Source organism: Accipiter gentilis, chromosome 6, assembly GCF_929443795.1.
Source record: "Accipiter gentilis chromosome 6, bAccGen1.1, whole genome shotgun sequence".
In the NCBI taxonomy this organism is placed as follows: Eukaryota; Metazoa; Chordata; class Aves; order Accipitriformes; family Accipitridae; genus Astur; species Astur gentilis.
In genome coordinates this window covers 22,542,601-22,614,689 of record NC_064885.1, presented here as the reverse complement: position 1 = coordinate 22,614,689, position 72,089 = coordinate 22,542,601, and the positions used below count along the sequence as shown (strand labels likewise).

At 39.3% G+C, this 72,089-nt stretch overlaps 1 protein-coding gene across 5 annotated transcripts; it reads left to right on the top strand.

Annotated features, from left to right (window-relative positions):
• Nucleotides 1–26,009: 26,009 nt before the first annotated feature.
• On the top strand, nucleotides 26,010–58,839 carry SLC25A36 (solute carrier family 25 member 36). Of its 5 annotated transcripts, none has more exons than XM_049803685.1 (8): nucleotides 26,089–26,160; nucleotides 26,966–27,064; nucleotides 36,461–36,631; nucleotides 41,238–41,315; nucleotides 44,050–44,150; nucleotides 51,888–51,954; nucleotides 54,468–54,757; nucleotides 55,487–58,839. In XM_049803685.1, the coding sequence occupies exons 2-8, from the start codon at nucleotides 27,057–27,059 to the stop codon at nucleotides 55,678–55,680; spliced, it is 909 nt and encodes a 302-aa protein (XP_049659642.1). In that variant the 5' UTR covers nucleotides 26,089–26,160; nucleotides 26,966–27,056; the 3' UTR covers nucleotides 55,681–58,839. The 5 variants fall into 5 exon arrangements, with proteins under 5 accessions (XP_049659641.1, XP_049659642.1, XP_049659643.1 ...); XM_049803686.1 differs by lacking the exon at nucleotides 26,966–27,064 and adding an exon at nucleotides 35,860–35,950 and having other exon boundaries at nucleotides 26,105–26,160; XM_049803689.1 differs by lacking the exon at nucleotides 26,089–26,160 and adding an exon at nucleotides 30,412–30,539 and having other exon boundaries at nucleotides 26,984–27,064.
• Nucleotides 58,840–72,089: the final 13,250 nt, after the last annotated feature.

Below are 72,089 nucleotides of genomic sequence, written 5' to 3'. Positions count from 1 at the left end.
CTGGACATGCAGGCAAATCACCCATACCCTGTGTGGTGAGTCAAACGGGTATGATGCAGCTGCACAAGAAATACAACTCAACAAAAGGCTGTAATTTTTTGCTGACTCTTTTGATGCTTCTGGAGTTCCTACCAGAGAGTGACTCTGAATATTGTACAGTTTTTCAGAACTAGATTTTGAATTTTTAGAAACCTCTTGGTTTCCCATACAAAGAACTGCAAATGAAAACTACATGTGTGTGCACAGAGGGAGACCTATCAAAAAAGACGACAGGGGAAACACTGAAGCAAAAATATAATTTTTAGGGCTTGTGATTTTCTGTTTGATTAATCAGCCATTAATTCCAGAAACATGTCCAAAGACAGCTTTTGAAAGCTTTTGGCAACATCAGTTCCACTAAGTAAAGTACTACTGCAATAAGTGATTTTTAGAGGGTATGAATGCAGGGATAGCAGGTGATGTCTTACTAACTTCTCTTTTGGCACTGTTGTTATTTCTGTGCTAGACCTATAGCAAAGATCCTGCATGCTTGAAGTATTCAGACAGTGTTGTTCACAGGCTGTGAAAGCCAAAAGTAACAATTTCCTTAAATTGAATCATATTAATAAGTTTTCTTATTATGCTCTGATAGTTTCTTATTTTATTATTATGTACATTATTAACTACGCTAGCAGCAGGACATAACAAATGCAAAATACTTGTCTTCAGCATGGAATAATTAAGAATATATTTCAATAACATTTAGGATTCTAATGAATAAAAGATAACTTATGCAGGCAACTCAGAGGTCTGCATAATTTTCTCCAAGGAGGTTAAAATGCATTATGAGTGCCTAATTCATCAGGCTGCACTTTTGGGTCATATATTTCAATAGCAGACAAGATGTGATCAAGGTTCAGGTAACATATAGGTTTGAAATGTCATCTTTCCTGCAGGAAACCCTCAAAAGGATATCAGAACTCTTCAGTGTAATTCACCTGAAAAGCAGAAAGTAACTCCGAGGGGTGCATTTTAGAACTTCAGCACTCTGCAAAGAAGATGTATCAAACCCAGAAACTTTACCTCTCATTCATGGAAGCACTGATTGCATTTTCCCAGCTGGATCTGAGTTGGTAACCAAGGGCTAAGCACAACTGTGCTCCCATCTCCGTAACAGCAACATAATGAAAGCGATAATGAATATGACCATCAAACTGGCTTTCTTTCAGACTCTCCACCATTCTTCTAATTCTCCGAATTGCCAGATGCAGCTATTTAGTTTTTTATCCCCAAATTGCCTTCATTTTACTTCTTCTAGAAAAATAACAAAGGACAAAATGTGTTTATATGGCTCAGTCCATTCAGACTGCCTGTCTAATTTGTTTTAAACTTTGCTGTCTACAGCAAGTGTAGGCTGAATCAGCTGAAGACTGCTCCAAATTCTGTCTCTTACTTGGTTACAAGTGAAAACCCTTGTTGCAGTATGGCACAGAACTGTCCACAGATGCGGGTGTCATTTCACAATATATTGAAGGAGGCTGCTCTGGAAGAAGCTGTCAGATTTATGGCATCTGATTTAGTGTCATGAGAGGAATGTGTTGCAGATCTTGGACTGTGTACAATTTAAAACTGGAAACACAAGGACGATAGCCAATTTAGCTTAGAGGACACTACAGTAAACTGTAACTTCTAAAAGCAGTTGTTTGTATGAGGGGGACCTTGCTGTTTGCTTTAACCCTACAGAGAACAGACTTTAAAAAATGAAGGAAGCGCATGGAGAGGAACTTCCCCAGTCTCGAGCTCCCTTTTAATTGCCTATCATTGCATGTAAACTTTAAATACCTTTTGAAAGTCATGGCATGGAAATTACTAAATGGGGCTGCTCATGCGGTCTCCTAAAAAACACAGCGCACATCACCATTGTTTCATGTGTGTCATTTCCTTTGCACACCAGCTACTGTTCAGCTATGCTAAAAAAAAAGAAATCAAGCAGCCTTGCCCCATCTCTCACTGTGTCAGTAGACAACTGACAATTTGTTTATATCTTTTTTCTGTGTCTTTCTTACATGCACAAGCAAAATACACCGTTAATAGGAACAGGGGCAACCTTTTGTGCCTTCAGGGTATAGTAAGCCCAGAAACACTTGGCATTTTGAAAAATTTTCCCGATAACTAAATATTGCCTGCCCTGCCTCCCTGTGGTTAGTGTCCTCCATAGTGCATCACAGGACTGAAGAGCAAAATGCATCCTAAAACTCCCTGCCAGGTTGAAAGAAAAACCCCTCTTGCAAGGGTTGCCTGGCCAGCTTTTTTTTAAAGGCTGCAGTTTTATCTGCTCTTTGCAGACAGCCCATGATTTCTTCGTGGATTCTCTGTAGGGAGGGCTGGCTTAGCAGGATCCGGTGCTGGATAGAGAGAACTTCTACTGAAGTCATGGCCTGTACACTTCATGAAAAGGCAGACACCTAGCATGGCAAACAGGCTGCCAGGCCCATAAATAGAAATTACTTACGTGACCGCATATGTCGGTCTCCTGCAACCGCTTCATGCATGGTCAATGCGCCACCTGAGCCCTTTCCTTTACACGCTAGCTACTGCTCAGCTTTGCATAAAAGAAACACACACCGCCCCGCCCCGCCCCCCCCCCCCCCCCCCAATTTGTAAAGAGCTCTCTAGACGCTCAGCTTCTCTCTCTGTGCTGCATGGCCTGTCGAGGGGCCGAGTAGTGGACAGCTTTCCAGGAGCTCAGCAACTCATTTCGCTGATTTCTTTAAGCCTGAAAATATTTTGGATTAAGCAAAAGGGAATTCTGTGTACTGTGGAAGCCAAAAGCATCATCAGTGGCAAACTAGCAAGTCAGTCATCCTGGAGTTTCTCTAATGCCTCTTCAATTATGAAGGCATATTACAAAATACCAAATAAAACACACTCTGCTGTAAATTAGCTGAACTCTGAGCTCAACAATTTAGGATAACTTTAATTCGGTTCAATGTATTAATCTCACAGAGTGAGGCTTTTAAAAGGAAAGTTTTCTAAATCTCTTGGTTAGAATTTGGTTTAAAACCTTTTGCAGCCTAAAGGCTGATTATAACACTGCTGTAGTATACTTGTTTGATTTCCAGAATAGGTTAAAGGGCATTTGTTATTATTAGCTTTTCCTTTTGTTTTACAACAAAGAACACTTCAAGGAAAAAAAGTATGAATGCTGAAACACTTCGACACTTTAGAAAAATTTTCATTATTTGCATAAAATAATCACTTGTATTTAGACCATTTTCAAAACTTATTAATTCTGTTTGCTGACTGGCCATTGAAGCACGGGTCACAAGGGGTGATCATCTATGCAGCTGATTTTTTCAGTGTTTAAATAGTGCAGATATTTCTTTTAAAATTTTTAACCGCTCTTGCAAGGTCTGAGCCTAGTCTTACTTCCCTCCGCCACTAGAGGGCAAGATGTTCTCATAGAATAGTTTAACAAAAGGGGGGGGGGGGGGGAGGGGGGAAGTACACAGGTCATTAATTTTAACAGTACCTAAACGTTCCTGAAAAAAAAGAGGATTACACAAATAAGAAAATGAAAGAATAAATATAGTCCCCAAAACTTAACAATACTAAATAGTTAATAGTGGTACAGAAAAAAACAAACATTATCTTGGGAAACCATATAATCTCTTCTTTAGCCTGATATCCCGTCTGCATTTTTTTATTATCCTAGAATTATCAAACTAGAACAAAATTCTTCTATAACTACAAATAACTAACAATGCCCTGTGAGATGTATGTCTGTGTCTCAACATCAAGAAAACAGTTTTAGTAAACTATTTTTTGGTTTTGCTAATGAATTAATGCCCAAAATAGCAATAGGTCATGAATAAACAGGTCTTCTGTGCACAATCTCCTAAGTGTTAAAGCAGCGTAATGAGTGTAAATCAGATTTGCACAGATGTAAGGAGATCCCCCCCCCCCCCCGCCATGTTTTTATTAAGTATTTGCTTAAAGGCCACAATAAATAAAAAAGGGGGGTTGTCTTTCCAGATGGTATTCCCTGCCTCTCAGATATTTAGACAGCCTGACTTTCAACAAGTAGCAATTTCAGGTTTCTCCCACAACTACAATCTGAGAAAGATTGTCCTCTGAACAAGCACATTAAGGTTCTAATGGTTTGTGAATGTTATATTGGTTTTTATATTTGAGCATACTTTCATGGACTTGCTCTGGCACCAGCTTGCTTATTGTACAGTGCAGTCTTTTCCACGTAAGAGCTATCAGCCAGCTACTTGCTGTGAGATACAGGTGTCATTAGCATCTCCATTTTCAGGTCTTTCCTAGACACCATTTTCCAGTGGATTGCCATTTTAAATGGCAGTTAAAGCACAACTCTTCCAGCAGAACCCCCAGAAGAAAGGCACAGAGGAGGACTGTGCCACAAAAGGTCTAAAGCACCATCAGGTTCAAAGTGCAACATGGAGCTTAGAGGTACGCTTAGCACTGGGAGCTGCATTCTGTTATAGGTCATGTCTTTCTCTTGCACTGATGATCCTTCCCAGATAGAAATGTTTTAAAGGACTATTATCTCACTTCCAGAGAGATAATTTAATATTAATTCCCAGAATTAATCATACATTACTGCAAAAAATTACAAGTTGCAGATACTTTTTAAAATCAAAGAACTAATTAGCTCGCACAGGAATATCCTTACTGAACAGCTCTTCTACAATTTAATAGGAAATGAATGAAACATAGCATTTTTTACACTATATTATCTCCAGCACTGACTGGTTTTGAGTTTGGTTTTGATTAAAAACAAACATAAAATGACAATTTAGGACTTTATAGTAATTTCCTAGAAACTGACTGATTGCCAGAGAATGAGAGGGCATAGGCATCACAGCAAGGAGCACAGTCTGAGAGAAGCAATGGAACAACGAATTCTGAAACACTTAACAATACTGACAAGTCTCAGTGGCAAAACTACTTTCTAGCTGAAGTATGAACCTCTTTTACCTAGAAGCAAAGCACCTGCTTCCTACTAGTTGTTTACATATTTCACCTAAATTTTCATGTGTTAACCAGAACTTTGAAGCAGAAAATGTGAAGGAAGACTGAGAAGTGATGTATAAGGAGCTAAGAATGTGTTTTCAAATAACACAATTCAAAATAAATGAGAACAGTTAAAAGTGCCACCGTCAAGCAGTTCATAATCTGAGTCTACCTAGTTACCAAAAAAGCTTAAGGGACTCCTTTAGTGTTCTCTCTACATTCTTGAGGATGCACTAAAGACTTTAAAATATCTGTATATATTCCATTTATGTAGGTAGTAGAAAAATAAAACAAATAGTCTTTCTAGTTGGGACTAGCTTTACCAACAATATAGATGGTGCAACTGGAAGCAGACACTGCGTTACAGGAAAAGCATAAAAAAGAAACGAGGAGTGGCAAGTTTATTTTATTTGTTCAGTAATAACCCCTGAAGGCAGATGAAATTCTTGCAAACGTATTGTCTTTTTTTTCAAATAGATTTGCTTTTTGAATTCATGTAATAGAAACTTTAAATACATATCCATATTTATAGACACAGATACGGCAAAATCTTCTGAAGCTTTTATAACTAAAAGGTTATCCTACATGAGCAAAACGATTAGCTGTTTGAATTCCATATGGAACTGGGAACACACAGAGTAGTGATTTCAAATATTTCCTCTGCAAATATCAAATTGTCCTTTTATTTAGAGCTCTCTTCTTCCCATGCACACACCACTGGCAATGAGGAAATGTACCTCTTCAGTGAAAGTTTTGTGCATATGCAAGAGGAAAGAAATACGCAACATCTTGTTTCTATGCTCTATATCCACCAAGCAGCTATGCACATATAAGTAGATATATTGCGTAGTTAATAAGAGAGATACAAACCCATCCTATCTAAAAGCAAGCTTTAAATTATAAAAGGCACATGCAGTGAATAACGTTCAGACAACATCTCATGATGAAGGCCAGAACGTTCTTGTTCGTTCTATGATTAACTCAGAAAGAGAATAGCAGGAGCTCTTCTCACATTATATTGCAAAAGGCCACAAACCTTTCTAGGCCAGTCCCAGGTTTTCTAAAGGCACACAAACCATATGAGACTTGGGCCAAAGCCACCTAAATCACCATAAGGCACTGGGCTTCTGAGGAGCTCACTTCCTCCCCTTAATTCTAGTGCACTGGAGTGAATTCACACCACTTGGAATTACTGCTGCAAATATTGTCATTGAAGGAACCTAACAGACTAAAAGGAAGAGTGTTACAGAAATTACCATAGAGGCAGATTAAGCATCCAGATTTCTAAAATTTGTTTATGCAACGTAAACATCTCTTGCTTTCTAGTCTTGCTTTATTTATGGCTGTGGTTTACTCTGGCCTTGATTTAACTTGTCATGCTTCAGTTCACCGGTCTGTAAAGCAGGTTTTTAAAATGCATCACAATGAGGTAGTGGGCCTTTTCAGATTTTGGTAAGCACTCAGCTACTTTGAGAAAAGGTTGTTGCTTATCTTACTTGAAAATCAGAGTTACGAAATTTGGTGCTGATGTTGAAACCTTGATAAACTGATTCATGTTCCAAAACCAATTTTCAGGAGACAAATTGCCTCCACTGCAATTAGCATTAATGTGTGGCATTTTGGCAGTATCAAAAGGTTGACAAATGAATGAATGAATGAAAATGTGAATTCACCTATATTTTCACCTCAAAAAAAGAGATTCCCCCCAGATGAAGGTAAGCCAATAAATGCTTATGGATAGAAGTAGTGAGAAACCACTGACACAAATAGTAACTCAGTACATATCACCTATCCTGGAAATTTTTCCTCCAATGCTACCTAAAGATATTTTTCATGATCTTAAGGCTTGAGTCCTCATTGAATAATTGCTTCATTCCTTTTCTATAATCAATGTAAAAAACAATACAGGGATTTTAGCCATTAGACTGAATTTCCTTTCTTAAACTTTTTAGTTTCTCTGTATCTATATCTGAAGTTCTACATAGACTTTGAACATATAAAAGTAAATCCAGAGCTGCAGATTAAGTGCAATCTTCCTCCTTTTTCTATCCTAAAAACTGGAAAAAAAGACAGCAGGAAGGGTTCTAACATAACTAAATATACTGCATATGAAAAAATCGTAGAAGAATTGTGAACACATAACAAAAAACTGTGTATCATAGTCATTGGAAGGAGTACCTTAGGGCCAAAGATAACAAAACTACCAGTTTTTACTCAGTCAAACTGTATCATCAGTTTTTCAAGCAAAACTTCCAATATGCTTTCAGAAGAAACGTTGCTGCAGAAAACTGTCTCTCAGTAAATCACTCGTCTCTAATTTTGAAATCTATACTGGAATCTGCGTAGACAAAATGGAAATGTAGCTCAAATCCTGAAGGATTAAGTTCGCCATGACTAATATGTGGAACATGCAGCTTTGGAATGTAGGAAGCAAAACAATGACTGATCTTCCAGATTTGTATCAAGAATTGGGATGTGAAGCAAGAGTTTATTTAACAAAGATATGCATTGATCTCTGCTCAGTAGAAAGTGGCCTGGAACTGAAACAGATGGTCCGTCATGTCTCACTGGGCAGTAAACTTGTGTAAAAGAATGAGTTAGAATGATGAGTTACAATGAAGTTTCAGATGTGGGCAATATAGGTAGGTAGAGGATTGGACAGAGATGAAGTACTCTTTAGTCCAGCTCAGTAAAGTCTTCCACTTAAAGTGTTTTCCTGTAGTAATGAAAAAAGAAAAATAAAACATATCTGTGCCATGATGTATATTAGTTCCATGAAATGGTCAAACAGTTTTCAAAAGTTGCTAAACAGGCTCTGCATTGATAAGAACAGATGGTACTTCCTTCTCTTTACAAAGCTGTGTTGCTAGAATAATTCCCCTACGAATGCTTTTGTGAGTAGTGGGCTGAACAAACTGGTCTTAACGGGTTCTTGCTTGTTCTCTGAGCTTCTCTGGGCATGAGATTGAACGAATCTTTTAATTAAACACTTGCTTTTATAATTTATTGACAGATTTCTCAGGAACTGCTGGTACTAAGCCCTTTTCTAGTATATTACTTATAGGTAGAGCAGAGACATAATTGAGCCACAGCTCCATCAAGACAGCCTGTGAAAACAAAGACTTCCAGCTTCAGTCATCCAGGGTCCGGTAATTTACACTGAGAGTGCTGGATGCTATTTCAACAACACAAAACAGCCATAAACCTAGATGTCCTATTTATGTAGGATACTAAAAACGATCTATTATGTTCCAGATACCTCATCAGATGGACTGTCTTGCAGGGATATACTGAGATAGAAAATGCATTGCACCACTGGCCCTCCTGAGGAACCAGTCACTTCAAGAACAGCAACAATGCACCTGCTGTTTCAGCTCCTCCTGCTAATTACTGATGTAACAGCCTACAATACAGGAGGCATGACTGCTGACGAATTCAATCTGATGATATATTTAGATGCTTTTTTTTTTCCTAGATCTGAATCAGAGGAAATAAACATATATGAACAACTGCTTTTCTAGGACTCGGATTTATGAGTGGAATATAAAGAGAAATAAGGTGCAAAGTATTTTGTTCAGAAAAAACCCTAAGATATTGAAAGTATTATTTTGCTGCTATATAAATCCTTCCTTTGCCCAAGTCTTAAGAAGTACAGTAAGCAGTTATCTTATCTGCATCCTAAAGCCATGGATGAATTAAGAGAACGTAAATAAAAGACAAACTAGATCAGAAGGATGTGTGGTACTGCTTCCTAGATGTGCATGATTTCACAGAGCTACTTTTTTCATATATAGTTTTTTACAACCAGCACCACAGCCCTCTGTTCCTTAAACAAGGCAGGAAGGATTGTTTACTACTTCACAAAAGGAAAATATTCCCTTGAGCATAAGACCGAGTTTATATTTTAACTTTGCTGATTCCTTCTTTTTCCATGTCCTCTTTGTTTCTATGTGGTTTTCCTTATGCAGTATATCTGCAAGAACGATGACTGACAAATATCTGCCTGTGAGTGACTCAAATTATTGTGGCTGCTTCCTGAAAATCAGACCATCTTATTAGCTTAAATCAATTAAGAAGAGCAGGGGGTTCTAAAACTCTTCCCATTCAAGCACTCTGACTGTATTTTCTCTTTGGGGAAAGTTGAGGACTACATGACTCAAACTTTAATTCCTCCATGTTTCTTTGTGGGGAACTCTAAGCAAAATTAATGGAAGGTGTCTACACAGAATTCTTCCAAACACGCAAACTAAGTAGAAATCTTGGATTTTTTGTTCTAATCCATATAATCTAATCTACTTTCATGGGCGGTAACAAGAAATGTTGGAGTAAAGTGATTTTTTCCCCCCCTGAACCAACAGTGTCCCTTTTGTTTCTAATTCCAAATAAATTACAGTATTTAACATTAATGACTTAGACCAGAAAAAAGAGAAGACTTAGACCAGAAAAAAGAGAAGAATACAAGTGGTTGGGTTGACAGCCACTCCCATGGAAGTAATACTATCACTAATTTGACTGTTAAATAGACTTGCTCTCACTTTATTTTTACAACATGTATTTTTGCATGTTTCCGCATTTTGGGGGAAATCTGATTCTGCTTTCAGGAAGGTGGATATAAGAAATCAAAGGTTCACATGCACAGAAGTGGATAGTGTCGAGATAACTGTGATATCCTGTTCCAACAGTTTCTCAGTGCCTCGTGCTTTCAGGACTATCAGCTGCTATTTCCATTCTTCCATACTGAACCTGCGTGTGTGACTTTCCTCCGAGCTGGCACGAATCCTTCAGTGATAAATGTTTTCCACAAAAAGTACCTGTTCTGCTAAAGTTATAAACGTTCTTGAAGTGACATCTATTTTACTTTGAGAAAAAATTACAGGAGATTTTCTGAGATCCAAGATAGGTGTGCTTGCTTCTAAAAGTCTCATAACTTATTTTCTTGAGCCAAAATTGGTGGCTACAATAAATTATGTATAACCTTTCAGACTGTGTATCAGTGATGGTGTATTGGCTTTGTGTGGCAAGGTTTGGGGGGGGGGGGGGGGGAGTTACAGGGTAAAATTGGCTTCTGTAAGAAGCTGCTGGAAGCTTCCCCTGTGTCCAACAGAGCCAATACCAGCCGGCTCTGAGATGGACCTGCCACTGGCCAAGGCCGAGCCAATCAGCGATAGTGGTAGCACCTCTGGGATAACGTATTTAAGAAGGAAAAAAAAGTTGCAGGGCACACAGAAACGGCAGCCAGAGAAAGGAGTGAGAACATGTGAGAGAAACAACCCTGCAGACACCAAGGTCAGTGAAGAAGGAGGGGGAGGAGACACACCAGGTGCCGGAGCAAAGATTCCCCTGCAGCCCGTGGGGAAGCCCCTGGTGAGGCAGGCTGTCCCCCTGCAGCCCACGGAGGTCCACGGTGGAGCAGATCTCCACCTGCAGCCTGGGGAGGACCCCACACCAGAGCAGGTGGGTTCCTGAAGGACGCTGTGACCCTGTGGGAAGCCCATGCTGGAGCAGGCTCCGGGCAGGACATGGGGATCTGTGGAGAGAGGAGCCCATGGAGCAGGTCTTCTGGCAGGACTCATGATTCTGTGGGGGACCCACGCTGGAGCAGTGTGCTCCTGAAGGACTGCACCCCGTGGAAGGGACCCATGCTGGAGCAGTTCATGAAGAACTGCAGCCCATGGGAAGGACCCACGTTGGAGAAGTTTGTAGAGGACTGTCTCCCATGGGAGAGACCCCATGTTGGAGCAGGGGAAGAGTGTGATGAGTCCTGGTCCTGAGGAGGATGAAGCAGCAGAAATAACATGATGAACTGACTGTAAACCCCATTCCCCATCTCCCTGTGCTGCTGGGGGCGTAGGTAGAGAATCCAGGACTGAAGCTGTGCCTGGGAAGAAGGGAGGGGTGGAAGGAAGGTGTTTTGAGATTTGGTTTTATTTCTTATTACCCTACTCTGGTTGATTGGTAATAAATTGAGTTAATTTTCCTCAAGTTGAGTCTCTTTTGCCTGTGATGGTAATTGGTGAGTCATCTCTCCTGTTCTTATCTCGACCCACAAGCCCTTTGTTATATTTTCTCTCCCTTGCCCAGTTGAGGATGGGGGAGTGATAGAATGGCTTTGGTGGGTACTGGGCGTTCAGCCAGGGTCAACCCACCACAGATGGAGAAGAAAAATGCTTGAAAGCTGTCAAGTGAATTGTGCAGAGATTCTCCAGTGAGGACTGGATTTATGAACACTAGAGGAAATTCTACTGTCCGTTAGCCAGCAGCTCAGGTGCAAAAAGTGAACTGTGAAATGTAATAACCCAATGCTTGCAGGGCCCATAGCATCAGCCATAAAACTGTGTAAAATTATCCTGCCTTTTCTGAGTACTTATGCTTGTAATTGGATTTAATGTCAGTGATGTCATTTTTAAGCCCGTCTTCAACAGTACAAAAATTCATATGCACAACTATTTGTTATACAGGTAGGCCTATTTCATCACTGTGAACTGGACAAAACTTCCAAAGTTAAGTAGATATCTGCAACTACTCAGAATGTGGCTCACTAATGTCCTCCATTAATGTAAAGTTATAGAACAGATATGACAATATTGAAAAAGGATCTTCATTTTTAATGTTTATTTGTTTTTTGGTTTTTTTATAATGTGTTAGCTTTCTCTACCTCATGGGAAGCCGACCAACACTGGTCCCACTTTGAGATGAAAGTGTTTCAATACAAAGAACCAGGCATCACACCTGAATTAAGCAAGGTACTTAACTGAGGATCGCTGCACAGAGTGCTAAATGCACACTGGCCACTCTGGTGTGGTGTTGGAACTGTGAGGCCAATTTCAGTAACACTGTAGCTGAACATCATAACATCAGCATCTGGGCATGCTGGAAACGATTGCAGGCGAAGTGAAGAAGGTTCAGGGGTTGGAGATACACCTTGTTTGTTTCAAAGTCCGAAGTTTGGTAGTTGTTTTCCTTCATAGGATTTATGCCACTCTATATATTCCGTAACTGGTGTTGGTGATCAGACAAGTAAAAAGAGAACCTATTCCAAAACTAAATATACTTTCTGATTTCTAGCTGAAGAGAGCAGGGAACTAGGGTGACAAAAAACTCTTAAAAATGTAACTGAAGTAATGCCATTCTTCCCATACCTAATTTCTAACAAGGGTTGCTTGCTTTCCCGTTCTGGTGGCCTGGTAATGCCATCACAGCAGCACATTTTGTGCACAAAGTATGTTTGTAATATAAGTATAACCAGTATCAGTGAGAGTAGATTATACCAGAAAGCAAAACTGCTCTTGTCACAGCAACTTAAGTGTTCCCTTGGGATTTGTGAAGTATGGGTCTCATTTTGTTAACACTTTGAGAACCAGCTACAGTATTACATTTCCCTCTCTTTTCAGCAGGCAGGCAGTATCACCAAATGCACTGCCTACATACATCAACATTACCAACCTATTCCTCTCTGCCTATTCCCATAGAACTGAAGGGAAATAGGACAAGTTGCTAATCTTTGATTTACCAAAAATGAATCTTTTTCCTTGCCTTGCTATTAATTCATTCCAAGAACTGAGCAAGTCAAGCAGATCTCAGGCTGAGTTAAGGAAGTTTTCAATAAGTAGTTGCAGCTGCCTTAGTTCATTTGCCTCCAGTTACACACCTGCAATAACACCTGTCTTGTAAATGCTGGTGCTAATCCCAGTGAAGGCAAAAATTTATGTAATATTGTTTTACCTTCTTGGTTACTTGGAGACATGCTGTGAGGCATGTTTTTGAGTCAGAAATTGGTCAATGCAAGCTCTGTGAATATGAATGCATGATGTTAAATAATATCTCTTCTAGACTGTTTTACAGAAAGGGGAGGGTCAAACCTAAGTTGTGAGCAGCTGAAAGTAATTCCGTTTATATACTTGCAAATATTTATTCATCCTCTATGACCGGATGTATAAGTAGGTTGAGCCTACTTACTCTTACAAATTACATCTGTCCTAAAGTACTCTTGGTCTATTTAACTGTGAGCATGGCTGATCTCCTTAGATCTAGTATCACATACAGTAGCATAAAGCTGCACCATGAGGTCACTCATGATGTGGGCACACGTATTTCTCTATTTATTTCACCTATTCCTGGCGCTGTGTGCAGCCACCTCTGGTGACAGAGCCTCATAAGCTTCAACCCTATTTCCTCCTGAGGTCCAAATATCTACATTCATATCAGCATTCTCCCAGATGCTAGCAGCATGATTTTTGCTCACTCCACACTTTCCAAAGACTAGGGAGTCTGCTGCACTCCAAAATATAAATGATTCTGCTCTCTATCACCAGTGTAATGCTGTTTTAAAACCGATTATGAATTTCCATCTCTCATGCAAATGTGTCATGTTTAATGTTGATGCATGCCCTTTTAACATTTGCAGCTAAATGTGTGAAGCTCTCATGACCAAATGAGCGCTATTGCTTTGGGATTTGAATGCAAGATCTAGAGCATTTCACCTATGTTTCACATTCAAACAGGTTTAATCATTTGTCCTGTTTCACTGAGAAAGCACAATCCCTCCATGCCTGAAGAGTTATTCTACAGACTTTTCACATGAGATGAGGTGATAAAGAATAGCAACTAAAGTTACACCCAGCATTACTGGTCAACTAGTGCCTGCATCCCTCATTTCATGACGGTTACTTGAGAAATTCACCTGAGCAAGGCAACAATTCACCAAGGCAAAAGAACAAGGCAAACAGAAAGCATTGTACACACCTAGCATAAAAATCTTTGTCTGAAGTATTGCTAGCTTATGAACTGCTGGCTTGTTTTCCTTCCTGATGACTCAAATAACCTTGGTCAGAAGTCATATGGTCTTTTTTTGCTGTGTACTGTTCCACCAAAGTGAGGAAGAAACTGACTGGCAAGTTTGGGGACAGTCTCCAACCACACACTTGTCTGCTGCTCACTTCCACCTCATGCAGAATGGCTAGTGAGTCATAGTATGGCCATAATCAGCAGCCAGGGAGGAGAACAAAGAGACAGGGAGGGGAAAAATCTTAGCTTATCTGCCCTATCTTCCTGGAAGCACAGGATGGGATGGGTCCCTGTGTTAAATAAGGTTTTAAATATTTCTAGGAAAAGCAGAAGGTTTTAACTGAACCTAAGCCTTACAGATTTTGCTGATAACAGAAATAGTTTTTCACATTCTTAATTCTTCAAAGTACATCTCAACATAGCTAATGGTACAGCAGTGTATTCAGTACTGCACTACAACTTAGCCAAACTCGGACTTAGCTCTTTACTGTTCCTTACTATCCTGTAGGAATTATAAGAATATCTGCTTTTAGATTTAAATTTCCAAATATCAGACTGGCAGTTTTAATAGCAAAATTACATGTCATTAAGACTTTGTTCTGCTACGTTTATATGTAGCATAAATTCAGGCATACTGCATGTAAATGCATGCCTGCAAAAAAATAAGTTTATCACAATCTAGTCTTTGATATTTTGACAAAAATTTGGAGCCATACCTTTAATGCTGATGAATGTGCATATCTGACTATGTAAGTGCCCAAAGTGTGTTGCCTTTAAAAATGCATGTTTTACAGGATGTCATAAAAAGGGCATCAAGCAATAGAAAGAAAGGTAGCAACTGGCTTCCTCTGCACTGAACCTTCAGGAATAACTCAAAAAGCCTTTTCCAAAAGCATCTACATAGTTACGGCTTTGGAGTCAGCAGGTGTGTTTGAACCAACTTCTTAAAGCTTACTAGTAGGAATGTTTTAAAAAGGAAAATGGGAAAAATATCCTATGCACTGAGCTAGTCTCATCCAATGTAGCCACAACTTCATACTGCTTTTGCAATATATAGGTATCTACTTCCACTACAAGGAATAACTTAAGTAGATCAATATTACGGTTAAAACAAAAGTTCACGCATTTATTGAGTTATAATAGTAGAGAGCAGCCACTTCACAGTTTCACTGCAGTTTTCTCCACAGTCTCGATTGTGGCTACCTTAAAACACCTTGTGTGCAGAGAGCTCCAAACACCAGAAATCCAGTTTGCAGTACTAATTCAGCTGGGGACTCTTCTGCTATAATATGTTAATATAAATGGATGTGTCAGACATTAAACATAATCTGCACACTTGCTGTAAGCACTTACACTTGCAGGGCACTAAAAGAAACATTGTTATACCGGGACTCCCCTTGCTCCAAGCCTCGCCTCCATCACTGACTGGACGCAGGAAGAAGAAGCCTTCTTTCTTTGCATAGGTTGTGGACAGGCAGGAAGAGAAGACACATTAGCGCAGAGATAGGAAGGCTTTTATTGGCTTAGCAGAAATGCGGCCTGTCTCTTTGCTCCTGTCAAGAGGTAGAAACAAGCATTTCTGCTAACCTCTGTACAATGAGTAAGTTTCCACTCTCTAGCAGCATAACAATGCATTTTTGCCTCCAGGAGGAATGTGAGAGCATCATGTGAATAGGAGTGGTGCAGAGTCCAAAGGGCTCCAGCAGACAAACCAGTCGCTCATATTGATGAGAGCAATATACCTAGATAAGTTGAAAACATCATTGGAAGGAAATGGATTTTGCTTATTAAGGCAAATACAAGAAAGTGAACTATTACCAATTAGAACTGCTCCAGTTCTAGGTCATGGAAGCACTCAGCACTAAATGACTTTTTTAATCCATCAGGCTTTATCTGAGCCTAAATGCCAAGGAAGGAGGACAGGCAGTATGTCAGGCCTGAGCTTAGCTGTCCCACTTCTCCCTGAAATTTCTGTAAATTTGGAACTTCCTAAAAGCTGTCCTTCTCTTCTTGTATGAGATTTAGTAACTTCTTTGCTCTTCTGTGTGGGAAAACTGAAAGTTAATTGGTCAGACTCCCTGCATAACATCTAATTCTATCATGTTCCCATTTTTTTAACATTACAGTGCCTGAGAATGATACAAAATGTTTATGGCAGCCACTGCAGTTTGTGTTGAACCAACTGTAGCTTTTCATTTCCTGCACTGTGATTCTTGTAGGAGGAAGAAGCTTTCGGCAATACCAGACACAAAGTCTTGTCCAGCAGAACAGGTCTTGCCATGGATGGCTCAGCTAACCTGTAGTATGGAACCATAAGTATTTGAACACCTCGCCAAATGTTTTTTTCATACAGAAATCTGTCGTGGTTTCAGCCCAGCCGGTAACAAAGGACCACGCAGCCGCTCGCTCACTCCTCCGCCCCCCTCCGGTGGGATGGGGAGGAGACGGAGGAGAGAAAAGAAAAAGAAACTGGAACCTCGAGGGGTGAGATAAAGGCAGTTTACTGGGACAAACGCAAAGAAATTACAACAACAACAACGGCAATAATGAAGAAAAGTATACAAAAAGAGCGATGCACAGTGCAACTGCTCACCACCCGGGACCCGACGCTCCGCCACTTCCCCCACCGAAAACAGAGACCACCCCCCGGCCCGCTCCCCATTTATATACTGAGCATGATGGCACATGGTATGGAATAGCTCCTTGGCTAGTTCAGGTCAGCTGCCCCGGCTATGCCCCCACCTCCCAGGTTCCTGTGAAAATTAACTCTATCCCAGCTGAACCCAGGACAGGAAGTTTACATGGCACTGGGCTTGCTGGTGACAGATGCTGTCCAGCTGTCTCAAAGGGGGAAAAGGTTCCTCACTCGTGAGATGGCGGGGCTCATAGACAGGGCTTTAAACTACGTTTGAAGGGGGGAGGGGATAAACCTAGGTGCACCAGAGATGAGCCTGGGGGCAGCATGCCAATGTTGGGGGTGGATTAGATAGCCCAGCTCAAATGCATCTGGCTCAAATGGCTATTCCCATGCGCTGCAAGATGAACCGCTGAGGAAGACGACTGAGCTGGCTGAACGGGGAACTTTTACTAGGGCTCAAGAGAAAAAAGGAGACTTTATAATCTCTGGAAAAAAGGGCATGCAACTCAGGAGGAGTACAGGGATCTTGTTAGGTCATGCAGAGAGGAAATTAGAAAGGCAAAAATTCACCTAGAACTCAGTCTGGCCACTATTGTAAGAGACAACAGAAAATGTTTTTATAAATATGTTAACAATAAAAAGAAAGCCAAGGAGAATATCTGTCCTTTAATGGATACAGAAGGGAACATTGACACCAGAGATGAGGAAAAGGCTGAGGTACTTAATACTGTCTCTGCCACAGTGCCTTTCTGTATTGGGTTTGTGTGGCAAGGTTTTGATAGTGGGGGGGTTTACAAGGGTGATTTCAGTGAGAAGCTGCTGGAAGCTTCCCCTATGTCTGCGAGAGCCAATACCAGCTGGCTCTAAGATGGACCTGCCACCTACCAAGGCTGAGCCAATGTCCTGGGTTCAGCTGGGATAGAGTTAATTTTCACAGGAACCTGGGAGGTGGGGGCATAGCCAGGAAAAAAAAGACTATACCATACAACTATGAACCAAAACTTTAAATGTACTATCTCGTGAAAAAAAAGGAAAGCCTCCTTGCAATGCTTCCTTACATTGGTTCATTACCAATAATGAAGCTTAGCTCCCTAATGTACACCTGAGTCAGCAAATTCCTTGTCCAGGTTTAGACAAGCTAGAGAAATAACATCTCCAGATGGAAATTAATTATTAAGCCACATTTATCAAGTGAGGGCAGCAAGGTGGCTGACTTGCTAGGCAACTGCTAGTGGCCTGAAAAGACTTCTATAGCCTTCATGCATGTCTAAGATGGTTGGATTTGCTCGGTTGTCCAAATCACACTGCTTACATTAAACCTTAAAGGCCAACACACCACAGAGACCAACATGTGCTGCTGCGGTCCCTCCTCTCTACTTATACCCAGCCTTTTCCAACAAATACAACAGTGAGATGCAGTTAGTAACCACAGTACTACTAATTTCCTTGGTTTTGGTTACTCCAGCTGTGCAAAATCTATGCAGTCACACATTCACCTTTTGTAAATGAGTTGGTCTTCCTTCTGCCTTTTCATGAAAAACTTCAGAGGTTCTGCTTCATTCTATTCAGGAGTGAGTAAATTTCTCAAATCTTTTAAACTTTTGACATCAGTTTCTGATCCATCGGACATGGTTTATGCACAACTCTTAAAGCAAGGTAAGGACAGAAGCCCATGCTTCTCTAGATGGGCTGAAGCGGAATTGCATGATGGATTTGCATCTTTCAAAAGGAGGATGCCTTCACATGGTAACCTACCTGTCTTGTCACAGTTTGAGACTCATCTGAGCATAGGGTGCATACAGCACTTTAAATCTTCCACTGTAGACTCCAAGTGCTGTAGAAAACCACTCACTTCTTTTCAACCTGGATTTATTCACGACCTCTGGTAACTCTGCTAATATTGACCTTTAGCTTATGTAGTATTTTACTTTTCTGGTCCCTGTAGTTTATTCCCTTGACATATTTATAGGCAGCAATCATATCTTGTCTTAGCCTTTATTTGCCCAGCCTAAACAAAATAAATCTCTTAAGTGTTTTCTAATATGATAAGCCATCCATTTTCCAGATAACCTGAATTGCTCTTCTGTACACCTGATTCAGTTTGAATACACCTGTCTTGAAAACTGACGGCCTAAGTCATGCAAAGGGTTCTCCACAGCTCTCACAAGGGCCAAGTACAATAGAATTAACTGCTTCCTTGTCTCTCCAGTAAGTACCTGGATGTTCCCAATTCTAAAATCCAATTTTCAACACACAGGGCTTATACTTTCCCTAACAAGCACCTTCAGGTATTGATATGACCTATCCTGCCTTCACTCTTTGTTTACAAATCATCCCGCCTTCTATTCTTTCTCAGTCTTACATATACCACTCTTCCAGTCCTCATTTTCATGCCATTGATATCCCTACCTCCCCCCCCCCTTTTTTTTTTTTTTTTTGAAGAAGATGATCAGCTGCTCCTCTCTTCTTTTTTCCCTACTTATTATCCTTTTCCCTGTCCTCTTCTGTTTTATCTTCTGGATAGTTCTAATGAGATTCTGTAAGCTACAAACTTCAGATAAACAAACCACCGAGCAATAGACATACAAATACATCTGTCCTCAAGGAACAAAGGCTGCTCCATTCTCAAGAAAAAGAAGGCCTACACAAAGCATAGAGGAAGCTGTTCACCACAGTATCCCTGCTGGCCTTCTTGGTCAAAAGTTATTTCTAAACCCATCAGTGATCTATTGAATGGTTTCAGTTAAACATCCAACTTGTCTCATTCTGCAAGTACTAACTTGTGAAATGGACTTTAAAATATATTCATATACAGATTGATAGAAGAGCATTAATAAAATCAGAGCACTTCCCTTCACTGAAAAGCTCTCTGAATATATTAGCAGAGAGAAAAAGAACATTGTATGTGAAAGCATAACCATCATCTTCCACCATTTTGAACAGTTTATAGAAACAAACTAGATAAACCATCAGGAAAACGGTATTAAAATGAAAAAAAACCCAAACAACAAACCCTCTTGATCTCATACACCATCTACTAAAGAAACCCATCCAGTTTCTTCCCAGAGGCTTACTTTACATCTAAATTTAACCCTTCTGCTAGGTCTTCATTAGCAGTAATGAAGCAGTTCAATTTCTCAGTGTCATTAATAAACACTAGGTCAAGTCTCATTTCTCAACCAGACACATGAGCTGTACTTCATCCATTCATAAATCTTGAATCAAATTACTTTTAAAAATGCACTTAATAGAACAGAGAAAACTGTATGAAAACAGGAAGCCCTAGTCACCCACTACTCCTTTTCCAAAACACAAAAGTTGTAATTTAAAGTCTCATTCCTAACTTCCTAGCAAGAGCAGCTCACTGTTTTCCCCCCTTGGAGTAACACCCCACTCGCACTTCCTTGCCACCAAGTCCTCAGGCTTTATCTCACTTAGCATACTTGTATGTACCTCATCTGACCTTCAGCTCACCCTGCAGTACCAGCTACCTTTAGCCATTCCCACTTTGTTTATCCTACCAATTTCCTCATTAGGTTCTTAAGTAACTTCTGCTGTTTAGCATTTTTACCACACAGAACCATCTGTGGTCTCTGACACCTTACTTGCTAAACTGTCACCTGCATCTCCCTCTTCTCTTTAATCTAGGACTCTTGCACTCTAAGGCTCTAAGTTTACACTTAGCTTAGTTTAGACCCTTCCTCCACAAAGGAACTACTCAGTATTTAAGTTCTGATACAAAATTGATAAATCTTCTGTAGAAGTTGATGAAAACATGCCTACTGCTCAAAAAAACCTCAATGGAAAACCCTTGAACACAATTCTTGTCTTTCATCTTCTTATAATTAATCTAGCTTGTAATCCTTACCTTGTTCTTTGCAATTCTTTACTTCACAACTGACAACTATTCACTGTAAATGAATTGATACTGAAGCAGAAAGGTAGTTAAACATGCAGGTGATAAACATGAAGGGACCTCATCAGCCCAAGGGCCCACTAACTAGCACAAAGACTGTGCAGGAAGACAAGTTCTCTGTTATTTTCACCAACAAGGCAGTGAAAATAGACTTGAACATATATGAACCTTCAAGCCCATCTTAGTTCCCACTGATACCTACTCTCACCCTCCAAGATGCAGGCATTTTGCTTTGCCTAGCTGATCTAAAGAGTAGTTGGAGGAGGCAAGTAGCTAAGAATGGTGCTGGGAAATACCTTTTGGACATGCCTGCTCTGTGCTGTGTATGCTATAATGAAAGGAAGGAGAATAACTCTGGGCCCAGAAATGTTATACATGATTGACTGAAATGAAAATCTATTGTATTCAGATGAAGAACAAATACATCAGAAATAACATTCCTAATAACATTACGGCTGAAAGCAGTGGAAATTGCAGGCATAGCCTCCTTCTGTAATGACATCCATGAGAGGGGAACATTACTAAAGTTCAAATGCAAGGATTCCCTAATGGGATAGCTTCCCAGTACTTAATCCCCTAGAAACCCCAAACACAACCATCTGTGGTAACACTTTAGGCATAGACATTTTGTAACTCTGTACTGACTCTGGCCCTGCAACAGGGTACCTATGGGTTTAAGCCCTGGAACACCCTGCCTTTCAGCAGGCATATTGCTTCTCCACTCCCACCTCATTCCCTGTGCAGTAGATGATATGCTCAGACTTACTCCTTCTGAAAGAAACAAAGGAGAACCTCTCACATTCTCAGGATAGCCCACAACAAGTGCGAGTACACAAAATATTACTTTGTGAAATTTAAAGAAAATATGGTGTATTCTACCAAATGAAAAGTGCTCTGAAAATGTTTCAAATTGTATGGGTTGAGTTCTTAGAAATAGAAAATACTTTAAAAGGACAAAATGAAGTTAGTGGCCACAATTCTGTGAATAGTCTACATTCATTCATTCTTCTATATGCTCTTGAAGTATTAGGAAGACTAAAGGAAGTGAATAAAAACTTAACTTCACAGGCTTGAATTTTGAGTATTTGTAATTTTTAATTCTACACATCTTATAATTCCTGAATACATGCATTTAGATGGAATACCTTAAGAAATCTCCTCTAGCTTTTCATCATGATTGGAGAGAAACAGAGCATGGTAGATGGAATGGTCATTTGAAGAAGGCATAAAAGAGATTAGGAAACAGTAGTTCCTAGGAAGAGGAAAAGCAGCATACCACAACTGTGCCTCTTACTGTGTTTTGAGCAACTTCCATAGATTGCCTTGGTCAATGGAAGTTGGTTTCTTCCATTTCTCTACTCAGCATCTCAGGGCTGGCAAGTTGATAACATTAGCTGTGCCTTGCGAGGCCCTGAAAGTATGGCTGACCTCTGCCTCCAGCTCTCAGGAGCACCACAGGCCACAGACAGCATGCTTTATTCATATGTTATTGCCTGAGCCAGGGCCTTAGGTGAGCTCTGTGTCACTGTCTTCTGTTCTCCAACCTCAGTTCTCCATTCATTAACATGAAAGGGGTTTGGGGTTTGTTTTTTTATTTTGTTTTGGTTTTGTTTGTTTTTTTTTTCATTCACACCAACTTGAGGAATTTGTCAGACTGAAGGATCCTTCCTACTTTTCAAGTCCCCCAGGGATACAAATTTCCCTTTCTCCACATGACCATGTAATACATACATCCATTACAGCATGATATAAATAAATAATTTTATCTCACAGCAGGAAAATGTTGTAGAAGGAGAAAGAAGTGCATTAAAATGGTTCAGAATCAAAACTCCCAACTGAATAAACCTTGTTTTCACTTTTCTTGAAGGCAGAAAATATATTTATGTGAGCTTGGTTAGGAAAGGGAATAATGTATCACTTAGATAAACAGAGTGTCTAGAATGTTAAATATTTTAAAATAAGTTGCTTAGTACAAATACTATTTCACAGGGGAATTGTTTTCTATTGGTTTAGGAGGGCTAACCTTGGCACTAGCAAAAGATAGCAAGTGCTTGTTTAAAGTACACTAAAGGGTAAACAGAGCCATGACTACACTAAATCTATGTTTCAAAAGTGGAGTTATGGTCTCATTTCCTGTGTATTTTAAACTTGTGTAATGTTGTCATATAAATATTAGAAAAACAGAGGGTCATTACAACCATAATAATAAGAGGAAGAATGCCACACAGTAGTCCCGAATAGAAAGACAAATGCAGTTTTTAGAAACCTAATTGAAAAATAGCAGCAGAAATTCTGCTGCATGGAAAAAATATATTAACCCACCTTAAGCTACCATAAAAGAACAGGAAAAAATAACTACATTATGAAAGGTAGAGAAGTTTCTGTATTGCTCTTTTTTACACAGAAAGCCATTGATGAAATTTAAGAGAGGGTGGTTTCTGTTCAAAGACTACAAGAGGAAAAGTGCAGCACATGCTATGTAGGTGGTATCCTGAGAAAAATTCAGAGCTAGAAAACATAGAAACAAGGGCTTAATTTTTTGTCATGCATTTTTCTCCTTATTGCAACTTTGTTGAGTCCTATTACACGCCTTAGTTATACCAATCAGGTAGGAAAAGTAAGTCCAAAACCCAACAGAATGTTTGGGGTTTTATTTTATTATTTCTGAAGAAACAAGAGGTAAAAATGACAGAGGATTCAGTAGAAGACTTATGCAGGTCTTGCAATAAAATTATGGAAAAAACAGAATCTTACGAAGACCCAGATGAATAAGATCTTTTGAAAATGGGACCTCATGCAATTTGGATGCTCTTATTTATGTTCTGGGCTGTCAAGTATGATCCCACATGGCATTTCCTCTCCACACTTACCTCTCCCTGATGGATGAAAGGGGAAATGCTCTGTAAGAATACATATCCATCAAACATTATTGGATATGCAGTCCAGCCTAGCATGGAGAATAGAAGAAAAAGTATTCTTAAAGACAGTTCTCAAGAAATGCTGCAAATCATTTTGAATCAGAGTGCTTCAGACTCCTAATAAAAATTGAAAATATTTCAGTTCAGGCCTTTTAAATGTTTCATTGGAATATCTAAAGTTTCTATAAAAAGATATATTTTTTTAAAATTACAAAGCTTCTAATAATATAAATACGATATTTCAATAGCTCTGCTTATTCTTACTATTCAATAAGCACTCATAAAAATCATCACATTTTTTCATTTGTCACAGTGCATGCCATAAGTGTCAGATCAATTTAGTAGCTCCCTGATTAGGAGGTCCCCTACACAGAGACAGAATAAAGCAGAGTCTTTGTCTGGTATTTAATATTCTTTTGAGTTTACTGGGACATGTGCTTACTGGATGGCATCACATGGCCTGCAGAAAACCCATCTTCTGTTCCCTCTTAAGCTCCTGAGGGAACTGGAAAAAATTTGGACTTATGACCTCAAATGAAGTATTTGGCATATGACCCTTTATCTTTCATGCAGCATTTAATAAAATCTCTGGTAGAGTTTTCCAGTGTGCTCAGAATAATTTATCTGTTTTAATTAACCTGACTATATTTACTCTTTCCCGTGTGACACCTTGTGTGAAGCTACACATGATCCCTTCTCACTTTTTGAATATTAAGTTTAACATGTCTCATGTACGTATACTACAGACTTCTGAAAGTCTTGCCTGGCTTTCTATTTTGGAACAATTATCACTCATTCGTTCACTAGTTTCAACTACATGCTGTGTGGAGTAGCAATGCAGAACACCCTGCAAAATCATTGTCCTACTTTTACTTGTCTCCGTTCAATGTAACCACTTTTTCCCCCAGCACCTCCACAACTCGCATTTCTCCAAGCCTTCTCCCACCCAACCTCCTCCTCAACTCCCACCACTCTTCCAAAATTTCATATTACATTTCTAGCTTACTTGTGTCTTCCACATCAGCTCATCTTCTCAGAGGAGGCTTTCTTGTTTTAAGAAATGACTGCTTCAAAATGCACGCTTGTTTTATTAATACAGAGGAAAAAACCTGTTGTGCTATTATGAAAGACCTCCTTATATTTTGGAAGAATTTTGTATTTATTACGTGGACATTCATGACAATTTAACTAGTCACTTATTTGCTTTTAGGTGCTTGGATTTTCAAAACGTTGACTTGGACAAGGTTTATACATGTGATGTTAAGAATTTTCTTGCGTCGCAGTATTTATTTTCCCTTACCCATCTATTTTTGAAGAAACACAAAGTAAAGTCATCCACTGAGTCATGATACTCACATCAGAAACACTCCCAAGGAGTTAACGTTTGGGTGCCTCTTTGGGTAGATGCATGGCTTCAGTGGCTTTGTGCGAGAAATGCGCTCATATGCTGAATTTCACAAATTTTACAAGTTTATTACAGAACAAAGGCAAACAGCGCTGGGTGCATAGTCAAAACCAGAGGCATGCCGGTTATACCCAAACTTGCCTTTTTATACACTGTGCTCGTGGCGTTTCCAAGGGGTTATTTTAATATTTCAGGTATCTATTAATATAACTCCACCAGAGCACCCCCACTTGCACATGTCTCTTGTGGTTCGGAGGGGCCTTTGGGGATCTGCAAGGGATATAGTCAGTAGTCTTCCTCTGGTTGCACTTTTCACCCTGTCATTTTCCTCCAGTTGCACTTTTCAGTATTTTCATGTTAAACTTCTCTCTTTCCTTTGTTCTTCTCGTATCTTTCATGTCAAATAATCTTTGACCCCCAAAATGCTGTTCTCATGCTAACAAATCACTCCTTATTTTCTTACTTGTGTTCTCAGTTTCACTCATCCTTGAGTCCACTTGTCTGTTTTTCTGTGTTTTCACAAATCTATCTACACATCCTTTAATTACTTGTTACTGGATGTCTTATCAGAAGAAACTATATAGTCTGCTTGTGCCCATTTATTGCCTACAAACTATAAAATACAATTGATGCCTGGAATATATCAACTACATATTTCCCACATTAAGGCCTAATTTAGTGGCAGTGAGGCAAACATCCTTTTGGGATGTGGCTTATGCAGTAGTTAAGCAAATTTCAATGTTCTCGCTTTGCAAAAGCCAATATACATTTCACGCTGAGGATATGACCTATAATGCAAAAACTAAGGCCACTGCACGCCTTGCTGACACCAGTGCTTTCGGGCGCTGAAGGCCCACGGATCGTTTTCCACGTCCCTCTTCCCGTTTTCCGCAGCTGCTGCACGTGACCTTCCCTCAGGGCCAGCCCGCGCCTCAGGCGGGGAGCCTGCGGCTGCGGGCCCCAGCGAGCTCCGCGCGCGCACCGCCGGAAGGGAGGGAAAAAGGAGCGGAGACCCCCAAGAGAGGCGTTTACAGCAGGGACACCAGAGGGCCTAGCCCCCTCACAGCCACCCCACGCGCATATAGCTGCCACCTCAAGACAGCCACTAGTAGCCTCCTCGCTCCGCTTATGAGGCGGAGCGCGGTGGTGACGCCGCACCCCTCCAGCCAATGGCGGACTCTGCTAACCGGGGGGGGGGGGGGGGGGGCGGTGCTGCATATTCATGAGGAAGGCCCCCACGCCCGGCGGTTGCCGCAGCGGCTCCAAGCGGGAGGCGGAGCGAGGCCGCCAGCCTGCCCCCCCCCCCCCCCCCCCCCCCCCGCAGGAAGCCGCGCGGCCGCGGTGCGTATTTATGCTGAGCCCTGGAAGGAGCGGCTCGGTCGAGCGCGGGGCGGAAGCGCCCGGCAGCCCTCCCTCCCGCCCGGGCGCAGGCGACGAGAATGACCCAGAGAGACACCCTAGTGCATCTCTTCGCCGGCGGGTAGGTGAAGCCGCCGTCCGGCGGGTGGAGCGGGCGCGGTACCGATCCTGGCCCTTCCGCGCGGGCTGTCAGGTGGGGCCGCCCGCCCCCCCTCCCCCCTCCTCTCCCCCCTCCCCCCTCCTCTCCCCCAGGCTCCGCCGCCTCAGTAGAACGGGACGTGTGGTGGGCGCCGCCCTGCGCCCCGTCCCCCGGAAATGGCTCCTGCGGGGTTTTTCCGGACCCCCTCCCAGCTGCTGCGGGGCTCCTGCCCCGCTGCTGAGCCCGCCGCCCCCGGCCTGGCGTAGGACGTGGGCGGCCGCGCTGGTGCGGTGGCCTGGGGCTCGGCCGCGGCCTGGAGCGGCTGCCCGCTGGCGTCGTGGGGGCCCTGCGGGGGGGCGGGAGGGCTGCGCAGGCGCTGCGAAGCCCTGCCGCCCCTTCTCTGCCTGGGGGGGGGGGGGGGGACAGAGGGGGTCCCCGCCGTGTGGAGGGGGCCACTGCCGTGTGGAGGGGGCCACTGAGGCGGGGGGCGGTAGGCCGCGCCGAGGCGCTCCCGGCGTGCCGCTTACCGCTCGCGACCCTGAGACACTTCCCGGGCCGGTTGCACGCGTTTGCGCCTAGGCCTGTGCGGCGCTCCGGCCGCCCGGTCAGGCGGCCCTGGCCCTCGCTGGGAGCCTGGGCGCGCCGCCGGCGTGCGGTGCCTGCCAGGCCCGGCCCCACGTGTTGCGTTTTGTCACGGGGAACGTGCGGGTGGTAGGTGGGCCCTTGGGGGAAGCGGGGTTGAAGGTTTCACCTAAAAATAACCCCTTCCCTCTGATCGCCATTCCAGGAGTTTGTCCATTGTCTGGCGTTTCTGCGGAGAAACACGCTGAGCTCTCTCTGTGTGGGCTCCCCCACTGCATTGGAGAGGCTGCCCAAACATGCCGCTGTGCGTGTTGCTTGAATGCATTTCAACGCTCTCGTGTGTACTGCTTTTAGGTGTGGGGCTTGACGTGGTCATGCAGCTTTCGGCCCACGAAGAAGAAATTGGAGGGATGAATGTAGCTAGACGTGAAGATGTGGCCCATGTAGCCTTGGTTAGGTTTGAGGTAACTCTTGTACCTTTGCAGATGTTAGTCTCCCTTCATCTTTTTAAGCTTTGTAATGCTCAGGATGTATGCGGTTACACAGCTCGTGGCCCTCCAGGGATAGAGTGGGAGGAACACCTAGTTTAAAACAGAAAGTTGGAGATCCTGTTTGGCTTAACTATTGGGTGGTGAGCGTGGCTGTGCCCAAGTGGGAGAAGTCGCAGACTGAGAACATGGTTTGAATCCCGTGAGAGTGCTTGAAGCTTAGATTTCCATTTGTGTTCCTTCTTGACAAAATTAACTCGCTGCCTCTGGACTGAGGTGTTTGAGGTGGAAAAATAATAGTGTTTCCTTTGAGCAGGTCTGGGTGAGTTTGCAGTGTTACGCACCTGACTTAGAGTTTACGTGGGTGCTTCTTCACCCCTCTAATTTTTCGCACTCTATTTAAGAGGAGGGTGATTGTGCAGCTGGAGGCCCAAGATGTAGTAGTGTGTACTCTTCCTTCAGACTTCACATCCTTGTAAATGTTCAGAAAAACAGTAGAAGGAGTGCTGCCTTATTGTAGTGCTTTAACTTGATAGCTCTGCACAGGGGAGATAACTGTGCAGAATCATGTGCAGTGGTAGAGAAAGTTTATAAACGTGAAACTTAAGACTGGATGAAGATTGCTCAGCTCAACTTGTTCATTCCTATTTTTGGCAGAGGAGTCTGGTCTAGAGTTAGCTGCTGGCCAGTTGGGTCAAGGGTTATACTGTGAGGAAAAGGCTGAATGACGTTCCCTCATGTGCCAGCCACACATTTCCTGTAACCTTGGTTCAGCAAAGCTATTGGTGTATATTTGTCACATTTAGCAGTAGAAAAGTTATTTAGTGGCATCTCATGACTTCTTTGTGAGCATGGTGAACTACAAATCACCTGAGTGATCTTTAATTTTCAGTGAAACTTTAAGAAAAAAGCTTTTTCCTGTAGTTTTCACTAGAGACTATATGGAAATAACAGGACTGTCTCAATCTGCTGGCCTTTTTGTAATATCTAAGTTCAGTCTTCAATTTCTGCTTTCTGTAATGAAATTGTAATTGATGACATTGCTGTTTTAGTAATGTAGGTGGGTCCATCCTGGGGTTTTTCTGTAGCTGCCTAGGTTGCTTCATGACAAATTCAACAACTGTCTGCAATGCTTCTGGGCCATTACAGGTTTATGTTGGAAGTTAGTTTTATATTTATAGTAATTTTTTCTCCTCATTCCTTTTTTCCTATCTCTGCATCCTTATCCCTTTCCAACAGGTTTGGTAGACTCTTAGAAGTGCTGGCCACTGGGGCAGTGATGGTGAGGGAATTACTCAGTAGTTACTACTTGTTTTGTTTTTTCTAAAGTAATTCTTAGTCAAGTAGTTCTGTTTTTGAGAGTCCCATCTGTGTTTAATAACTGCATGTTAATTGTAAATACAACCAACGTTTTGTCAAAGACACACCAAGTCTAAAAAGAAACAATTTAGTACTCATTTTGGAATAGCTTTAATGTAGTTTCTTGCACCATCATTGAATTCAAATGGTGGATTTTTTCTAGAAAAGAAAGCTCACTGAATGATTTTGCCAGATTAGTTCATGCATTAGCCAATAAAACAGCAAAGTACTACTTCATTTCATGAAACCCCTCCCTGCACATACTACTTGGACCTCCTTGACTTTTTTTAAATAGGATATTGTCTGAAGTTCTGTATGTAAAAATAACAGCAGTTGCATTTAGAAGCAGAAAACGCATAGCATGAGAAGAGCATCACACTTACAGGAAATGAGGTAGAAAAAGGAAGAATTCTTTTTTAATAAAAAGTTACTAACTTTTAAGAACACATTCCTTAAAGTAAAGTAGTTTTAATTGATAGAATTTGTAAGCAGTTGGTTCTATGCAGTAACGTTGCTGTCCTAAGCGTAGTTTTCTAGGCTGTATACAAAACTGCCACTGTGCACTCTATACTGAAGAGTAAGTGCAGAGAGTGTACCTGAATGGATTGACAGTGTACCTGGAGTTTAGTTTCATGCTGTGACACATTTGAAATCACTTATCTTGTATTTTGTCATGATACCCCTATTTGTCAGGTTCTCTTTCCACAAACCATACTTACCACAGCTCCATTTGCTAGTAGTATCTTGTCCTTGTGGGAGTAGGATCTAGCTGGACACCTGTAGTGTTGGATCATGATACAAAATTGTGTTTCAGGTGAAACTCTTGGGGTTTTTTGTTTTTGTGTTTTTTTCTTCTGAGCTACTTGGTTGCATTGCTCGAAACTCTTCTGTTTCAGGAATCAAACTGTAGATTTTTTTGTGTATCTTCTGTTTTTCCATCTCCTACTCAAATAGCAGCTGTTGTCACTGTAGACAGCATGTTGGTAAGTATAAACTTGGGTGCTTTTATTCCAAACCAAGAAGAGATCAATTGAACATTCTGCATCCTTAAATTACAAAGTCTTGTGATTGAAATGTAGACTTCAGATGAACATTTTAGTTCAAGTATGTAAATTACACACTTGCATGCTTTTCTAGATTAGACTATTTAAAACAACAAAAGAAGTAATAGAAAGACCTTAATGTTTTGCTTTATAGGGAAGATTAATATGTTGTGGATGTACCTGCTTGCAGTCATAATTGGTACATTGAATGAAAATTCAGGTTTTGGCTACAAAAATAATTTCTAGGTTTTCGTGATTTATTTTTCATTTCTAGAAAGCTTATGACAGTAATTCTGTACCATACAAACTTCCATTAGGGCATGGGAACTTGCCTGGGCTTTGGTCCCTCAGCGGAGGAGGGGCTGTTTTGGGTTAGTGCTTTTCTGAGTTCATGGTTGGACGGTCTCAGGTTTACTTAATTCTTTCTTTACTCTTGCTGTTTCTTGCAGAAAGTTGGCTGTTCTCTAATATGTGAGGCAGTCCAGGGGAGAGTCCCTTGTTTGTTTGTCCTGATTATAGAACTGTCTCAAACTGATATGTAATGTAAATCACTCTGTCTGGCAAATCCCTGCAGTGGCTGAAATAGTTCAGATTCAGAAAATATATGTAAGATAAATGTTTGAATTCTCCAGAAAGATCAGATACTGTTGAAATGTATGAAGTAAAGGTGAAAGACCCTTGGATTTTTTTGATTTAAGAAGATATTAATGAATAATGTAGCAGGTAGTTGGGTGACAGGGACTTTTTTTGCTCCTCTTCAGAAAACAGCCACTTGAGCCATAACTGAGCTGCCAAGCTCTTGGACTCCCCTCTACCCTAAAATGCATTCCTGCCATAACCCTGGATGTCTTTCAGAATGAGTTCTTCCTGTTGTAAGGCATAGAAGAAGGTTAGTACTTCCCTTTCCAAACTTCAGGTTATTTTTTGTGTTCAGATACTCTCCTGTGCAGAATAAGACAGTGTTTGTTTAAAGCACTGAGTAGCTTGGGTTTTGCTCCGTGAGGTTACCAAATTGCATGAAAACTGCTGTTGGTACTTGAGAAACTGTGAAGCTGGTGTGTTTCTCATATTTCCTTCTAGATGACTGATGTTTTCAGCTGGTTTTACTTAATACAAATGTTGTTGTAAATATTTATTTACCCTGGTTCTTAATAGAAGCTATGTGGTACATGTTGATGATTGTTTTGGACAGTGGGACCCAGTGATGCTTGTTCCCCTTGTGGTGTTTTTCCTGTTTTCACTTGTAGACTTTTGTATGTCAGCACATCAGGGGAATTTTATTTTTATGCTGTTAATTAGAAATAGCCAGTTCGATTAGTATTTTTAGTTTAAGGATGTTAGCTTAATTTACGCTTTCTAAGTTTTGGCAACAAGTCCATAATTGGTGAATAAGGGGGCTAGGGGGTTCTGGTGGCCAGTACTCGTAGTCGTCATATTAATGCTAAAGATGGAAAGGTGTATAATGTACAAGTTTAGCAGTGTTTTAACAGGAGAACCCTGAAAATTCAGGATTAATGAGACACATTCTTGCTGTTTCTGAAAGTTGTACTTGCTACAGCCTTTAAATGCCCTCAAAAGAGGGATGTGGTAAACTTCATATCCGAACTTGCAACTTCATCTGTTGATATGGAAGATACTCGTGTTAGAAGACAGCTTTATGAAATTTTTGATACATTTGGCACCTGAATTTTCAGTAAGTGGTGAAGAGATTAGAAGGAGTTCTGTTTTGGGTTGGGTTTTGTTTCTTTTGACAGAATTTTGAGCTCAATTTTCTTGCTGTTTCTCTTGGCAGCCAGTATTTGGATGGAACTTTGATTTTCATACAAGAAAGAGAAACAGCTGGTAAAATACATGAATGAATGAATGTAGACCCAAGATAATAGGGTCAAGGTTATCTTTGAGTCTTTGAGGCTGTGGTTACAAATACTGTGAAAGGTAAATCTGAGGCTAGTGCTATGTGGCCTCATCTTTTATAAATTGCATAATTATCTGAAGGAATAAAAAAAATTCTTCCACTGACAGTTTCAATTCTAGGTCAGCTGATGCCAGTTTTGGGAATATTAATGTGCTTTGGAGCATTTATAGACAGTCCAGTGGCTGAAGTTGAGACTCTAACCCATGCTGGAGCTGTCTTCGCTTTTACTCGCAGGGATGTAAGGTAACAGAAGATAGTCAACTACTCTGGACAAAGGCAGTGATTTCTTAGCAGATACCCTCAACTTGCAATAAGAGAAGAAGGTTTTCTTTTGCAACCATCTCTGGAAATAGACCTTGGGATTTGAATGTCAAACAGGATTAGGTTTTTGAAGCATGTGCATATTTCTTTCCTTGCAGTGTCTCATAAATAGTATGGGTTTATCTGGGCAAAATAGTTGCCAATAGTGTGTCTGTGTTGCTAGCAGAGTTTAAAGGCCAAATAGTTCCAGGTTTGTTTCTATTAATCTGGTAAGGTGATGGATTTCTAAATGCACGTTAAGGATCAAATTAAATGTTGGGTTTTTTTATGGGTGCTCTCTGGAGTAAGCTGCAGTTTAGGAGAGCATTGCCATCTTCCTACATTCTTCTGTACGAGAGATGTCAAGTAGACAACTGTTCTTAGTTTTGCTGTTGTTTTAAGTTTGTCACAATCTTGCAAGTTAGATGATAACTACTTGTCTCTGTATCTGTTTCAGCGAGTGCAATGTCTCTTGTGCCTTCTTGTACAGTTTAAGCTACAGATTTAATTCTCTGACTTGACTGTGTTAATAGTAGTGGGATTTTAATCTTCCTTTTTTACTTGTGTATTTATTTCTGTGGATTTACCTACTGATCTTTGCTCTTCTGCCCTTCAGATTACTTGGGACCTACAGGTGGATTCTCATGCCCTTGTATGATCAGGTGTTTCTGATGAAAGTCAGCTTTGCAAGTTTTTCTTATATTTACTTGGCAAAGCTGAAAAATGATTGTAGTAAACATTGATTAGAGGCAAATGTCAGATTTAGGATAGGTAAGATGAACAAGTGGTCTTCTGAACAGCATTCATTAGAAACTGCTGTAAATGTTCAGACAGAGGAGTGTCTTGGGTTTGTCCTTCTTCCAATTTATACTCTGTCAGCAGGAGTGTATTTGCTTACCTACTTGTTCTCACACACCACATTTGTTGGAGCCTAGTATATGACCGGAGATGCTGAAGCCCAGTGTGGTGTTAGGTAGTAGAAATGTCTTAAGTAGTTTACAAAATCCCACCTATGTTACTGAGGAGAAGAAATCTAGTGATTTTCTGACTCTTAAAAAATATTTTTTGAAACTGTGCTACTGCCTAATTTGTCTTAAACCACAAACTAAAAAACCCTCCCCTTAATTTGAGCTGATGAGGAGGGTAGCAGGAAGGGTGGCAGCAGTCTAGAACACTTTTGCTAAGCTGGAGCTGGTGACTGGCTGTTAATGGTCTGCCAGGACTTGGAGCACAAAGAAATAGCTGTTTCTTTCACAGTATTTCTAGTTTGTTAAATAAACAAGGCTGGAAATATTTCTAAGTAAAATACACTGTCATTGATGCTGGTGACAGAAGAGCTGGCATGCTGCAGAAGTTGCTTATTTGTACAGTGCATAGTTATTGAATTCATTTAGTGGTTCAGTTCAAACTCAGTGGATCTTGTGACTACTGAGCAAGCTCTGTTTCCTCAACATTTGGGGACTTTTTCTTCCACTCTTTAATTCCAGATGCTTTCTTTATTATATGGAGCTTTTTGAGGGCTGGGAGAGTGAGGTATTACATTTTGACAGAAGTATAAATTGGGTATTTTGGAAAGACTTGTTTGTAAGCAATACAGAACCACATAACACTAAAACTCTTCTGCTTTCCTCATAAGTAGCAATTTGAGATCCTAAAGATGGGGGACAGAGGAAAATTAAATAGAAGTTTAATCCAAATATCAATAGTTAGTGGCAAACATTCAAAATATTCTCAGGTTCAGTTGAGACATCTTAAACTGTTTAAAGAAGAAAAAAACCCAACAAAAAAAACCCAAAGAACCACCCAACAACACAACAGTAAGAAACTGCCAAAGGAACAGATTAATTGAAATGACTTGAATGACAGAATGTGGTGCAGGTAAAGGATGCACAGTTCTTAAAGGGAGGCGGGTGATCTGCTACTACTTTATGATGCATGTAAAAATAGTGCTGGCTGCTGTTACATCAGCTGGTTATCACTGAACAATGCTTGATGTAGGCAGACTTAAAAAGAACGAGCATTGAGTAGCTGTGTGTCTGCCCTCTTCCCTAGTAGTCTAGTAATCCATTGCTGAATGAAGTATTTCTAACCCATCCACAGTGAATGTCTGATAGTAGTGCTGTTGCAGTCAGGCATCCCTTGTGGTGATTTGGGTGTGGTGCAGGGAGCATGCAGGATACAAGCTCCAGGTCAGCATTAATCTTCAACTTTGGAAAATTTTTCCAGTGTGACATAGCTGTGGAGCCAGTAGCATTAAAGGTTCCAAATTCCAAGCCGTGTTGAAGAATGCAGCCCAGGTTTTTTCCTCCTCTTTTCTTCCCCCTTCCATAGTATTTATCTCATTAATATAAACCATACCACATGCTTTCTCTTGCTATTACTGTTGCTTGAAAACAAGTCCTCATGTGACCTGTTCAAAATCAAATGCAGAAAGATCTTAAAGGGAGTAGGCTTGAGGGGATCAGAAACAGAGGGCTTGCAAGAAAGGAAATAAACTCTAAAGCTGAATTGCTATATTGCCTGTACAGTCACATTACCATACAGCAGTATCTGCTATTGAACTGCAGGAAGCACAGTAACTTGCTGTTTATCTTGAAGATGCTCAAGCTTTAAAGCTCCATGTCAAGTTGGTTTTCAGGGTTGGCCTACCTGTGGTTCTCATGCATTCATGTCATGAATGTTAACATGTTACAGGCTCCTACTGCTTCCAGTGCTGGCTAAAATAAATATTAGTGCATCTAGTCTGTCTCTTCATGCAACTCTTATTTTAAAAAGTCTATTTATAGCTTACCATTAGAAGAGTAAACATGCTACTCTAAAAGCCATATCAGTCTGTTACTGCATGTGTGCAGTGTACACCAGAAGACTGTCTTCCATCTTCTGTGAGAACACTTTTTTCCAGACTGACAAAGAAACTTGATTTTTTCCTCAGTTAAAACTTGGAAGAGAGTAGACTTCAGTCTAATGTTGGAGTTAGGGGTGGGACAAGATGCCATTAGGCTTAGTAATAGGATACCTATAGGTCACTAGGTTTAAATGGAACATTTAAGTGAACATCATCAAACATTATCCTACTTTGCAGGTGTTTGGTATTGTCACTTCACACAAACAGGTTAGTTTTTTTATGATGCAGTGCTGTGCTAACAACTACCATTATTTCTGGTGTTCTCTGCAGTAGAAGAATGAACAGACTAAAAACTGCTTTCCCATGAAAGTTTATAGGAGATCTTGAGTCTTAGCTATTAATCCTAATTTGTACTGAACTCTCTTTTGCATTTTGGAAGACATTATTTAAAAAATACTACTAAACAAGTCTTACAGGTTTTTAAAGGTTTCAGGGGTGTTTGAGCCTCTCGCGTTACAACAAAACAGCTGGTGACTATCTTGTCAGAATCAAACACTAGTTATTGCATCAGAGAAGTGAATGCTGGGCCCTTTGAATTTAGTACCAATTGTATTTGTGTGTTAGTGGGTTTCAGACTGAGTTGTTAGTAGCATTAATTAACACCCTAATTTAAATCTAGGTTTGGTTTTTTTGGTGTTTGTTTTTCCTTTTTTTTAAAAGGGGCATATAGTGTCTTGGTCATAGTTTTAAGAAGGGTATTTGGCAAAGTTAAGAATACTGATCTCAGAAAAGGTTCAAGGGAAGCACTTTTTTGTAATGGTAATGTCAAGGAATTTGGGGTTGTCTTTGGAATCAGAATTTGTGGATTTGATATTTTCCCTCAGAGGCTGTATATGATCATAGTTAAACAGATAAGAGTGTAGATATAAGTGGATTATGAACCAGCACCAGAAGAATCCTCTGAGCAGAGATGCTAAAAGGCAGTATGTTCTTGTCTCTCTTCTGCTCTAGCAGAATGGGAGTAACTCCAGTGTCAGCACAAGTTATGCACAGCTTGCCTTGGCTTGTTCACAGAAACAAGTGGCAGACTGAAGCAAAATCTGCTAGTATTCACCTGGTTAGCCACTTAAAGCTCTTTTATCTTCCCAGGTGCTACTCTACAGTATTCTGTACTCGGAATCTAGTCTGTCTTGCTGTAATGGGCAGAACTCAGGAAACACTCGGAATCGTTGCTTTCATGGTACAATACCCAAAATACAAATGAAGTTCTGCAGATGTCTTCATAAGTATTTTAATTTTATTAAATTGCCACACTGCAGGTTTTACATGTAGTCCTGTGTGCATAGTGCATAAATCTTTTCTACCTTTAAGGATTTTTGGCACCTTGTTTGTGGTCAGGAGCACACTAAATATTCAAAAAGTTAAAATTTACCATAAGAAGTTAAACATTTCAGATACTGAGCTAATTTCCAGAACTGATTTGAACAGCATGTACTGAAGACTGTACACCTTTGCTACTTTGGGAAACTATATTTTTGTCTGTTTAACTTTTCTCTCCCAAGTTGTGGGGTTAAACTGATTTAACAGTTTGCTTGCCTTAAAGGGCAAATAACTTCAGCAGTCACGCATGTTCCAGTTGTTTCTTCACCTTTTGCAATTTCATTGTGTTGAGTATAATGTTAATTATATCTGAATGTATCCTTCAGTTTCTTTGCAGTTAAGAATGTGATGATCCTATTTCTTTTTGCAGATGTGGAGGTACTGTTGGTGCAATTCTGACATGTCCACTGGAAGTTGTGAAAACACGATTGCAGTCCTCCTCTGTCACACTCTACATTTCTGAAGTCCATCTCAATGCTATGAATGGTGCTAGCATCAATCGAGTAACTAGAATTTCTCCTGGACCTCTCCATTGTTTGAAGTGAGTGTACATGTTACCAGGTTTTTCATTCATTTGGGGGAGGGAGGAAGAGAGGTGTGTTGGATGAATCTGTATGAAGGATTCAGGCTCTTATGTCTGTCATGATGCTACCACGAAATGACTTCCCATATTTTGCCTTTTAACTGTAATTGTTTCACATTCCACTTTTCCATATGTCCTTCATACTTGAGTTTGTACCTTGAATTAGCCAGAGCATGTATACTCTGCACAATTCACAGCTCCAAACTACGTCCACAAAACTCACTTGGAGCACTGTAACACTTAAGTGCCAGACTCTATTTTCATCCTAAAAAAGTGTTAGTATAAGACTCTTTAAACTGTTTAGTGTCCAAATTGTAGATGTTGCTGAATATGAAGGCAAAAAGCCCTATGAAAATTAACTCAGTTTCTCTTACTCTCTCAACTTTCACCACTCCATACCCTTCCTACCTTTTGGTATCTTCTGTTGGATGTGTGACTAGTAACACTTTTTTAGAGCTAGTAAGAGATAGGTAAGGCCAGATTTTTGCCATGATCTGGGATGTTTTGATTGCGTAGCACCTCCCTAAATGGGGACTGCCTTTCCTCTCCTTGCCACCAATGCTTGTGATGTTCAGTAGCCAGCAGGAAAGTTGTATGGCCACAGTTAGACTGCTAGTAAAGACCACAGGCAGGGTTCACTTCACTCTGGGAGACTCAAGCTAGCCAGTTATAGGGAGGCACCTTCAGTATTTGGGAATGAGCAGGGTTTTCCCCCAGAAAGAACCTGCTAATTCTTCTTGCATTAGAAAGAATTTGATAAGACTCAGACCAGCTATCTTCTATCCCCAGTTAATCAGTGAGAAGTAGTTTGTAGAGAGCCCCTTCAGGCAGTTGCAGTGTAGGAGTTAGGCTTAATCTGGTTAGTGGATAGGATTTGCTTAAATGGAGGTTGTACCCAAATAGCTCCTTGAATGTTCTTACTATGGAAGTTCTGATTTGGAGCCTTTTTACATATAAGAGTTTGATGGGTGGACTTGTTTGGAATAGGTATGTGGGAAGGAAGGGCTCAGATTGTGACAAGGAAGGACACTTCCATCCAAAACACTTGCCTTATTGGCTTCTCTTGAAAGAAGTTGAGGCCTTCAGCTTCTTCCCTGAATGTTAGGTTATGAATTTATCTTCTGTTTAGAAATGTATCTGAATGAATACCAGGATGAACAGATGTTTGTTTCACACCCCTCTGCTAGAAGCCTGCTATGCTTTAATAACCCATCCCTAAAACCTAAAATAACTTGGTCTTCTCGGGAAGCAAATTCAGACTGAGGTAGAGGTAGTCCATGATGAACTTCATTGGTAGGGCTTGTTTGTTTTTGTTTTTTTAAATCTGCTTCTTGGACCTGTTTGTTTATCTGTGATACAAGAATGTGTATCTTCTGCTGCTTTTGTTCTTTGCTTAGAGGTGTTTTCTTCCAGGTTAGTATCAAACAACTGAGATGCCAAGTAACTTTTCTGGGTTTCTAGGTCTTTAAATACAGTAAATATAAAAAAACCCCAAATGACATGGCAATGGATTGTGACAATAAAAATACGTAAGTGTAGGACATAATCATTCTTGGTTAAGGGGCTAGGGCTGTTTAATGGGGAAATCAAACTGGATCCCTCCTGTCACTCTCATGCTTTTACTGTCACTTGATATTTTCTGACTCGTAAGTGTCAGGGTTTGGTTGTCTCTTCTCATATCAAACTCAGTACAGTGTTCCAAGGCTTACAATACTCAGTCTAAAAGCAGGGTGAATCAGGCAAATGATGTCAGAATTTCAGTTAACTGGTGGTTGTGGAATCACTTCTGCATCTTAAGCATCAACAGAGGGGATTTCAAAGGCATCTCTGTCAGGAAACAAACTCAGAACTGGGGTACAGGCGACTGCATTCTCGGGCAACAAAAGCGAATTCCCTTATTCTTAAATATCTGTGGTGTATATCATATTGCAAATGCCCCTAATCTTGTTGAGTTTAAACCTGAGGTCTTGATAATGGAAATCAGACTGGCGTCCCAATGCAGGCTTCCCCATGTGACACAAGCAGGTCAGCTAAGGCCATGTGGAAGATTTGTGCTGCTTTTCCAACCATGGATTTGCCATTTAGTGCTTTCAATAAACAGTGCAGGCGCTGGGATCTGCAGTGTAGGCTCTGGAACTCCAGCTGGTGTCTGTGAATGCACAAGAGTGTCAGTAACTACCACCATTATAATCCTGTCTGCTGCAACTTTTCTGTAACTGTTTGTTGCTCTGTCAAGTCTTGGGACACTGTAGATCCAGAAGAAACAAATAGACCTGATACACTTCACTCCTAAGTTTCTCTTAAGACACTGAGGTTCCTGCTGCTTTGTATACATGCATGTGTTATATGTGCAACACATGATGTTGTGGTGGTAGTGATTTTTAACTAGTGTTCCAAGTGGATGCAGATCATGTTAATTGTGTTCAGCTTTGCCGTTATCTTGACGCTGTGCCCATGCTGAGCTCTGGAATATGGTAAGACTTTTTCAATAATTTCTTCTGTAAGTGTTAGAAATGCTTTTAGGGTGAGACATGCCTAAGTAATTTGTGTTTCCAAAGTGCTTTTGAGTATGTGTTCAATACTCCAATTATTGCTGTGGAGCAATGCTACCCACATAGTGAAATCATATCTAATTGTTATGGACGCAAAGCTAAGATGTTGCTGGACGCATTATATGCCAGCATTCCTAAATAGTGATGGTAATTGTGCAAAACTACCATTTTATTTTTGCTTACTGGAAAAAAATTGCAAACTTTCAGTTTGATTTAGCAGCAGAACTGTGGTGAATCAGCTGCTGGAAATCAGAATAGGTTTGGAATCTCCTTCAGTGCTATAGATGGCTTTCATGTGTTTGGATAGTAAATTCCAAACAAAATAACCATTTATACAAGGGTAGTTTGCTTTGAGTAATTGACTTGTTGTTAACCTGTGTGTGTCTCTGAAGAAATATACAGAACTATTTGTATGTATTGGCCAGTGTTTCTAAATCAATAAGCACAGAGTTCTGTTTTGCAACATCTAGTGAAGTAGTTAATTCTTAACTTTAAATCTGCTTCTAAAGCAATTGCTAGAGCAATTTGCAGTGATGGGATGCATAGTCCTTGTTTCTCCTCCCATGTCCTACCATACTTTTTAAAATACCATATCTGATTAGCATCTAGATTATTGGACAGATTGATCTTACTAAACCTGAATATTTATTAGTGGATATCCCCTTACTGTGTACCTTGCTGCATAATGGTTTTCCACTCTTTCTAAAAACCACAGTTACATGGGATAGGTATTCCAAACACTTAAGTGCTAGTAATGCCTCTTTTTGAGGTCTCAATTCACTGCTCGTATCCCTATGTTTCTCTATAAATCCCACAGAGATGGAAGGTGACACCCCCCCTGCCACCCAAGGAGTCTTTCCAGAGTTGTGTTTATAGTGGACCTGTTACCACAAGATGTTAGGGCTGTGCTGTTGCTGTGACTCTTTGCACAGGTTACACTCCTTTTTCAGTTAATCTCAAACTTAAGTGAATTACCTTGCATGGGGAGGTAAGGTTTGCCTTTTGTAGAATGAGTTGAAGAGAAGCCACTGGCTCCATAGCCCAGCAGCAGTGCTTGGGTAGGAGTACACAGGCAACACTTCAGAACTGGTATCCCTGCCAGTCTCAAGGAAGGGCAACTTTCTCACATTGGAGGTTTCCATTTTCTTTTACTGTAGGCAAAATAATCATTCTATTCTATGAAAATAATAAAGCTGAGAATGGGTTCTTAGTTGAATGCTTAGTGGATTTAAATCATTTATGGGGATGGGGAAGGCAGGACCTTGTATCTGAAAGGCTGGCTGCTTCTAACTTCTCACTGTAACTTCATGTAGCGTACTGTTAGGAGTCTTGTAGAATCAAAGCATGGTAGCACATGCAAAGCCATGTTGAAGTGTGTCATTTTAAGAAGAGTAGATAATAGGTTGTGAAAGATGCCCCTGGCTGGGCATGATAAGCATTAGAGCTGACATCTTCCTGAGCTGCTCTCAGAAGACATAAGACTTGCTGTAACTGAACTTTCATAAGTCTCTCTCCTCTGTTCCTCTCTTGTCCTTCACCCCCTGTCCCTCCCACCCCAAAAAGTTCCCAAACATTGGGAGCTAAAGGATGATGAAAGAAATGTAGAATAGAATCAAATATTTTTGTCGCCTGAACAAGCTACAACCTACAGGAATGTGAACGTTTGCATGCTTAGTATTTTCTCCCTGATAAAAGGACGTTTTCTTTAACTTCATAATGACAGATAACTCCATGTATGTATATGTTCCTATCTTTGAGGAAAGTCTGTACTGACATCATAAGGCTTTACTTCTGCATTTAGTTCCTGGATTCCTATGGCATGTCAAGCAATAATAGAATTTTATTTTATGCTGATTCTAGGAAGTGACTAATCTTTTGTGGTTAGGATTGCATTGTCAGTTATTGTGCAAGTTTCATGCAGAGTAAAGCTTAAAATGATGTAGTTATGGTGGTCAGGGCATTCCTTCATTTTGATGTGAATGTTATAGTATTGTCACTTTTTTGTTTTCTAGGATGATCTTGCAAAAGGAAGGTCCTCGTTCTCTATTTAGAGGGCTGGGTCCTAATATAGTAGGTGTTGCTCCTTCCAGGTAAGTGCAAACATGTATGGTAAGTGAAATAATTTTGATGAAACTTAGGTTGCTGTACATCAAGGGATTTAAGGTTTATTTGAAGTGAATTTTGCCTCTGCAGCTGTAAATACTTAATAGCAAATAACCTTTGGTTCCTGGGGTAATATAGCTGTCTGAGAAATTGAGCCACGTGTGAATGCCACAGCTCCAGTCCCACATTGCTGCACCAACTGTCTCAACATTTACTATCCTATATACTACTATAATAGTATTTACTATTGCATACTATGCCTTATGCAGAGCTATGTCCAGTTAAGAAGGAAGATGCTTAAGTGAGTTGTGTATGTAAACAGGAAGTTTGTACCTTTGAAAATACAAAGGTAGATTTAGCTGTCAGTTAATCCATCATCTTCACGAAGCAGTTGTGTGATTGTAGCCTCAAAGCACTGGGTCTTTTTTCCTGAATTCTGATGAAACACAGACTACTGTCCCCTCGCAGTAGGAAGCTTGTTCTGAAACTTCAAAAAGGGCAGTAGGAAGCCTGTTCTGAAACTTCAAAAAGGGCAAGACTTGGTAGGATGACACACTTACCAGTTGTCCCAGAGAAAGCAGATCTAGCAGTGGGCTGGACTCCGAAGGGTACTGGGGCAGTGTCAGGGAGTGCAGTGGACAAGGATGTAAATTTGATCTAATTGGCAGTGGTATTGCTCCTGTCAGTTGCTCTGCATCAGCACAAATGCTCTAGCTATTCGGCTGGTGCTGGCAGTCAGAGCGAGGTGCAGATTATGCCAGAGTTTGAATTGATCCTTACATACAAGTGTTAGCTGAAGTTCAGTCCAACAATAGGAGAATACATAAGCTGTGTAAGACTAATATAACTCCTTAATTCTGGATGAGGCTATAGTTGTTTTCTGGCCCATTTTTACTCTATTCTGTTTGAGAAGAGTCTTTATGCAGAGGGAATATATTCCACAAAGATTTTATTCTTGCCTTGACTTAATGCCCCGCTTTCCTTTTTGTTTTTTTCTTTCATTTTGGTCTGAAGAGAAGATGTTCCTGTCTCCTGCATACCCAGCTGGAGAGTATTTTAACTCCTCTGGTTTAAGGTCTTTAGATGCTTCTGGAAAATTTTATTAAATTGGACTTTCCATTCAGCATTGATCTATCTTCTATGTAGATCTGAAAGATGAGGTGTTCTGTAGACCCTCTGCGTGAATAAGAGAAAAACATAATTCAGGAATTGGACTACTTTTATTTTAGCACATTTTTTTAAGAATTAGGAATACCCGAGGTGTTTTCTGATCACTAACTTAGCATTGCTGTTTGGAGAAGCTGAAGTAAGTCCAGTAGCTTTCTTTGTCTTGACATGTGTGGAGTATCAGCACTTCCTAAGCTGAAGAGCCTGTGCTTTTGTTTGATGGTCCAGTCTGGTCTGAATGTTCAACATTGCTGTTTAAAATCAATTTTTATACAGCAATAGATTGTTTTATACATGACTATCCTCAGTGGAAAGTATCCTCAATTGCAAGTCAGTTTTATGTTACATTTTCTAATTCCCTTCCCTTCTTCCCTCAGGTGAAATACTTTGCTTGTTCCCTACCCCCAAATGTCAACTTGATAAAATGTGTGAAGTCTTATAAATAAGCACATCCTCATTCCCCATGAGCAGACTTGGTCTTCATCCAGTACTTCATTTCAATTAAGCATTAGCTAAGTGGATTTAACAGCAGCTCTTTGTTTAAACAAGCTGTAGAGAAGCGTGTTTCATAACACATCCAGTATACTTAACTGAGTTCAGATTCTGTTTTAGAAGTTACACCCATGAAACAAGCACTTCATCTTTTTTATAATAAAGAAAAACATGTTTGCACAGCTAGTGAGGTTAATGGTCTGTTCATGAAAAATTGCATGTTCATTTTTTCTCTTATAGAGGGGTGTCTAAGTTTAAAAAAAAGTTACAACCTTTAATGTGAGTTTTAGATGTGCTTAAAGTAAGTTTCTTAGCTTTAATGAGTGAAAACAAGCATTTTCCATAATATATTGCATTGGCATGCTGACTTTTATGTCTAGCTTTGTTTTGATACCATCCCATTCTTGACTGTAGTACAAGTTTTCAAATTTTTTTGTAGTTCATTCAAAGAAAAAAACCTGTGTCTATTCTAAATACAGAACTAAAACAAAATGTGGATCCCAGCTTTGCAGCTGTTCTAGCATTTAAAATATAAATACTTGTAGTTATAAGTTATTAATACTCGCATCTTAAATGCTAGAATAATATTATAAATATTTAAGTGTGCTGTTTGTTTTTTTTAAAAAGATACATACTTGCTAGTTCTCTTGAAATTGTAATGCTGTTGAAATGAGTTTAGGTCAATTAGAACAAATTTGATCTGTTAAAGAAATACAGAATACTGTAACTTCAGTTCTCAGTTCAGCAGTATTTTGCTTCTGTGGCTAAACTTCCTGGAGTCACAAAAATCACTGCCATATTTCTAAATATCTATCCTTCTCACTAGTTGTTAATTGGAGCTGTTGTGGAAGAAAAAGTTGTAAAGTATGATTTTTTTTTTGTTGTTCTTTTCCATTCCTAGAATAGTCCCACTACTTTGCAAGAGTTACTCCTTGAGTAGTTTTTTACTGAGGAAGTAAGACTTGAACCAAGATTATCTTAAGTTAGTGAAGTTAATGGCACTGCTCATAAGGGTATTGACACAGAAAATGTAACATAACTTGGATTTTGTTCTAATTTTAGAGCAATATATTTTGCTGCTTACTCAAACTGCAAGGAAAAGTTGAACAGTATTTTCAATCCAGATTCTACCCAGGTACACATGATTTCAGCTGGTGTGGCAGGTAAGGATCAGTAACTTTTTAGCTTAATTCTACAGTCGTATCTACAAATGAAAGGTGGCAATAAATGTGGAAAACCAAAACAGAAAATGTTCAGCGATTGAGTGATTATGGTTTTTTGTAGTGGTTACCTTCTTTGGCTTCTCATTAAACAAGCAATCTGGAGAATATGTGCATAAAACTTTGCACTTACTGTTAATAAAGATCTTTGTGTGTGTGAATAGTCTTTTCTAGGAAAACTTGCATGCTTGCTTTTTAGTTGTAAATTTGTGAAATGTAAAATGAATACTTTCAAAACAGTAACTTTTTGCTCTGCAAGCTATAAACATCGTTTGCAATGAACTGTTTTAATGCTTTTTGATGTATTTTTTACCATTACTTTCTGTTACAGCTTTGTATATCTGACTTATTTTTGTCTTTTTGAAATATACCTACAGATATTTGTGTAAATTATATGTAGCAGTCTCTCTTCCTTTGTTCAAATACCAGTCTGTGTGAAGTTTGCTCTACCACTAAAGTGACATAGAAGAGCAGATTTCCATAGTTTTCATATATTTTCATCTCTGGAAATAAATTCCTATTTTGAATCTGCAGTGTAACCTTGGTATATTTTAGCAGCTACCAATATTTATTGCTTGATTTGTGTGTTCTGTGCTTTGGGATCATTAACAAGGAGAGTTAAAGGCAACTGAGCTGAGTTATGGTCATGGACTTGTGCTGGGGAGATCAAAACTTGGGCTGGCAACACTTTACCTATTGTTGCCTGTGTCCTTCCTACACAAAAACTAACTTTCAAAAGTTTGTTTTTCTGTATAGGTCATAGACACTTCACAGATGAATTCTGACAATTTTATGGTAGCCTGTTGAAATTTCTAATTCCTGTCAAATTTTACAACCAGTGTATATAATGTGAATACTAGCAATCTGGAATGGACTACCAAAGGTGATGTCAGAATAGTGAATAGGATTGGTTTTCTATTTAATACTTGCTAATAATCTGATACAAAGGAATTGTTACATAGCATAGAAAATTTAAGTGATACTAGCTTTATACGTAAATGACACACTAATGCTCATCTCTAGCGCATGAAAAATGTGATGGCAGTTTTTAATCTCCTTAGAGATGTAAGGAGAGCTGTTTTATCTTAAATGAGCAAAATAAAGTTCATATGATGCAGTATTTTTTTATTCACCTGGAAATGCATGTTTTGTTTGTAAGTGAACAGTACGGGGAATGGGATGGAAGGGGATTTCATGAAAAGTTCATCCTAATGTTAGTTAATCCAGGAAAAATGTATTGTCTTCAGCTCTTTGTCAAGGGGATAAAATGTGTCTTTAAATATGTGGTGGTGTGTGCATGTGAAGTATAGGTAATAGAAACAAGTCTATCCTCAGTTGAAGACAAGTTGTGTAACTCATGTAGTGCTGCAGACAAACCAAGGTTCAGAGTGTTCCCTATCTTTGGAAGTTACTGCCTTCATTCTGTAATGAAAACATCATTTATGGAGATGTGCTGTAGTGATTTTTCCCAAGTGCTTGCAGACACAGACCATAGTTTGTCAAGGAGTTCTGTATCTGCTTAGCTTGCTTCCCTTCAGAAGGTTGGTATTTACACATTTGTACTTGGGACTGCAGGAGACTGGGGTAAATGGATTTGAGCCTTAATTGCTGTTCACCTGTTTTACATTTGTATACAAGTTTTAGTATTGAACAACTTCTGTAGTTGTCATCTTTCTCACACTTACCTAGTTCTGCAGTTGTATTTCTAAACCATATAGCCAATGAAACTGAATGCCTAGTGCAGGTTCAGCACTACAGGTCAAGCCTTTTTTCTTTCTTGAAATGTCTTGGCATTGTATACTACAGACATTCTTTGGAAGGCCTTTAAAAGAAGGTTCTTTACAAACAATTTCTTGATACTTGGTACTGGTGGTATTCTGATTTATATGAAAAGGACTGTAGTTAAAATTAACAGTGCTTTCTTGGGAACGTGCTAACCTTGTTTTTGTAATTCTAATAGATTTCAGAAAATGCACTTAAACCAGCTATTAACAGTTTTACCTGCAAGGTTTGTATTGCTGTATCATGCAAATCAACTTAAGGAAATGGCAAAATAACAGGGACAAGATTGAATGTGAGGTCTTAATTGGTTGACTTTAAACAGGTTAACACAGAAGATCACTGTAATATTTGCTTTGGAACTTAAGATTTCAAAATTGACAAGGTGGATAAACACTTCTAACAATTAGTGAAAAATAATAAGTATTGGTTTTTTCTTTTGCAGCTGCCATTGGTTTCAGTAAGGAATTGAGTAACTCGGTCTTAAATGAGGGGTGTTGTTTGGTTTTTTATATATGACCTTTCTGTTACATAAAGGCTTCTAATACATAATGAGCATGAGGTGGTGTTTGCACTTATAAAACTTTCCCTGTAGGTTGCAAAATACACTAATGATGCAAAAATACAATTTCTAAAAAATCTGTAACTGTTTTGTGAAAGTACTGTAAGTAATTAACTTTAGTCAACTTTAAATACTGTTTACTTGTCTAGTGTTAATACCTAAGTATCTCAGGCTAGACTGATGTCATTGTTAATTAAGGATTGTTTTATACACATGGCATTTTTGGGTGTGAGAAGCTGAGGTATGATTTTTAAGCATTTTTTGTTTTAGGCCTGATTCTTCCTTCTCAAGATAAAACATACATTTTTGGTTTTTAAGATTCTTTTAGTAAGTCTGTTTTATCCCAAGGAGGATGAATTGTGCTGCATACTAGTAACTGATGCCTTATGCAATTAGAAATGAATGTTTTTCTCTTGCTGCGTGCTAGATTCCAGCATATAATTCACGTCACCTTCATACCTAAAATATCTGTGTATTGACATGAAGTACTTGGCAATCTTTTTTTTTGCTTATTACTTGTCATATCACATGGTTCTCTTCTTGCAAACTTGGACAGTGAATATATATGAAGCATTAGTGCGTTTGCTTGTGTGAAGATAGTTTATCTCTGTAAATTTCAAAGTTAGGCTAAATTCTCAGATTCACTATAAACTGTCTTCTCATTGTGCTTACTCAACCTCTTGTCACAGAATAAAAACTGAATGAGATACTTGATTCCTATATGGCTTTCTGATTTGCCTTTTTAAAGATTCATAGCCTCATTCAGACAACATGGTTGAAATCTGCAAAACAACTTTGCCTTGTATGCTACTGCTGTTCTTTCTAGAACTCTACTGGCAAACCAACCCAAATATAGATTTTATTTATTAAAAAAAATTGGGACCACTTTGTTACTTCCAGAGATACCATACTTTTGTAACTTTTTAGTAGTATGTACACAGTTACTTAATACCAAATAAAATGCGTATTTAGTTTATTGATTACTGATATTAGAAAGTTTGATTTCATAAGGCATCTATCTTGCTTTTTCAGTCCTAAGACAAGGCTAGCTTTTTTGAATGATATTTGGGAGGGAGTGGGGAGGGAGGAGGGTTTACTTGTACATTTGATATATAGGTAAGTATTTGGAGAGATAAAATTGAACTGCTGCAAATGAGCAGAAATTTCAGTACTCAGTGCATTTTACACAACTATTTTAGTATCTGTGGCCTGTTCTGATTATTTTTTCTTTCTTTTTTTCCTAAACTTTTACCTGAAAACAGTTAGATCTCACAATAACTAATTCACAAATCCTTCCAATGGGATTCGATTTGTACACATGTGTCTGATGAGGTCACTGCTTGTTGTTATGATACAGAAAAGCCTGTGTCTATTTTAGGCATTTACTGTACATTTCTCCCGTGAAAAGAGTGAGATCGTGTCATCTCATGCTCCCCATCCGCAGGTCACTTCCTGCAGAAATATGGACTAACTTAAACCTCGTGAGTACTGAACTGAGCGTCTCTTGCAGCCTCTAGTGTAAGAACCACACATTGGGTTTGTAATATCTATTAAATAAACAAAATAAGGGGAATTCACTTTCATTATCTTGAACTCGGATGATGTACGTTGTGCAAAGGCATCACTTCTTAACTCTGTTAAGAGTTGTTTTTTTCTGTACAGTTCAGGGAAAGGTGGAAAATGCCTTTCACTGATAGCTGCTACTTTACTTAGCTCTGGCTAGTTGAAAGTCCCTACTGGGTTAAACAAGGCCTCTTGGGTTTTTTTTCAGTATCCCAGAGCTACCTTTAAAATGCTGCAGCTGATACTCTGTGTTGTCACATTATTTCAAAGACCTCTTTTCTTTTTCTTTTTTAATATGTATATAATCTCCTTTCTGTCTCTTTCTGTTTTCTCTTTTGGTTTGTTTTTATTTTACTACTTTGGATTTTTAATTCAGCATTCCATATTCACATGTGTCTGTTATCAATTACATTGGCTTATAGATTTAAAAAAAAAAAAACAAAACACAAACCCCTGACCTTTGAAATATGATGCATAATAGGAATACCTGGGATCTTACCTGTCAGTAGCTGGTATAGCTGAAAGTAGATTTGGATAATTCTTTCCATCTGAAACCGGGATATGATTTCATAGAAAATAAAACCTAGAAAAGTACAGAAGTTTCTGGTATTGCCAAATTGATCTACACTTGTAATGAATCTGGAATCTTGAGGATACAACACATTATAATGCCTTACAATGCTTATCAAAGTTCACTGAGACTTCGAAAAAGAAAAAAAGAAAAAGGAAACAATTGATAGAGCTTCATAGTAGTTGTTGAAAGCCCCCTAGCTTTATTTTTTTAACAAGTACTTTTGCTACAGATTTTCTGTATTCAAAAAGAAAAGCTTATCTTGCCAAAGATTCCAAATGGTATATTTCATATTTTGGAGTGCTTTCCTTGGTGTCAGCATCATTTAACTCTTTATTTTTCTTCCACCAACTGTATTTACTACATTACCTATAAGAATTGAGCTGTAGTTGTTTCATCTTGAAACCTGAATTATGGAAGGCTCTTTGCTTTGAAAGCTTTGGTTCATTTTTAAACTGAAAGAGGGTAGATTTACATTAGATATTAGGAAGAAATTCCTCTACTGTGAGGTTGGTGAGACAATGGAACAGGTTGCCCAGAGAAGTTGTGGATGCCCCATCCCTGGAAGTGTTCAAGGCCAGGTTGGATGAGGCTTTGAGCAACCTGGTCTAGTGGAAGATGTCCCTGCCCATGGCAGCGGGCTTGGAACTAGATGATCTTTAAGGTCCCTTCCAACCCAGACCATTCTGTGAACTGTCATGCAATTTAGGCTTATGACAGCCCTAGGGAAAAAAATCGGCTATGCTGCTAAGCATCTGACCCTACTGTTATGGGTGCTATGCTTAAATGTTTAGAGCAACCCAGTGGACAGAGTAGACTGTGTCCTGTGCCAACCACCCTTCACTGGCAATTTCCAATATACTCTTCCCAGCCTGCCTAGAAGTATCTGGCTGCTGCTGTGGGTGAATACAGTCACTACTGCCACTCAGATACTGCCTCTGATCTCACCTAGGTGTTTCCTGTTCTAGATCTAGGATCTACAGAGACTGGGTTTTGGGGGTTGAATAGGAAGGAGGAAGGGCTGAGTGGATAATGCTCTAACATACAGTCTATCAGTAACAAAATTCCAAAGCATGCAACTTAAATAGGAACACAAAAGATTTTTTTGGTCTTGTTCAGTTGTAATTAAGAACTAATTTTGGTTTTTTAGAGACAAGTCTTTCCTGGAAAATGTGTTGGTAGGGGAAGTTAGTAATTTTTCCCCACCTTATTTCAAAGCTTTTGTTGCAGTCCTGTGCATTCCTAGTGCCCTTCACTGCACTATAGATGTGGAAAGATTCTGATTTGAAGTAAAAGAAAATTAAAGCTTTCTTAGTGCTGGCATAAAGAAATAAAAAATGCAAGAACAATGTTTCCATTCAGTTTAGTTCAACCCAGGGTAAAGTGCTCTTGGAATCAGTGGAGTTTCTATGGCATTAAGTGACACATCAGAAGGGCTCTGGCTAGTTGACCTACAGAACCTTTTTTGCAGATGCAGTATGTTTTAAAAACATCCCATGCCTTGTTATGGCACAGTAGTTCCCTGATGCTTTGAGTTTTTACTTATTTACCTACAAGAAATGCAGATACAAAACACTTTTGGCTTACTAGGATTTCCCTCCATTGTATGAAGGGCTATATATGTACCTAGACAGAAGAACATGAGTAATGTATTGGAAAAAAGCCAACCCCAAACCTTTAGTATCTACCCCAGGAAGTTAGTTAAGAGGTTTGAGACAGTTGAAAAATCTATTTAATTAAAAGATTAAACTGAAATCTCTAACATGTTTTTTTTACTTTGGTGTAGAAATATAGCTAAATCCTTAGTACCTGCTAAACCTTGTAGTTTGTCTTTAGAACTGTAAATGAAACTCATACTGACCTATTTAAGATTTGGGGGTGGGGATAGAAGAAACCTTAAAACAGTTAAGATCCCCTGGCATTTCTCTGAGAATTGCAGTCATTTGTATACAATGTAAACCTAGATTGTGATTGAACAGAAGTAACATGTATGCAAGCAGTTCTGCTAAATATATATACATAAGCTGTTAATGATCTCGATAAACAAGCTAATCGATAACCTGTTTGTTGTATATAAGTATTGTGCACACCAAATATGCACTGAACAAGGTAACTCTTTGTTGCTTTCCCGCAACCCCAGTCCATTCCCTTGCAGGAGGGCAGCATGTCTTTGTAGTAATATACAAGTGTCACTTAGAAAGCAAGTGTCTAAATTTATCATCTCTTGCCTGGCCATGTTCCAGCTCTTCCCTTTTTCTCTTCTCTCCTGCAGACATGACACCTCATTAATGGTGCATGTGTGGTTTTACAACTCTAGATAGTTTTTTTATTTTACTTTTTTCAGAGCTGCCTTTCACTTTGCTCTTTTCCTCTCCACAGTTGTGCAGAAGTAAGAGTGATTCTTACTTCTTTTTTTTTTTTAAATTTGTTTCCTTTTCTTTTTCTTCCTTTTCTTTTTCTTTAGTGGACTGAAAATCAAAGCTTTAACCCTTAGCCCTTATGCAAGCCTGAATAGTTGCTGTCTGTCTGGGTAGTTAGAAGTCATATTATTTACTTTTAACAATTTAAACACACATGCTTGTAGAAGTATTCCTAGGCCAACCAACAATGTCTGCTTTGAATACTAAATAAAACATTAGCACTCAGATTTAACTGTTCTTTATAGTTCAGTATTAAAAGGTCTCTTAACTTACAGTAATACATACCTTTTAACTGCACCAAAAGTAGTGTTTATTCAGTCTGCATGCTTTTAAACTCGGATTGTATTTCAGGTAGCAAATTAAATTGACACAATGTTCTATACCATCTCAAATTGCTATAGCTGTATCTGCAGTGCATTGTTATTGACATGTTTGCCAAATTGGCTAGTATTAGTCTAGCTAGCTTTGCTGTTCTGTAGTGTCAAAACAGGGTTGGTATGATTAGATAGGCAGAGAAGTGTACACAATTTGGCTTATTTTAAATGGGGTGTCTCTTGCTAAGAATTAAATTTATTCAATATTAATGTAAAATTTAAAAATAAACTAAATGTTTATTGGCTGTATGGATTCATAAAATATCAGTAAAGGGCTACAATGGGTACTTTCTAAAAATCAGTATAGTCCGAGTTTTTGCATCCACTATACCTTACTGTGTGCGTTTCAAACTTAGATGCAGTTGCTCCTGTGATACTATCACATCTAACTTTTCTTTTTAAATATTTTAGGTTTTACTGCGATCACAACTACTAATCCCATTTGGCTAGTAAAGACACGATTACAGCTTGATGCAAGGTATAGTGACAATGGGAAATATGACTGCTGTGATAAGTTTTCATTTAAATGTTGTGAATCTGTTCAGCATCCTAGAATGGAATGATTCTTTAAATATCCAACATATCAAATTAGAAAGTTGATGCTGATCTGTCTACAAGTTACACTATCATTTTTCTCTATTTTAATCTCTGTGTTCTGAGGCATACTTGAGGCACTAAAGTAGACTGGCCAGCAAATTTGAAATACAAGGTTAACAGTCTCATTAAAATAATGTTCTACCAACCATATGCTTATATTTTTCCTTCAGTAATACATTCTCTTTGGTTTTGGCTGTTGAACTAAACATTCCTGAAATAAGAATTTTTTGCTTTTTACATGAAATGAGTGCTAGCCTATAAAAAGAGGAAGACTGCCTTTGTGAATCAGAACACAGGAATTGACCTAATGGGGAATAGTCAATACAAGTTTGGACTACAGAAACTGTTTATTGTTACAAAACTTGTAATGAAGTAGAATTTTATGCAAATTAGGAGGAAGAAGGACCTTTATATTCCCATCTATTTAAAGCTGTAGGAAGAGACTGATATGGTGCAAGTGCCTCCTTGCAACTGTCTTGTTTGCTTTGTAGGCTTTCTTACTGAAAACTTGGCATGCAATAGAAAATTCTTTCTTCAGCCATCCTATATACATTAATGAGCCACATATTCCTATTTTGGAGATCTGTTGGACTTTCTGTATTAAGTGCGTATTAGCATTTTTCCTCTTAGCAGACATATTGTCAGCTGCAAAGTAACCATAGTAAATATATCCAAGAACTAGTTTTACTATGATATCTTTTGTGATGCCATCATATGATTGGGGTGATAATTCCATGACTAATTCCAGGGGGTTCTTGGTGCTATGTGCATGTTGGCATCTTGTGCCTCTGCTTGTTTTTTACTGATTAATCAGTTAAATTGCTTAAACTATAGGGCTTTAAGGATATTAGGGAAAATTATGATTTTCCCATGTATGTTATTTCTGTACATTATATCAAGCACATTATTCATGTGGGATACCTGAAGCAGGATCTTCCAACTTTGTGTAGGATACTGCAATTACATAGGCTAGTCTAGCACATAACTCTGTTCTCGGCTCTTCTAATTCAGTTTTTATTAGAGGCATAAAAAAACCACTTGGCCTGTGGGATTATCCTGGCCTGATCTTGTTTCTGCTGAAGTTCTCAAAAATACCTCTGATCCCAGTAAGAGCTGGTGAAGGCATGTGTTTTGTGTCCAAAGTGAAATTGCTTTGGCCTTCAAGACAATGTAACGCATCTTGGGCATCAGAAGAACAAACTCTTATAGCAGACTGCCAGGGCACCTGTCCAGGTGTATTGGGGACATACGAAGACTGAGATGCCCCTGGAGCTGGAGCTGTAGGTCCAGCTGCTCTTCTCACCAGTTGTTCTTTGTCTCTTTTCTGTTGCCTGTCAGCAAATCGGTGTCAGCCCCCCAGTTTTCTGCAGCATCTGCCACCTAGCTTGCTCAAGATCTGATTTGCATCTATGTCAGCCCACTCTTTCTTAATTGTGCTTGGTACCTTGTTTCGTTTCTGTCTGACATTGCAGTTCAAACCATCAGGACTTAAATTCTGCCAGTGATGCCTCATACTATTTATGTAATAGCTGCTGCCACTGTCTTGCTTTGACAGTATGCATATGAGTTACCATTACTTCTTACAAGGTTATTTGCTATTTTATTCTGTGACTTGGTCACTCAGGAGACCTCTGCTGGCAGAATCCATGTGCTTCAAGTGCCTCCACTTGCTGCTGCAATGAAGCATTTTATGCAGTGTTGTAATGGTTTTGCATAGCTGTATATGGTATGCGAAGTATTTTAGTATGCACAATTCAGTAAGCAAGCTAAAAATAGGAATAAGATTTTATATACCAAATACTGCTTGATACAGTCATGTCTAATGAGCGTTTTCCTTGACATCTGCAGTAGCTTAATTGAATCAAATAATAGCTACCTGTGTTGTATTGGTTGGTATGCTCCCTCTGCTCCCTTTTGTATGCTAGTTGTTTGCTGATAGCTGTGATGCTGCAAGGCCTGCTGTAATTATCATGCTATGGAGCTGTTTGAGGCAAAATTGAGGGGAAGTCCACTGTCATGATGAAGAAAATGACCATTTTGTTCATGAGTCACTGACAGTTCATTTGGGAGTCTGTTTTCAAGCAATTTAGTCCTTTTTTCTGTAAGACTTGGGGAGGCTTAGAGCTGTTCAACTTGCAATGTGATACTTTTTCTTTAGTCACCATATGAAGTTTGGCTTGGATTCAGTATAATGCCTTACCTGTGTTTCGTGCTGAAGGCCTTTGAGACTTTTATATCAAGTTCTGTGTGTTCTTAAATGTATCTGAATTGGAGCCCCTCAGCATCAGTGTGAGATGTTCCCCAAGTCCTCTTGTCACTCAGACAAAACTGTTTAATTATTTTCCAGTCTCAAGTTGCACCAGCTTAATGTCTGTCTTATTCTCTCCTTTTTAGGAATCGTGGAGAAAAGCGAATGAGTGCTTTTGAATGTGTCCGAAAAGTTTATCGATCAGATGGTATTAAAGGCTTTTACAGAGGAATGTCGGCATCCTATGCAGGCATATCTGAGACTGTTATTCATTTTGTTATTTATGAGAGTATTAAGAGAAAACTACTGGAGTATAAGACTGCTTCTGCCATGGACAATGAGGATGAATCAGCAAAAGAAGCTTCAGACTTTGTTGGCATGATGATGGCTGCTGCCACTTCCAAAACTTGTGCAACATCAATAGCATATCCCCATGGTAAGTGGGGCACGTACAGCTGAGAACCTGAATCAAATTGATCAAAGGGGAGTCTTTTCAGTGATATTTGTAGCAGACTTTGGCTCACTTGCTCAAGAACTATTTCTTTGTCTAAAACTTTTCACATCAGATTCAGCAAGTCAACATGAGTAGAGTATTCAGAAATGGAAGTATTTTTGAGTAGATATCTAGCATGGCTTCTTAGGCAATGCTTATTTTTCCAAAGGATTTGCCAGGGCATAGCCTAAAGTACTTAAGGAGAAGGTCCTTTTTCACTTGGAATCTCTCTATATACTCAGCAATTTCACATAACTTGCCAGCAAGTTCTTGTCCCTCTTCTAGGAAAACAGGCTGTCTAGTTTGGTTTTCAGTCACACTTAATTTTCCTACGAAGTAGTTGTGTATACATTAAGTTTGTTAATGGATCAACTACTTCATTCGTGGCAATTTCCAAGCTAAAACGTAAGCCCAAACAAGAGTTCTCTTCTGGATTTTAACTAAACAAATAAACTTTTCTTACTTAGATATCTAATACTGCCAAAAATTTAAACTGTTTTCATCTTGCACATACATGGTTTGCATCTTCCTTCTCCTTTTTTAAAGAGTTCTTTTAATATTGAGAACTTGGGGAGGGGGAAAGATTTCATTTTAGTATAAAATCACTAATTGGTTTCTGGGAAAGATAATGAGAAGTGGTGAACATAACTGCATGTCGTTTTCTTTGTACAGAAGTTGTACGAACAAGACTAAGAGAAGAGGGAACAAAATACAGATCTTTCTTCCAGACACTATCTTTGCTTGTGCGAGAAGAAGGGTATGGATCCCTCTACCGAGGTTTAACTACACACCTGATCAGACAGATTCCAAACACGGCTATCATGATGTCAACCTATGAAGTGGTAGTCTACTTGCTTGATGGATAGCAGTGTAACAAGGCTTCCTAGAAGAAGGTGGAAGATGGAAATACTGGAGTGGACAACTGAATGTCAATTCAAAGGAAAGTTGTATCAGGAACATGCAGCTATGGACAAAACAGAACGTTGATCGTGGGCAGCTATGAATAATTTTGCTGCCTTATTGTGTGGTCTCTTGGCAATGTGACAAATGGGAACTTCCCCTTAGGGAATGCCTTTATGCATCTTTGAATTCAAAATTCTTACTTTTTTTTATCTGTTAATTTAGACAAGGCCATTCAGTCATCTTCAGAGACCTGATGGGTGAGGGAGGGGCCATAAAATATATTCTTGGGCAGCCTTATTCACTTCCCTTGGTAATTGCTCTCAACTACATCCTTTTTGTTCTGTTTTACTGCACAGTAACCTGTTGGAAGAGTGGAGAAGACAGTACGTTCATACCTTTCCATACCTGAAACTTCAGTTACTCTGAAGATACATAAAGAGACTGAGGTAGCAGTCAGTGTGTAAAGTTTTCCATGTTGCTACCTCAAGACAAAATATGGCACAGGGACCCAGAACAGCAAAATTTCTTCACTATAAAAGGTGATACTTGGTTTTGGTGTTTTTTTTCTTCAAGTTTGAGCAGTGTTGTAGGTTAGTGAGAGAGGATCTGATTGTTGTCTTCAGGTTATCAATCTGTTAATATTGGTGTATGTGGATTTCTAGTTCTGCTGCATCATCCTTTTTCTTTTCTGGAACTTTCCTTCCTTAAGTAAGAGAGACCTATGAAATGTTCTCCTATATTATCAGTTTTCCTTGCCAGCCTGTCAGGTCACTCACACAGCTAAGAAAGAACTTGCCGAATGCTATTTCATAGCCCTTTTAAGGATTCTTAATGTGATGAGAAATCTCCACTAGTCCAGCCTACCATTTGTGAATACAGGATTCAATCAAATGGTTTCATGCTCCCTAAGAATGAGCTGTATTACCCTAAAATGACTGGCGAGTCCTGACTTGGATTATTAGTATCTATATGGGAGTACAGGGGGAGAACACATATCACCGTGGCTAAGGCGACCAGAAAGCAGAAAACAGTTGACGTTGTAGTAGATCTTTTCAGTGCAAACAGCCTCTGTGCAGAATGATGGAGAAAATTATAATTGAGATTTTCTTGTTAGCATTCCCCTTGATAATTGCTGTGTCACTTCTTCCAGCTGGAGCCTGTGTACTGAACTGCAGCTGACAGTATAACCTTGTCCTCCAAATTGTCTGAATATTCAGGCATTGTTTTGTTCTATAAGCCAATTGCAAAACAATGCTTTGTATTCAGCAGTGAGGCTAGCTAGTTTATTCTGTCATAATTTACAGGGTTTTCCAAAATCATATAGCTGGAGTGTCAAAATCAGAAGCTTAATGTTCCAAGAAATTGTACAGCTTTCCAATCATGTATCTTTTATCTGCACCTTGAGTACTTCTCAGTCTGTGTCCATGATCCCTATGAGGAAGGTAGTCATTATAAATTGAGGGCAATAGCTTTCTGCATATAAATGTTGCTGCACTGATGTGAACAGAACTGTGCTATCAACTCTTCCAGTGTGGTACTTCACTACACTTAAACTGTGCATTGTGTGCAATGGCTTTATTTTATGAATGACTCCTTATGCACTTTGTGGCCTTCTTATGGCCTATAACTTCTTACTGGTTATCTGTAGTCAAACTGTGTTCAAACCATGCACTTTGGTTTTAAACAAAGCATGTGGTTTGATCTCCATGTAAGCTGTGCAGGATAAAACATTTTATGCTGTAGATCCATAATATCTCTGTTGTAGAACAATCAGTCTGTTTTTTTCATTAGCTTTCCTTTATTTTGACCCTTGTCATGTTCTCCACACAGTGTCAAAGTATTTGAATATTTCATTTAATTCTCTCTACTAATTGCTTATCTTTCTAAAAGCCACCTATAGCATGTACAGTGACCTTGCAGTGGAGGCTTAGCTGCATTGACCTCCTTCTCCTTGGAAAACGTTATCTTACCTTGTAAGGACCAATAGCGTGGTCTGTGATGTGACCAAAGGTGAACTTGATAGTTTAGAAGTGAGGGGAGTGCTTAAATGTGTGTTCTAAACTGGTCTTTTTCTAGTGATCTCTCTAAGAAAGGTCTGGAGTAGTAATGACTCTGACCTAAGTCTTGCTTTGATACCATTGTTGAGATAACTAAGTGCAGGAATAGCTACTTGCTGTAATTTTTGTTGTGTAGAAAGTGGATTACTCTTCAGGCTATCCAGATTATTCAGGCATAGCCAAAATTTAAATTGGCAAAGACAATATTCAGCTTTGGAGTTCATGCATACAGTTAACACTTGAATTAGTGTAGGCTTCATGAGAGTTACCTTCCTCTTGTTTATTGGATATGTTCTCCCTTGTTTACATGTTCATCTCCCATTAATTCACTGGGTACTGTGTGTGTGCCTTGTCTGGGTGAGAACAGCTCCCCTGGAGTTAAGTAGAAAAATGTTAACAAGGATAATTGAATATGGGAGACAACAGCTAAAAATAGACAATCAGCTTATTCTGTATTTTTAAGGGGTGTTTTAAGCAATGTTTTAACCTTCAGGGGTGATCTTTTTGGCTTGCTTTACATAACAAAACATAAACCTGAAGTTTCTTGGGATTTTTGTTATTTTTAAACTACCAGTACATACAAAGTTACCTCTGAAGTATTTCCCAAAGATCTTTGAATTATTTATATGGTTTTCTTGATATTTATTATAAAAAGTCAAAAGGAGTAAGAAGATGCTACATTCATTAATGTCTTTAACTACAGAACTGAAAGGAGTGCGTTTAAACTTTCTTGTAACTTAGATGGGCATCTTGATTTGAATGTAGTTTATTTATGTCACACTTTTCTGTGCTAGAGGAAAAGGTCTTGGACTTTAGTTAGTTTCCTCATATTTTCCTTGCCTAGATGAAACTTAAATGTTATTGCAGGCTGTTAATTTTGACTCGGCAACCAGTTAACAGATGTGGGAAATACTGTGAGACTGCAGTTTCCTGAACCAGTCAAAAGATGGCACTGGAGCACGTGTTCATTAGAGGTAGAAGGAGCTCCTCTGCCAGGGCCTGCCTGGCTCGGTGTGTTACAGTGCACTGGCTGTCACTGAGTGTCTGGGGGGACATGGCAAGGTGGCCCGAGTTTGGAAGGCCATAAAAAAAAAAATTTCAGTGAATGGAGTCACATTTCTCAGCCCCTCTATTATCAATTCGGTCCCTGTAAAGCTGTGTGAAAACAGGTGAGTTGTGGTATGTTGCAGAGGGCTGAGCCCAGCCTTTAAACTGACTGATAGATCTGCTGTTTCTGTCTGAATTTCTGATCTGCTAGCCTATGTTGTTTTAAGTAGATTTATGCTAGGGATTTATGGAGTTTTTGGTTATGTTAATTGTAACTGAAACATCAACCTGTCCACTTTTGACATTGCACCTGTCTAGTTCACTGTTTACATAATACACTCCATATATTTCCTTTCTGATTGAGATGTTTGTTAGTGACAGTTTCTGCTATTCTGTTTTTGTTCTTAAAGTGACATTTGTAACATTCCTCAGACTGTAGCATTTTAAAATAATGCTTCCGGAGACAGATGATTGGAGAGCCTTGATAAATGTTGCTTCCTGTTTAAACTGTTTAAATTTGGAAAACAGGCTGGACGCTGAAGTTTGCCTAGGTAAATGTACTACTTTTTTCAACTTTCTGTTAAGACTGTTATGTAAGTTTTCATTTCTTCTATTTAAGAGAGTCTGCCTACCGTGCATATGTGAACATAATTATGCCCTTGGAGTCATAGCTAAACACTCACAAAGAACATTTTGAGAATACTTCAGTGCTCATGTGAGGTTTGCTATTATTCTTGCATACATGTAGTTGGCTGTAAACTATATGCATTTATTCTGTATTTATATCGTTAACTTTTTTGTTTGGATTGCTTTAAACTTCAAAGCGAATTAAAATTATGTGCTTCTATTCAAATGTTGCCTTTTGTGCTAAACTGTACACTATTTTTAACCTTTTAATTTTTCTGTTATTGATAAATAGCAGCACCTGGACAGTTGTGATTAAAAATGAGTAATTCATTAGGAGATTCCAGTGAATCATTTCATCTGGTGCCATTTTATAGTAGCAGAAAATAATGTATCTGTATTGTAGCTATATAATATGCTCTTTTTGGAGGAGTTAGTAGATGACTCAAGTTGGATGTGTTCTTGCAGTTGGATTTGAATGCTGTTACCTCTGGAGAGCTAAGTGTTAACTGTCTGTCAACTGAGATTCAGTAACTAGTGATCAGAAAACTCGTGTCCATTTAAAGTGCTGGCTAGCACAAACCACTGCTGACAAAAATTAAGGGCAGTAATTCCTTAATGTTCAGACTTAATTGCATGTGCAGTTATAACCAAGTCCTTGAATCTGTAACATTATTAGATATCACTTCTCTTTTACAGTAGGCATTTAATCTGAAGTCTGTCCTCAGAACTTCCTCAGAAATCATTCTGCAAATGTATATGTAGGTTTTGGTTGGTGATTGCATGCTGTTCGCCCCGCCCCCCCCCCCCACCCCCCCCAAATCCTTTGCAGCCTTTAATATGGAGCCAGGCTTGGTGTCTCTGATTGGACTCTTTCAGCTATTCAAAATTTGTGTTAAAGCAGCACATCTGTCATAACTTTTTTCTTTTCTTTTCTGTAGGTGTTAATGTGAATTGATCTACCTTGCTCTGCTTCTGAGACTTTCTAGCTTCCAGGTCAGCCAGACTTAGAGGTGATCAGTCTTCTGGAATCAGTACAGGCAACCAGCATGCTTATCCCTGATGCATGTGAAATTATGCTTCTAACGGGCATAACTGTAATTGTCTGTAATTAATCTTGCACTTTAACTCTCCTAAAAAGGAACATTGGCAGGGCAGAGCTCAAGTTAAATGTTTTCAGATGCTTTGACATTCATGCTGCTTTACAACCCCTTCTGCTGGAGAGGTTGTATTAAGCTTGCCCTGGACAAAAAGCATGTATATAAAATGAAGATATATTTAAGGTTCTAATTGAGTTATGGCATTAATGTAATCTGACTTAGATGCAACCTAAAAGCATGTGAGGTTTAACAGTGATCTCTTTCACAAAAGAAAGCCCTTGAATTTGATAATGCACTTAACACTAAAATAAAAAGGAACTTCCAAAGACAAATACTCCTCATCTTCTATGTGCCATTGCCAGCTAGCGTGCTTTGTGCTGACTCAGAACATCGTTACCTTGCGCAGCTTCTGTCAAAGGCAGGAAATGCCAAGATAGGAATCTAGTTCTCATGAGCAAATTGATGCAAACAAAATGGTGTATTGAACTGTGGAAGATATATTGGAGAGGAGGAGCTTCTGGTTTTGTAGATGGAATATTTCAAGGGATGCTCTTAAGACTGGTTGCACTCATGCAGAGATACTTGTTAATGATATAATTGTGTGAAGTTAACAAGAAGCTTTCAAAGACAAGCTCTGGATGGTGAAACTTACTGCTAATTCTGGGTAGATTTCTACCCAAGAGAGTGTTTCCTCCCTTAACTGTGGCTGTTTAGAAGTCGGTAGCTTTTCCTAGTCCTGCTCCTGCAGCAGACACTTGGGATGGGACTGAGGATGTAAATGTTGACGTTGTCTGGAGTGTAAACAAAACTCAAAGCAGTCTGTTCTGAGACTTGATCATCTGTCCAAAATTCTAAAAACAGGTATGCAATGTTCAAGTGTGACAGAAGATACTTTAAGGATTCTGTTAATTTAGGACTGTCACTATATAATTAGAGACTAGATAATGTAGAACCAGTATTTAAAATGGAAAACAATTAAATAAGGAAACTACAGGCTCATGTGTATGTAGCAAGAAGAGCTCTAAGTACATCTCTCTTCTGCGAAGTATGTTATAGAGATAGCTGGACAGTAAGCAAGAGTTGATGTTAAAATAAGCTGATAATTATTTGTGATCATCTGTATTTTTAGATGAGGTAAATGCAGGAGATCTAATCCACATGGGTTTTGGTGGAACTATGTGATGCGGAGCCATAAAGGAAATCTCTAGATTATTCCAACATGTGTAAGGTCTTAGCTAAAGAGAAAGTGTTTTGTAATGGGAACTGTTGGATTGGTGGCTAATACTACAAGTACTCAATCACCTCTGAAGAAGACTTTTGCAAGAACTGGTCTTGGTATTGTATTTATTATGTCTGTCAGTTGTTTTGGCAGGAAGACTTGGGCTACATTAGTGTGATTTGTGAATGACCAATTTGAAACAATTTGCAGTATACTAAGTTTTGAATATGATTTAAAAAGATTGCTTTGACCAGCAAGGTAAGATTAAATAACAGTGCAAAATGCATATTCAATCAGTTACAAAATACTAATGAGATTTTTTTGCTATAAGTCAGGAGTGTCACTTCCTCAGTTGGAATGGAGAGAAGAAAAAGACTCCAGGTATAGTCTGTCTAACAATGATCACTGTTACTCACCTATTTAAAAAAAAATAAAAATTAACAGTTGCAGGATGCTAAAGGGAAGCATAAACAGCACTGTATGTGCAAATCTTGAGCTGACCTAACTTGGGGTATGTGCACAGCTCTGGTTCATCACAGCTATGAAAAAGAGAAGGTTCTAAAAAATGATCAGGGAAAGAAGTGTGTCTCTCTTGTCAGAGCATAAAACTGTAGCTTAACCTGATAGAGTCTGAAAAGGGATATAGCAGTTTTACATAAGAAAAAAAAACACAGAAGTACTATGGGTGAAAGTATTAAGATACAAGACTTGATGCTACAAAATGAAGAAGTATTTGCCAACTGTTATTGCATCTAGCCTGAATGTAAGAAAGCTTTTAATGATCAATGCAGAAGTCTTAGTAGTGAGAACAGGAGGGAAGAAGGCACTTCAGAATGCCTGAACAGCATGTGAAAGGGATGCCATGACCTAAATGATCTCTGTGTGTTTAATAGGGATTAGGCCCTCTGTTTATGGTGGAGTTAATCACCGTGTGCTTGTGGGGGGTGTGTGGCTTGTTTCAGCAGGATTTATAGAAAAGATGAACTAGGGCTCATCTTACTTTCTTTTTTTGTTCCCCCCCCTTCTTCCTTAAAATCAGCCAAATCCCAAGAACTTGTCTTTCCAACATCCCTCTTCATACATATATCTTTAAGCAGTTTATCACTTTAACTGAACAATATCATATATTTTGTTGCTGATCTGAATTTTTCCTGGTCTTCTGCCACACGTTGCTTTTTTGCAAGTGTTATATATTTGTCAGTGTCTGAGGAATGACACTGTTGTATGCTAAGATGTTAGGAAAGAATACATTGCTCCCTCACAGAGTATGCAAGGAGTTGAGGAGATTCCTGGTGTAAATCTGCTTCGTTTGACCTAAACTGGGACTGAAGTTTGCCAATTCTTATGCTAATATGAATAATTTTATCCTTGTTTGTTACTTTGTTCCTGCTACATCTAGTTGTATTGGTTCCTGGTCCCTACTGCAGTTTAATGAGTTCCTATGGTATGTTCCAAACTAATCAGTTAAATACAAATCACCTTCTGTTTCTCTTAATATTGATTACTGTTTTGACTTAGGATAAAGGTTACAGGGATCCTTCTGGGCCAGTTCAACTTAATGTGTTCCTGTTGCATACAGTTGTTTTCCTCTAGTTTCCTAGGAAAAGGATTTTGTAGATTTAAAATGGATTGTGATAATGAACATGCCACATCCTCTTTAGAAACAGCCATCCCACATCCACGAGATCCAGCAAGACTCCCATGAAATCATTCTGTGCTCATTCAGGTTAGGCTTTGGCTAAAAGTAAAATGAGGGCGTATTACAGCAACAGGTACAGAAGGAAAATCCAGCACTTCTGAGGTGACATCTAACTTGGCCTGTGCAGTCCGTAAATGTAGTGAAGGCAAGTTTCTGCATTAAGCAAGGATTTGGGAATATTGAAGCGGGGGGATGAGTGGAGGTGTTGTAAAGGTTTCAAGGGAACTTGTTGGTGAGAAGCTGTCCTTTCCACATTGCAGATTAAGAATTTCTCTGGAAAGCATAAGAATCTGCAAGTTAGACACATCTGAGTTAGATCAAGAGTAAGTAGTGTCTTTGCTATAACATGAAGAAATGTGAAAATAGACTGGAAGGAATGAGAAGGCAGTGTGATTATTTTCAGTATTGTTTTCATGATCTAAGGTTACATGTGTAACTATTTTTAAAGTAATTGAAAAAGTGGTCCCCTGTGCCAGCAGTTCCCACATAAGGGAATAAAGCTTTCCAAGTACAGCTTTGCAGAATTTTTATCCCAATTTAGCTGTGCCAGATTCTTCCAGTGAGAAGGTAATAGTGTGAATACTTTTCAAGGCTACATCTGGCTTTGGGCTGTCTCTAGTGCCTCATCATCTCCAGAAGAAGGTCCAATAGAAGCGTGTCTGTGGACTCAGATTGCCCTCTTCTAAAGACAGAAGACCAGGTCTCAGAGGGCTGTTCAATATTCACTCAGGGTAGACTGGCTAGAATGAGTATCAGTGGGAGCCTTGTGGATACAGATACTGAAGGGAGAGCACACCTCTTGAGAGAAAATTCTCCCTGGTTTCTATACTTTATCCTTTAGATAGAAAAAGGAAGTGAATGCCAGAAAAAGAAAAACTCTGTTCTTACTAAGAAATCCCTAGTAAGTGTGAATCTCTTCCCAGAAGTGGGACATTCTGCAAGGAATTCTGTGGGATGTCAGAATGGATTTCCCTAGGCATTCCCTGTTTTCAGCCATATCCAGGAGCAAGGTCTTCAGAAGGGGAAGAAATTGCAGTTTCCTTCCTTATCCTCTGGAAATAGCTGAAGACATACATCCTGTTATTACTCCTTTCACTGCCCACAAATACTGTTTACTACAGAAAACTTTTACTGATGTGCAAATAACCTTTTTTCTTCAGGCTGCTAAAGGCAGGTAAGCAGAATTTGTTTCTAAGATGGCAAATTTTCATTATAGTTCTCAGGTGCTTTCATTCTGTCATTCCTTGAGGTATTTGTTTTCCTTATGTGTCTTCTGAAATGTGGCTATCAGTAAAAGTTTACAGGGTTTATATTATCTTGCTCTGCCACTACAAATGTTTCCTGGCCTTTGCAGTGATTGAATGACTTGCCAGTTGCTTTGGGGAGCTCCAGCTGGATTTGGGCTGGATATGTTTAAAGTCTTGGGAATATGGTTTTGAATTAATTGAAACAAGAATGATCTATTATCATTGACACATTTTCCGAAGAGACTAGTTGAGGGAAAATACTGAAAAATTATAACTATCCAGCTATACTTGTAGGGTGGTCCAATATTATTCCCTAAATCATTCAGGCAATAGACAAAGAATTAAAGCACCTTTTTTTGCAGTATTAAAAAAAAAAATCATAAAACCAGTATTAAAAATATTGGCCTTTCCCCATTAGAGAGAAGAATATCTGCCCTAGTCCCTTACTGTTATAAACCAAGGGGACTGTTGCCAAAACTTTATAGCTTGGTTGTAAGTGGAGTATTACCTCTTAAGCAACAGCAGCTTAGAGCTGTGAAACCCACACATAACAGAAATGTCTTAACCACACAGGGGTGAAGCAGTTTGAGCTTTCAGTTCCCATTGCTCAGTTCAGCTAGAACTATACATCCTTCCTATCACCTTCTTTCCCAGGGTAAAAAATTGTTTCTTTATGGCAGGGCAGGGACACTGGAGTGGTCCTCAGGCACAATAGGATATTTCTGTGGGACAGCATTCTGATAATTCTCAGGATCTGAGTATTTTACTTGGACTGTCACTTATCTCACCCTTCCACCCTCCCTGAAAAGGTGTGCAGAATTAATTTGGGAGGGGTGGGATTTTTAGAGGTGACAGACATGAAGAGTTACTGAAAGATAAGTAGAAGTAGGAGGGTTTTGGCTTGCTGGAAAAGACTGAAAAACATAACCACCCCCCCATCCCAAATATCTCAAGAAAGATAAATCTTTGAGAAACTTAGAGCTTTATTCCTCCCTAGCTATGACAAGACACGTTTCATTATTCAAATGGAGAGTTGGCAACATGTGGTAGCGGTATCTGCCAGGCTTTCTGTTCCTTCCTAAAGATGAAGCAACATTGGGATTCAGTGCTGTAAATCCCTTCCTAAAGGATACAGGCAAAGAGACAGTATCTGGAGAAAACGGAGTTGCTGTGGTTTTGAACTGATTATTTGAGTCCTTGGGATGAATGAGGCTTTGAACTGAAATATCTACTCAGTGTTACATACTATATATAACTTACTCAATTATTGCAGTCTTTCTAGTTTGCATGTTCTAGGGAATGAGTAGAGGAGCTTTCATAATATCTGATTTCTCTTCAGCCTTGTGTCCAAATACAACTTTGAAGGGAGAGGGAATAAAGCTGCAGCAATTCCTAGGCCTGTTTGTGCACTCAGTGTTGCCCCTCTGCTCAAGCCAGATACAAAAGTAAGTTGGAGAAGGGTGTGGGTTTAAACTGTTAACAAGGCACAAAGAAACTGCCTAGCTCTCCTCCTGATTTGACTTTGCATCTATTTACTAGGTGCTTATTTCCTTGTGTGTGGATGGATATGCACTTTTTCTTTGAGTTGCAGACTTCTGTTGTTAAAATGGATGGAGAAAGCAAGATTATCTGCCGAAGTACATCAGTTTTTCTACAAGAAAACTAAAGTCAGCATTGCGAAAAAAGTTTCTAAGAGTAACATCCTGAGCTGTCTGACTAAACAGCATTCTTGGGATTGAGCAAGATGCCTGGTAGTCTCTGCTAAAGGTGGGATAAAAGCAGAATATCAGCAGTCACCCTGAAAAAGATGAGGGGGGCTATATGTAAGAGAAGGCTGAATTATTTTCATACTGAACCTGGCTAATTCAGTCTCCTACATGAAATTAAGGCCAAGAAAAAAGGAAAGAAAATTGAGGTATTAGTGAAGCTTTGTTTCCCAGCTCACTCCAGAGCAGGGAATAGCCTAACAGTAGTGTTTTCAAAGTGACTTATTATGCCTAAGTAGGTTTAGGAGTGAAGTTGTGTGTTGTTTATTTGGAAGTCAAAGAGCAAACTTGCACTGAAATGAGAATATTGCTGTATGCAGTGGACCCTAGCATGTAGACCAGAGCTTTTTCACATGCAGTATGTCAATATTAGCTGTCTACTGGAGTGTTTGGATGAAAGCACCACTGAACAGACTGATTAATGTTGCAGTTTTTCTTGAGCTGTGATGGATGATTGCATTCAGGTTTCAGCATGTAACAAACTTGGAGCATTTTTTTAACCAAAAATTACTTGGTGATACCGCAGCATAATGTGAAGATACAGCAGTAAGTCCTCATGGTACCTTGTCTCTTTCATGGAATACTGCAAATGAGAAACATGAGTCACACTCTTCTTCTCCCCATGTCTGAAGTTGCCTGTACTATATCAAAATGTTAGATTAAATTGCAGCTTCTAATGCTTGATTTAAGAAGAATCCTTTCTTTTTTATATCAAAATGAAGAGTTTGGTTAATTTAGCTTTGTGTTATTTGCATGCCCAGATTCCCTTGTACTTGATGGAATAAGGTGCAGAAGATGGAGGAGCCTTGCCTTGCTATTCTGATACCTTTGGAAAGAGCTTGTTTCTCAAAGGAGCATGTCAGCCTTAAGTAACTTAGAAACTGGAGAACTTCCTTTGTAGCATAAGCATTGAAGCTGAGAAATTTCCAGGCATTACAGACCAGAGAGAAGGCAGTTATACAAAAGTATAAGCCTTTGTAGTTGATGGATTTCAGATGGCTAAATGCCCAGTGCTGTAACCAAAGCTGAAACCTTACTAACAAACACTGTTGTGAAAAATCTTATGTACTCTACAAGTTGTTGCTATCAGCACATCATTCAACATGAGTAGAAAGTACCACAACAGTGCAGTTCTGTGAAACCAGAGATACCTCCCTATGATGCAGCACAGGTAAAATCTACAGCTAACCCCCCTTCTACTTAATCTTAAAATTTAAGAATTGAAGAGGACCTATCTGGATGTGATGCTATAGACTAAAAAGCACTTGGGTGTAAAAAGTGAGACTTAGACACTTAGTTTTGCCAAAGACCCCTTGCTGCTTTGTCTTGAAGGTAGATGAACTGCTGAAATTCTCAAGCATTTTATTTTGCCAAACATCTGGAAATTATTCTCTGCTTATATCCACAAGTGCCTTAGTGGGACAGGAACATGCAGCTCAGTCCTAAGCTCAACTGAGATCCTGAAACTTACCATTCCTCTTTTCATGTTCTGTAAGGAGCTTTGCCTGGGAATAGGTATGAAATAAAATGTAAGGGATGACTGCTGCTTTCCTTACTGATAGGGCTGGTGTCATTCTACTTGACTGGGGTTGGTTTTTTTCTTTACAAAAATAAAATAAGTGTAAGAGTGCTTATAGCAGGCAGAAGAGACCTAGATTCAAATTCCTTCTCTGTCTAGAAGCTTGTTGCCTTTCAAAAGTGTGTGACAGGCTGTTCCTTGTTCAGAGGAACCTTTCCTGCTTCTGTTTCCAGAAAGCATCACAGCTGTAAAGAATTCAGGAAACTCGGAGAAAAGAAAGGAGGGAGAGACAGGTATTGTGCTGGCTGGTTCTAGCCCCTTTTCTAAAGTCACTGGCAAAACTAGAGAACAAAACAAAACCATGGCTTTGCTCCCAAAGAGTGATTTGTCTTTTGCCATGAAGTTTCTTCCTTCTTATGCACACTTTTTGACTTCCCTTCTCCAAAGACTTTTTGTTTTCTGCACAGCAACTCCACTTTAGCACTGGAAGTTGAGACTGTCTTTCCCAAAATAGATGAGTTTATATGCATTTCATTTTCCTCTAGTGAAGGAGAGACTTTGATTTGGTGTGCCACTTTCCATGGCAGAAAGCAGTCTGCCTTGCCTGGGGTTCTTTGAAAGGAAGTGCATCCAATCTCCCAGGTGAGTTCTTGGCTGTTCTGATGACTTGACGGATAGTGCTCTGTATCAATGGTTTCCTAAGGTTTGGAGGTTAAGGCCTAGCCTCATTATTTGCTCTTCCTTTGCTCTATACAGATATATGTGGATATTCAGAATGTTGATGGTTTTAGTCTGTTTGGATTTTGAGATCTTGTACTGTCCATACCTGTATGGTGACTACACAGGTGGTCAGGAACTTCACTTTGAATTCATGGTCCTTCCTCAGGACAGGAAACCAGCACAGCAGAGGCTACTCTACCAATACTTAAGTCCTTTACTGTGCCTAATACAAGCAGTTTGTCCTTCTGTTAGCTTTGGTCAATATTCTGTTAATCAGAGTTTCAGATTGTGATACTGCTACATTTGTCTGGCTCCATATACTGTGGTCTTAACTACTTTTGCAGGTATAGGATGTGATAAACTTCAACTAGTGTGTGTGAAAACACCAACTAAAGGGGACTTCAAGCAGAGGAAATACTACATTGCAGTGGGAAAACACCAGCACTTAGTTCAGTTCTATTCTGCTAGAGCACTCTGTCAGTATATATTAAGATTGTGCTGAACTGCTTAAAGCTAGTACACAACAGAGAAAACAAGTAAGGGCAGGGAGGATATGGTAAGAATGCTACATGTATACATGTGTTTTTACCTTGTGCAAACCATCTACTGTCTTCCTGGCGTTATTGATTGATTCTGTAGGTAGAAATTGCTGCAGCATGCAGAGGTGCAGCTGCATCTCTTATCAGCCTCTATAAAGAAATAATTACTTGTTCTCCCCAATTCAGAAAGCCCCAAGCTGCCACTGGTAAAAAAACCATGAAGATATTGCTGTAGTTCGAAAACACAACTGTCAATCTAATAGTTAATGCTTTCAGATGAGCAAAAATCAAACTAAAACAAACAAAAAAGAGAGCCTTATGGGGAGGCTTGCTGGAGTGAATGTTCGTGGTTCAGCTCTATATTACTATTTTTTTCTCTTTAGTTTCTACAAAAAGGACTGATGAGGTGACCATATTATGAGGTAATTTAAAAACTCACTAAGTCAGCTAGAGTCTCTTATTGAATTTTGTGGAGGGAATTTGGATTGTGATGAATATTATTTTCCTGACATTGAGGAGTGTTAGTCATGGATCGGGACCTCTTTGCATAAGCCAAAGATGCACACCTTTTGAGAGGAATGTCAGCTGCCTTATAAGCAGGCCCCAATTAATGCAGAATATTTGGAGTTACTACTAATAGATGCAAATTAATTTTCTACAAACTAAGTTAGGGAAATGGTGTAGTCAAACTAATCCTTGGTTTAGCTTCTTCTTTGTTTAGTTTTTGAGGATTTAGGTGTCTTTGTGGGAAGAAAAGCATTTCCACCTGTAATATCTGATTTTATTTAACAGAGCTATTTAACCTGTTAATTTGAAGTGTTACAAAGTGGTTCATTGCGAAAAAGTGGTGTAACTCCAGGAGACCTAGAGGGACTAGTGAAAAGATGCCTATTTTTGTAAAAGGTGATTCTGAACTTTTGCCTCAAAGTGGGGGCTTGTTCTTGACCTTGGGATTTCTGGTCCCTGGACTGATGGTGATTGAGAATATTGAAAACAGAGCTATAGAAAACTACCAATTTTCACTTAATATGAAAACTGATAGTTTAGCAAGTATGTGAAAATTTGATCCAGTGTACAGTTTGCTCTCTCTGCCAGCCAACACTCCTATTTGTGGTGTAAATGACTGAATTTCTCCCTCTGGGCAAAATGGTGAATTTGTTCAGGCATAAATGTGTCTTTTCATGATGAAATTTTATTCCTTCTTCTATCAAAAGCAGCTTTTTTTACAGAAACACTGTTTTCCTCAATGTTTTTCTAGTCATAAGAATTTCTGTGCAGAAACAGTGGTATGGTGTTAAGGGAATTGCATACCAGCTAAAGCAATTCCAGTCATTGTTCTCTAACCAGTATTTCCACCCCTCCATGCACCCCCACTTAAACTTTTCCAGGTTAGTCGGAAGTCAGTAAGACAGAGTTAATGGAAGCAAAATTACATGAATGCCTAAAAGATTAATTTAATCTGATTATTTCCCTGTTTACAGGCAATCAAATACATACCTTACATTCATGTTAGGAGGTAACAGGATGGTAACAGTCTTAGGCCCAAGACTAAGAAAGCACTTTGAAGGTGAAAGACAATGGTAATATCATCTTACAGTCAACACTACATGCAGCACAGGTAGTGTCACTGAACAGTAAACCATGTATGTGTCATAACACTCACAGAAGTACCAGATAAATTCACATTCATAAATAACATCTTTCCTGTCCCACAGAACTGAAAGTATGTTTGAGATTTCTCATCTTGTCTTTGACTATGTGAAACATTATGGGAATTATTTCTTATTTAGGGTAACTAAGTGTAAAGAGAGGTATGTGTAAATCAGTAATTTCAAGCTCTTAGAGTTGGATTTTAACTTTTTATTGAGGTTTTTATGATGGAGGGTTCATTCTGTATTCATAGTTTCTGATTGCTGATTAGGTTGATGTAATTAAAAAAAGCTTGACCCACACTACTTAAGGGGGAGGGATAAAAAAGCATTGTGGGTATTTGGCACTAAACAGCAAGTTTTATAACTAACAAATCAAGTGAACTATCTACTTCCTGCTGAATCAATTTGCAGAGCTGTCTGTCTGAAATGTCCCTGGTCTCCAGAGATGAGGGCATAAGACTAGAAAGAGATGAAGTTGTTTAATGTAACTATTCAATATGCAAGCATCATTCACACGGGGAATTCTAACAAAAGGCAACAAAGCCAAAAGGCAGGTCTCAGTGGAGCTGAGGTATCAACGGAGTATGGTATTATACATTGGCTTGAATAGCCTGCATAGAGCTTGAATACATCAGTGTATAAAGATGTTAGTGCTTTCTTTTTTTTTTTTGACTGATAAACATTTGGAAGTAGATTTATGAGCTGGAAGAGAAAATCCCTAGCAGGAACCTTGTTATAGGTGCAGAAGAAAAGAATTTGTATTTTTTTGTCATGCTTTAGTAAAGTTTCATTGATATTTTGCTACAGGTTGATGTTAAGGAGAACTTTTGTAGGTGGCAAACCTACTAGATTCTAATAAATCAGTAAGTTGCTTATGAGGTGAAACCATCTAACACTTTGTCATATTGTCCTATGGCACTGCTGTTCATATAGATCATAATTAAGTCTCCCAAGGATTTCCAAAACTTTCAAAAATGGGACCTTAATGGGTAGGTGTAGTAGTATTCCTACCAAGAAACAGTGTGATTTGCAGGCCTTTTATGGTTTAAAAGTGGCCTGGGAATGGTGACAGTAGACTACCTAGTAAAAGCTTAGAAAAGAATATTGGAAAGGTAAATAATTTGTGCAGTCCAGAAATATCATCGCCCAGCTCCCCAGGAGGGGCTTGCTACTCTTGTTAACC

What these genes read in the sequence shown, in the direction of transcription:
- SLC25A36 (XM_049803684.1), top strand. Translation starts at nt 26,120, where the DNA reads ATGACCCAGAGAGACACCCTAGTGCATCTCTTCGCCGGCGG. An exon ending in GTAGGTGTTGCTCCTTCCAG is followed by an intron (nt 41,316 to 44,049) that starts GTAAGTGCAAAC and finishes TTCTAATTTTAG; the next exon opens with AGCAATATATTTTGCTGCTT. An exon ending in GATTTCAGCTGGTGTGGCAG is followed by an intron (nt 44,151 to 51,887) that starts GTAAGGATCAGT and finishes TAAATATTTTAG; the next exon opens with GTTTTACTGCGATCACAACT.